At 38.2% G+C, this 72089-nt stretch overlaps 1 protein-coding gene and 1 long non-coding RNA gene across 4 annotated transcripts; one reads left to right on the top strand and one right to left on the bottom strand.

The window, feature by feature from the left end:
• Window positions 1-25555: 25555 nt before the first annotated feature.
• Window positions 25556-34081, top strand: LOC126175008 (uncharacterized). 2 transcript variants are annotated; one of them, XR_007535509.1, is made up of 3 exons: window positions 25556-25672; window positions 32093-32265; window positions 33725-34081. It is a non-coding gene; the product is annotated as an uncharacterized LOC126175008 (long non-coding RNA). The 2 variants fall into 2 exon arrangements; XR_007535510.1 differs by lacking the exon at window positions 25556-25672 and adding an exon at window positions 27176-27292.
• On the bottom strand, window positions 26821-70168 carry LOC126175007 (anamorsin homolog). Of its 2 annotated transcripts, none has more exons than XM_049921493.1 (5): window positions 69928-70168; window positions 46905-47242; window positions 34460-34652; window positions 27334-27455; window positions 26821-27241 (listed from the first exon to the last, which is right to left on the bottom strand). In XM_049921493.1, exons 1-5 carry the CDS (start codon window positions 70079-70081, stop codon window positions 27128-27130), a joined length of 921 nt encoding a protein of 306 aa, XP_049777450.1. In that variant the 5' UTR covers window positions 70082-70168; the 3' UTR covers window positions 26821-27127. The 2 variants fall into 2 exon arrangements, with proteins under 2 accessions (XP_049777450.1, XP_049777451.1); XM_049921494.1 differs by lacking the exon at window positions 69928-70168 and adding an exon at window positions 68439-68460.
• Between the last annotated feature and the right edge of the window lie 1921 nt (window positions 70169-72089).

Raw genomic sequence — 72089 nt, 5'->3', positions numbered from 1 at the left:
CAAAGTGCTTACAGTCGTGAACGTAGATGCAGATCTGGGCAATTTTCGGAGAACTACATTTTATAAATTATTGAGAGAAATGAATTTCAAATATGTCCGGCGTGGGCGCGATAGCATGCTAAAAGACAGGGATGACATCATTTTATGAAGGCGGCGTTATCTTCGAACCATTAAACGGTTGAGAGATAAAGGCAGACCCATTTACTATCTGGACGAGACGTGGGTGAAGGCAGGACATACCCGAAGTTACGTCTGGGTAAATGACTATAAATTCCTCAAAACAAGCGTTTCTGTACGGATTATCCACCGGAAGCAAGGGCCCATCAGGTAAAGGGAAACGTCTGATTATCGCACACATTGGCAGCAAAGCAGGGTTCGTTGAAGGATGTTTGTGGACTTTCGAATCCAAGAAAAGTGGAGATTATCATGAGGAGATGGGCGCCGAAACCTTCGAGATGTGGTTTCAAGATGTTCTTCCTCGGCTTCAGGAAAATGCAGTTATTGTTCTCGATAACGCGCCGTACCATTCTCGGAGAAAAGAAAAAATTCCCAATGCGAATTCCAATGAACACGAAATATCAGAGTGGCTAAAATTTAAAAACATTGATTTCGAAGACGGTATGTCGAAGAAAGAACTTTAAGATATAGTTAAAAATCACAGAACAGCGCACAACGAATAAGCAATAGATGTAATGGCGAAGAATGCAGGGAAAACTGTTCTCAGAATTCCTCTGTACCACTGTAAATTAAACGCCATCGAGTTAGTGTGGGCCAGAATCAAAGGCTATGTTGCAGCGAAAAACAAAACATACAAAAAGCCGGAAGTACTGCTAGAAGAAGCAGAGGATTGGAACAAGTGCATCCTCCACGTCATAGAAAAAGTGGAAACTCAAATGTGGAAATTAGACTGCATTATAGAGGAGAGAGAGGAGCGATTTGTTATAAACCTCAATGAAAACAGTTCAAGTTCGACAGAGTGAACCTTGTTTTGTCGTTTACCATTATTATTATTAGTGGTATTATTGTTAAAATTAACAATTAATTATGTTTGAATGGAGCGTTTTGTTAGCAACCTGAATGAAAGAAATCTGCTTCGACAGAATGAACTCAGTTTAACATTATATTAACATTATTGTTAAATTTATTTCGTACATTGTTGCCCAGGTTTCTCACAGTCCGCTGTGACAGCTCGGCAGCCAGCCGAACGCCGCCAGCTGCAAAGCGTGCGCCAAGGATTTTCCACACCCCTACGTATCACGTGAACACCGAATGCTTTCTCTGGAAACGAGCGTAGTCGCTCACGTGACACTGTTTATGTTTCGTCCCAGCTCTCGGTGAATAGACTATAGGAGCCAGGTCAGGTGAGTAGGGAGCACGAGGAATCACTTCAAAGTTGTTATCACGAAGAAACTGTTGCGTAACGTTAGCTCGATGTGCGGGTGCATTGTCTTGGTGAAACAGCACACGCGCAGCCCTTCCCGGACGTTTTTGTTGCAGTGCAGGAAGGAATTTGTTCTTCAAAACATTTTCGTAGGATGCACCTGTTACCATAGTGCCCTTTGGAACGCAATGGGTAAGGATTACGCCCTCGCTGTCCCAGAACATGGACACCATCATTTTTCAGCACTGGCGGTTACCCGAAATTTTTTTGGTAGCGATGAATCTGTGCGCTTCCATTGAGCTGACTGGCGCTTTGTTTCTGGATTGAAAAATGGCATCCACGTCTCATCCATTGTCACAACCGACAAAAAGAAAGTCCCATTCATGCTGTCGTTGCGCATCAACATTGCTTGGCAACATGCCACACGGGCAGCCATGTGGTCGTCCGTCAGCATTCGTGGCACCCACCTGGATGACACTTTTCGCATTTTCAGGTCGTCATGCAGGATTGTGTGCACAGAACCCACAGAAATGCCAACTCTGGAGGCGATCTGTTCAACAGTCATTCGGCGATCCCCCAAAACAATTCTCTCCACTTTCTCGATCATGTCGTCAGAACGGCTTGTGCGAGCCCGAGGTTGTTTCGGTTTGTTGTCACATGATGTTCTGCCTTCGTTAAACTGTTGCACCCACGAACACACTTTCGACACATCCATAACTCCATCACCACATGTCTCCTTCAACTGTCGATGAATTTCAGTTGGTTTCACACCACACAAATTCAGAAAACGAATGATTGCACGCTGTTCAAGTAAGGAAAACGTCGCCATTTTAAGTATTTAAAACAGTTCTCATTGTCGCCGCTGGCGGTAAAATTCCATCTGTCGTACGGTGCTGCCATCTCTGGGACGTATTGACAATGAACGCTGATACAACAATTAATGCCAAATTTCGCCGCACTGTCCTAACGGATCCCTTCTTTTTACGCCCCAAGTTGATTTCTGTGGTTATTTCACGCAGTGTTGCTTGTCTGTTGGCACTGAAAATTTTCCGCAAATGCCGCTGCTCTCAAACGTTGCCGCGCAGGGTAGCCGCGTGGTCAAGGCGTCCTGTCACGGGTCGGGTAGCTCCTCTCGTCGGAGGTTCGATTCTCCGACGGGTATGGGTGTGTGTGTTGCCCTAAGTGTAAGTTAGTTTAAGTTAGATAAAGTAGTGTGTAAGCTTAGGGACTGATGACCTCAGCAGTTTGGTCTTGTAAGATCTTACCACAAATTTCCAAATTTTTTCTCAATCGTTAGGTGAAGGCCGTCGGTCACTGCATTGTCCGTGGTCAGGTGTAATGCCTGAAATTTGGTATTCTCGGCACACTGTTGACACAGTGGATCTTGGAATACTGAATTCCCTAACGATTTCCGAAATGGAATGTCCCACACATCTAGTTACAACTACCATTCTGCATTCAAATTCTCATTCCCGTCGTGTGGCCATATTCATGTCGGATACCTTTTCACACGAATCACCTGAGTACAAATGACACCCCGCCAATCACCGCCCTTTTATACCTTGTGTATGCACTACTATCACCATTTGTATATGTGTGTATCGCTATCCCATGACTATTGTTACATTAGCATATGTTGCCGTGCAGAATTTTTTGCATGAACTGACCTCTCAATTATGTCCCATGTCAAGTACTCACAGAGTTTTTTGTCATCTATTTACGATACATGGGTTCATTAATGAACATTATTTTCCAATAGTTTTTTCTTTGTTGAACGATAAGAAAACTTCAGCTTACTACATGTCTTTTTAACAGTTGTTGATAAATGTGATGATCTATGTCTGAAATAATCTCCATCAACAATATTTCAATGTTTAAGCGAGAAGTTCCTGTCTTATATATATGGTTTACCAATGCTGAATCCTGATATTGTAGGTGACTGCGTTTTTGTGGTCTTAATGTCAGTCATACCGGGATGTGAAGAACTACAAACGTTCTGCGATTACTTAGTAGATACTTATAGAGACCTAAACACAATCTTCCTTCCATCCCTGTAAGCAGAACTACATTGCAATAGACAGGAATAACCAATGCTTACTAAAGTTGCCACAGTTTATTTATGGGACATAATTGAGTGGTCAGTTGCCACAGCAAGTACAATAGTTCAACTCCTGCACCCCATATAAATACAGATTTCTTTAGGTACTGAAGCAAATTCAACTCTGTACCACAATACAATCAATTCTTCAAAAAAGAAAAAGAAGGAAAGGTCTAGACCGGATTTAAAATTCATGAAGAAACAGTTGGCAAACTTCAAAGATGGAAAAGTTACAAGAATGCAGTATGTGAAATTACTTTCATATACAGTAAAATATGAGAGAGTTCACCTCCTTGCAGTGCTCCATGGGTAACGCTAAACCAAGTGATACAGAACCACTAATTCATATTTAAGCAATATCAGGATAATCAGAGTCGTTTTCCATTGTTATTTTTGACAGAAAAATGTTTTAAGCTCCAACTGGAAGTATGTATTTTACTACTTGCTTTGATGAATGGGATGATTGGTTTCCTTCTCAAGTGAGGAAGGATTGGTTCCTGTGCCCAAGACAGACATTTAGGAACCAGGAGACACAGGTCCTATTTTCTGACCATGGGAGGCTTGGCTCTTGCGCACGAAAATGGAGTATCAACTGAAAATACTCACGTATTTGCGACGTTATTGTTTGCTTTGGGTTTCTGCGAGGATTCAGCGTAGGCAGTTCGAAACATTTGTATCTTTAAACTCTTCTGCAACCTCATTCCTGACTAAATCAAGCTCCTTTCTGTTTCAGGCTGTAAATCATTAGTTAGTTTTACTAAATTTGTAACTTCCCCCTAACTAAACTCTGTCTGCTATAGTTCTAATTCTTTCCCTGTAAACTATGCGGAGATCTGTGTTATACATATGATTTCATTGCTCTGCTGGAGTACTGGCTATTCTTTGTAAGTAAACTGAATTTCAAGAAAATCTGTGTGATGTTTATAGATAGTAGTTTTAATGGAATATCTGTTAACGGTGGGAGGCAGTAGCACACAGCAACTACTAAACAAATGAACTGATATGCATAGTATTGACTACCTATTGAATAAAACACATTCATAAGGGATACGACATTGTGCATATGTCATAACTCAGGTGATATGTTACTTGATTATAAAACAAAAAAATAGTTGTCTCCATCACAATACAGCAACTGATGGTAATAGATTCAGTTGATATAAAAAACAGTTTATCATTTCCCCCTAGTATCATTGCATTGTAATGACCACACACATTTTGTCTACATGACTTAGATGAACAACTAATACTATTGCTTGGCATTGCATGATTTTAAGTCATTTATCAGGATTTTAGCTATTTTTTCTGGTGTTTTCATTTACATGATACTTCAGACTTGACTTGGATGATATGTTAATTTTTTGGATATTGTGCATAGTTTACATTGCATTAGAGACACACATTAACTGTTCATCAGAGACAGTTATAGTTCATAGCACACATATTCTGTAGTTTTAACATTAGTGGTGGGAGGCAATACCACAGGCAGCATTACAATACTTAAAAGAGCAAGAGACTGAGAGGCATATTTTAGACGATACAAAAATCTATATTACGCATCTCATTCTCTTGTTGTACTGGAGTACTGGCTATTCATCATTAGCAAATTGCATTTCAAAATCAATATGCAATGTGTATGCTTTACTTTTATTGTTAATAGCATGAGGCAGTACCACACACACAGAATTACTCTACTTAAAAATGGGGGACTGACAGCTGTTCATGACATGGCTTGTAGGATGCTCTGGTAAATAAAGTAGGCTGCTCCCCACAGAAAGGAGGTGGGGGACCACCCAAGACAAACTGCCATCTTGAATAAATCTGGCAACAATGTAGACTGTGCTGACTTCAGCTTTATTCCCCTACTGATATTTGTTGAAAATTCTTGTCAGAGGAACTCGTGGTTTCTATGGGAGTTGTTGAGGATGGCCATTCACAATCTCATCTAAATCTAGAACATATTGACTATCTTGTACTTGAAAGATGTTGGAGTTGTCAAAAGTGGTTGGTTATTACACTGGTGTATTCAAGGTTATTTTATTCCCTCATTTGTCCTCTTGTTTATAATTGAGGCAGTATTTTGTACTTCATAAGCATTGCAGTGACTATAAATGGCTCAGGACATAGTCCCTGAGGAGTTATTATTGCACATCGTGCAGGGCCAGTTCAGGAATATTTTTCCGCACAATTGATTTCTCAGTTCCTGGTACTAATTGTGATACATACTGTACACAAATCTTGCAGCTGGATGCCCCTGGTGCCCCACTCAGCTTAGTGCCCCAGGTGGCTGCTACTCTATTAGGCAGCATTTCAGCAGCCTGGCAATTTTCCGATGATATGAAGACATCATTGTGACAGGTGCAATCATACATGGCAATGTTTGAAAGTTGTAGTCACTGTTCACTTGATTAAATGCTGCTGACCTTAAGTGCAATCTCAAGAAGCGCAAATTCTACCAGCAGTACATCAAGTATCTTGATTTCATAATCAGCAAAAAGGGTATTTGTCTTACTGTGCAGCTCATCCATGCCATAGAGAACATGTCCAGACCTCGAAATTTTGAGGAACTTCAATCTTTTATTGAAAAAACTCAGCTGCTATACCCTTTTTATTCCCAACATCACGAAAACTTTTTACCTGCTGAATGCATCATGAAAAATAGGGGCAAAATTTGACTGGTCTCCAGATTACAATGTAGTCTTTTGCTCTCTGAAACGAGTCCTACAGTCAGAACCATGCCTTATACTGTTTCTGCCAGGTAAGCATCCACTTCTGCCTCAAAACACAGAGTAGATGCAGTGCTGTTCTGCAAGGAAGCTGATGATTCTAAATACCCCATTGCATTCATTTCAGAGACACTCAATACCGCACAATGAAATCACTCCAAAATCAAAAAAGAGAATTAGGCTATAGTTTACACAGTCACATAGTTCCACATCTTCCTATAGGTGTAAGGTTCCAAATGCTAACACACTACAAATGGTTTACCACACTGTCTGGCCCTCATACCATCCTTCTGAATATGACAGCACAACGACTGTAGCAGTGAGTGTTGTTCTTATCAGCATGTAAATACATCATCTACAAGCTGTAGTGGTGGGTGAATATTCTAATGTCCCATATGCCAGACCATGTGTTCAATGACAACAGTAAACATTATGAAGGCCTTTTTGCAAAGTTTTGCACTTTAGGGTCTTCTGAAGGCTATTATCTTGGATAACAGCTCCCAGTTTGCATCTGACCTATTTTCAAAATTCTGTGAGCAGCAAGAGATCCAAGACCTTCTCATGACACCATTCCATCTCTAATATACAGTGGACATATGAAGCACACAGTGAATGCTTTCAAACAGAAAATGGGGGCAATAACAAAATCCACTCCATTGGAAGATGCCCTTACATTGTTTTTAGCCATTTACAGAGACACACCAATAGCAGGGAAGAGCCCAGTCTAGTTGCTTCATGGGAGGAGCCTCAGATTCTCCTCACTCTGCTGACACTGGTTGGGTACCATTAGCCCTATGCATACACCCACAACTGGTATCAGCAGGTGCCCCTGTGTGGGTATCATCTGTCCTGGCTTCCAGCCACAATATGGAGGGCACAAGGCCATTGGATGTACAAGTTCACCACTGAGGAGGCAATGCTTGATGTCACACCAAAATCAACTATGCTACAGGTCACTCCAGCAGACCAAACCATGCCATAAAACCTGTGGCCTGGCCACATCTGTAGCAGCCACACTCCAAGCTGTCTCACAAGTGATTGGCCTCTCATGACCAGTGTAGCATGGACTGGGTTCCGGCAGCACCCACTCTATTTCAGTACTAGCAGTAACCAACCAGCCTTCGACAAGTTATGTCAGCCCTAACTTTCTGTGACACTGTCCACAAAACAGGACACTTCTGGGCCTATGTGGCATTTCAACAGGAGGGAGGGGGAGGGATGCTGTAAGTGACTCCCAAAACAATACTGAATTATTGTAGCTGTTGGAGATCAGCTATCACTCATGGCCCTAACCTCATGTGGTGCAATCAATGCCAGTTCACCACGGTTGGTGCTATCAGAACACACCATACCCCTAACAACATGTCGTGACACCTGGTGGAACGCCGTGATCAGCAGATGTGCTTAACAGAGCTTCCCAGCCTGGAGCAGTCACTTCTACTGGGAGCACACCTGTACAATAAGGAGTACCATCATAGAAATTGGCTATGAATCTAGACTTCGGTGGACTTTGTCTCAGCTGGCTGTATTCTCATAGTGTCAAACCAGTCCTGCATGTACTAAGTTTAACCAGTGTGTGCACTTTGCATGAGAGATATATGCAACAAAGAATAAAGGGTGTTCATAATTTCAATTTACAACATGAAGATTGGTTGCTTGTGAGTAAATTATGCCACAGCCTCTCTACAGGTTTCATCAATCTAAATATTTCCTCTGTACTTGGAAGCAGAATGCAACATTTCCTCAAAATGGTTTTCTCATTACAGTACGTATATTTGAGCTTGGCAGCACTGCAGTAGCAAAGTTGCAGAAAAACAGTGGAGTTTCATAATTCATTGTTCTGGACTTTGTTTATACACTACAACCATTTCAGACAAAAAATATCAACATTTAATTTCAACATTAAATAGCTATCACCTGTTGTTGCCATATAAAATTGGGGAAAAAAAAAGAACCAAGTTTAATTTTGAAGGAAACTGTTGCATGTGTTCTATATACATTTCCATGACATCATTTCTTTCCTCAAACCTGCATACACTTATCTTCAGTTCCAGAATCCAATATATTTCTTTCAGCAAAGAAGAAGAACTACTGGGGTAATACATATTCCTGATTGAGGAGAACAGTGACTTCGTGTCTTGTATTAAATACGCAAGACTCAAACTATGATCCTTTCTGCACAATTAGAAAATAACATTGTGTAAACTAATGCAGAAAGTCAGGCTTGATCATCAAAGAAATACATGTATTTGATCCACAAGAAGATGTATAGGATGTCCATTAGTTTTCATCACGAGATTCAATTCCCAATACAACCGAGATGCACACATAAAAGTAAATAGTCAGTATTTCTAGCCTTTGGAACCATGGGTTTCTTCTTCATCACAGAAAAGAGAAAATGGAAAGGGGTACAGTTGCAGATAGCAGATGGGTAAAAGGGGGAGGAGGGGGGGGGGGGAGGGAGAAAAAAAAATATATATATATAGAGGGAAACATTCCACATGGGAAAAATATATCTAAAAAGAAAGATGATGAGACTTACCAAACAAAAGCGTTGGCAGGTCGATAGACACACAAGCAAACACAAACATACACACAAAATTCTAGCTTTCGCAACCAACGGTTGCCTCGTCAGGAAAGAGGGAAGGAGAGGGAAAGACGAAAGGATTTGGGTTTTAAGGGAGAGGGTAAGGAGTCATTCCAATCCCGGGAGCGGAAAGACTTACCTTAGGGGGAAAAAAGGACAGGTTGTTTGTGTGTCTATCGACCTGCCAGCGCTTTTGTTTGGTAAGTCTCATCATCTTTCTTTTTCTATATATTTTTCCCACGTGGAATGTTTCCCTCTATTATATTCATATCATCAATTTGAATCCAACAATTACGTTTGTTATTGTCACTGTTACATTTCGAAGTCTTTTCTGTCGTCTTATTTCCTCCTTCTGTTTTTACCAGTAGTTTCACTTTTATTCACCTTCTCCTTTTTACCGTAATCCACTATACAATTTTATCCCGCCGATATATACTCAATAATATGTAATACGTAATAATACATAACCCACTTCCAAACCATAACCAAAAAAAATTTTTTTTTCCGCTTCCGCTATAAAATCCACCGTTTCTATTTCACAAACAGTTCCTTTCAGCTATTAAACAACCTTTTCGGCTAGTTTTAATAACTTTTGCTTTATTTCCATTTCCGTTTTTCTCACATCACCGATCATTTTTAGCCGCTTCCCACAGGTTTTGACGTCATTATTTCTTCATCAGACAATTGTTAGCCTCATTTCCATAATCTGCCACCACCAAACCACTCCTTTCAATACATCCTCACGTAGTTTTTTCGAAATTTTCCCGAATTTCTCCACCCTTTAACGTGTTTTGGTGGCAACATAACCACCTAACCTTTATGCACATCGTTATCTACCTACACAAGTTCACCACAGGATCAACATAGCCCAGCTCCAACCAACACTTTTTCGCCTTTTTTCACACCAGATCTCCATTTGCTTTCTAGTTCACCTTTATCTCTCCCCATATATTTTTATATTTATTTTCATTTTCATTTCAGCCTCATGTTACACTTTCCACCTTCTAGTACCATGTCACCCTCACAACATCCCCACAACGACCCCATTAAGTTTTATTTACATTCCCTCCGCAAACATGCCTTCGCCCTAGCCAGATTACACTCCCATATTTTATTTTCTCAGGCTTGTCTGACATTTGGCATCACCCCCAAAGGCCTCACACTTAAAGTTCCCATCTCTGACTGCAACCCTTCTTTCCATCAGTCCCTAAACCAGTTCCAAACTGAACAATCCATTGCCCTCACCCACCTAATCCTTCACCTACACATCCACTCAGCCAATCAACACACCCGTCAACTCCTATCCTTAATAAAAGTCCTCAATCTTTCCTCTCCCACATCCACACCGGCTGTTCAGAGCATCCTCCTACAGGCCAACCGCAAGTTAGAACAGCATGCCACCCTCCACCTTAAAAAACTATCCAATCTCCTGGTTTCCCACCTCTGGAAAGGCAACTCACTCACCCTTCACAACCTTTCCAGCAAACCTCAACCTCCTCTCATTGCACACAAACCCAGTCTCTCCCATCTACTCAATCTCCCACTTCCAGCTCCACTCCCTCCAAAACCTCAAAATTCCAATCAACGCAATCTGGAACCACAACACCCCAATTCAGTAGTTAACCTTTCCTCCAAACCTCTCTCCCAATCCGAAACCTCTGTCCTATCCAAAGGCCTCACCTTCAGCCCCACTCCCAGATTTAACCAAACAGCCATCGTCAAAGATTTACTGTCCTACACCCGTACTCTCTGCTGGAAATATCACTTTGCCACGAAGAAAAATGATCCTAATCCTACTCCTAATGATCCAACTCCCCAAGACACTATCCAAATTAAACCCTGCCTGGAACAGTTCCGTCCTCCGTCACAACGGGACCCACCTCCTCTTCCTCAAAATCACCCTCTCCTAACCTTCCAGGAATTTCTGACTTCCAGCCTTGTATCTCAATCCTTCTTTAAAAAACCTTAATCCTACTCCCAACATCACCACTGCTGAAGCCCAAGCTATCCGTGATCTGAAGGCTGACCAATCCATCGTCATTCTTCCGGCGGACAAGGGTTCTAAGACTGTGGTACTTGATCGTCGGGAGTATGTGGCTGAGGGAGTGCGTCAGCTATCAGACAACACTACTTACAAAGTTTGCCAAGGTAATCCCATTCCTGATGTCCAGGTGGAGCTTCAAGGAATCCTCAGAACCTTAGGCCCCCTACAAAACCTTTCACCTGACTCCATCAACCTCCTGACCCCACCAACACCCCGCACCCCTACCTTCTACCTTCTTCCTAAAATTCACAAACCCAATCATCCCGGCCGTCCCATTGTAGCTGGTTACCAAGCCCCCACAGTACGCATCTCTGCCTACGTAGATCAACACCTTCAACCCATTAGATGCAGTCTCCCATCCTTCATCAAAGACACCAACCACTTTCTCGAACGCCTGGAATCCCTACCCAGTCTGTTACCCCCGGAAACCATCCTTGTAACCATTGATGCCACTTCCTTATACACAAATATTCTGCATGTCCAGGGCCTCGCTGCGATGGAGCACTTCCTTTCACGCCGATCACCTGCCACCCTACCTAAAACCTCTTTCCTCATTACCTTAGCCAGCTTCATCCTGACCCACAACTTCTTCACTTTCGAAGGCCAGACATACCAACAATTAAAGGGAACAGCCATGGGTACCAGGATGGCCCCCTCGTACGCCAACCTATTCATGGGTCGCTTAGAGGAAGCCTTCTTGGTTACCCAGGCCTGCCAACCCAAAGTTTGGTACAGATTTATTGATGACATTTTCATGATCTGGACTCACAGTGAAGAAGAACTCCAGAATTTCCTCTCCAACCTCAACTCCTTTGGTTCCGTCAGATTCACCTGGTCCTACTCTACTCTAAATCCCATGCCACTTTCCTTGACGTTGACCTCCACCTGTCCAATGGCCAGCTTCACACGTCCGTCCACATCAAACCCACCAACAAGCAACAGTATCTCCATTATGACAGCTGCCACCCATTCCACATCAAACGGTCCCTTCCCTACATCCTAGGTCTTCGTGGCAAACGAATCTGCTCCAGTCCGGAATCCTTGAACCATTATACCAACAACCTGAAAACAGCTTTCGCATCCCGTAACTACCCTCCCGACCTGGTACAGAAGCAAATAACCAGAGCCACTTCCTCATCTCCTCAAACCCGGAACGTCCCACAGAAGAACCCCAAAAGTGCCCCACTTGTGACAGGATACTTTCCGGGACTGGATCAGATTCTGAATGTGGCTCTCCAGCAGGGATACGACTTCCTCAAATCCTGCCCTGAAATGAGATCCATCCTTCATGAAATCCTCCCCACTCCACCTAGTGTCTTTCCGCCGTCCACCTAACCTTCGTAACCTCTTAGTTCATCCCAATGAAATCCCCAAACCACCTTCCCTACCCTCTGACTCCTACCCTTGTAACCGCCCCCGGTGTAAAACCTATCGTATTTACTCGAATCTAAGCCGCACTTTTTTTCCGGTTTTTGTAATCCAAAAAACCGCCTGCGGCTTAGAATCGAGTGCAAAGTACACGGAAGTTCTGGAAAATGTTGGTAGGTGCCGCCACAACTAACTTCTGCCATCGAATATATGTAGCGCTACAAGAGGCATGTTTTGCAGGTAAAAAGATAAATACAAGCGCCAAAACCTCTTCGTCAGTAAATAAATTTTAAAAAAAGGTGGAAAACGAGCTTTTTTCTCCGCCCCGAGTTTCGACCACTGCACTTTCATACATTATTTAACGAAGTAAATAGAAATTTCGTATTGTTCATCTTCTAGCAGCATTTCATTGTACTACGAAAATCCGACTGGCAAGACTGTTTGGGATGTTTGTCAATATGGGAAACTCTACGTCCTGAATTTTATCCTACCTGTGAGAAGAGATGGTTGCTACTAGGAACTTTTATTAATTGTGAATCACATGCAGTATTCTCTTCACAATAAGAATAATACGAATATAAACATTTTGCCATGTATTCTTTCGTGTTTGCTGCTGTCTCATTTAAATCCTGTCTGCCTAATAAATAATAAACTACGAAACTACAGCGAGACAACAGCAAACGCGGAAGAATACACATATCATGTCATGTTCGTCATATTCGTATTATTCTCATGCCTAATAGTGATACAGCCAGAAATGAAGCATGGCAATTGACTAGATTTTTAAATCTAAGATGATTCTAATTTCTGTGCAGAATATAATGTACTAAAGAGGCGTCTGCAAAGGTTTTCAAATGGTGAAAAATGTTCGCTAAACTCTCGTTCAGAACATCTTCCATCATATGCAGTCTATTATTTGGTTCTTGTTGATCATTATCAAATAAAGCAGCAGTGTAAGTAACCTCGCACAAGAGCAAGCCACGCCGCGAGCGGCGACAGGCCGTAAACACTCATTATCAGAATGCGACAAACAATGCAAGACACAGTACAGTAATGCATTTTCAGCTTAGAGTGACGTAAACACATAACGGCACTTACCAGATCAAAGAAAAATAAGCAATCAATTCAAACCAGACGAAGCACGTGAAAAAGGAAGGGTACCCGTATAAATACGGACGGAGCGCCTGATGCATAGCAATGGCCAGGGCCGGCCTTAGCCCCGGGCGAGTCGTCCAGTTGGCGCCCTTTATTGTATAAATAGCACCTGGCAGTGCTTTGCAACACGGTATTTGACTGTTTTCTAGAAATCGTCTTAAGTGGTTAATGGCGTCATCTTATGATCATAACATGGTTTTTTCCATCGTAAATTTGAGTATTTTATTTTTTTAAATGGAAATGAAATCCAAATAATCTGAAAGCCCTGTAAGACGCTCCATGTGAGTCTTGTGTAGCCTGTGACGTCAGTCCAGCATGCTGCTGTCGCTGCCGTAACAGTCAGTATAGCAGTGATATATTGTTTGGGCATTCACGTTTTGGGAAATTGTCTAAAAATATTGCGTAGTACTGCACTGTACATCTACAAAAACTCCAGAAAATTGTTTTTGCGTGTTCCAAACAAAGAAAAGATGCGTAAAATGTGGTTGAAACAGGCTCGTATATCCAAATATTTCTTTTCTTTTCTGAAGCACCCCTGTACTAAAGCGAACAAAACAAAACAAAAATTATTCAAATTGGTCAAGCCATTTCTTTGTTTTGGTGAGACTAACACACAACAATTGATTTTTATATATAGGAGGTAATATGTATAACGAAAAAACACTAATTTTGAATTGGGTACCATATTTTTATTTAATTTAATATATCTGTAAGCCATAAACCTATATTTTCTGTCAGTCATCTGAACACAAAACATATTACGCCTAATGAAAAACAATTATAAACAACTAAAATTTTACTTTTCTCGCTTTTCTGTCGGCAAAGTCTCTGATCAGATTAACAAAGTCCAGGTTTTCTGCAACTTCATTTTCAATGGACAGTGAGGCCAAACTGGTTAGTCTTGTTTGAGACATTGTAGACCGCAAGTACGTTTTTATCAACTTCAGTTTGGAAAAACTGCGTTCGCCGCTTCCGACAGTCACTGGTATTGTTAGCAAAATATGTAACGTTATCCAGATGTTGGGATATAACTCTTGAAGATTATGCTTTTTTATGAAGTTTAAGGCTTCAATAGGCGTTGCCTGGCTGTCTTCGAGATAGTGTTGCAGGCCTAAAATTTCGTCGCACAGCAAATTTCCATCAATATCTGACTTCATGTTGACAGTTAACTTTTCTTGTAATTTAGAACAGCTTTGTATTAGTTCTTCTTTATTTTGATTTTTTTTAATGTCAAACAAGAAACTCCACGTCGTAGAAAATTCTTGCATCTGTTCAAATCTTTCTTTCATGGATATGTGCACGGTGTCCAACAGTGCATTGAAAAACTCTACTTGAAACTTCTTTTTTGGGTCAGTTATTTGATCATCAACAGCCTCTTCACCCGGCCTGCGTTTAATACGTCTTAATCGCCTTTGTGGTTTAAATAATGGCTGCGTATCAAGATCCGAAGCCAGTTCAGTTGCTGTTACAATAGCTTGTTCGAAACCTGTTTGTCTAAATGTTTCCAAATAAGAGCAACATTTGTCAAGGATTCCCATAAACTCGACGAAGTTGATTGTGGGTGACTGACTTGCTTTACTCACAACGTTAATTTGAAACAGAACATCATACCATGTCACGAGAGAAACAATGAAGCTGTTGTCCTCCTAGTGTTGTCGCTTCGTGTGACACCGCAGCATCGCTTTGTTCAGTAGCATCGGCCAAGGAAACCAAAGCGTCATGCATTTCGCATAATTGATAACGAACCGCTTTGACGCTATCAATTCGAGCTTCCCAGCGTGCGTCACTTACATTTTTCAGGGTGTATATATTCAAATGGTCGGTCAAAATTTTCCATCTATTTTCCGATCCAGCAAATAGATTAAACATTTTTTGTAACATTCCGAACAGTGTCACGGATTTTACTGATGATTTTGCCGCATCACACAATACCAAATTATAACTATGGCATCCACATGGCACAAAAAAAGCTAGTGGATTTAACTTCTTAATTCTGTTCTGGACACCTTAATTTTTCCCCTTCATGTTCGCGCCGTTATCGTAGCCCTGTCCTCTGCAGTCATTAATGTTAAGGTCAAGATCACTCACTCAATGTTTTTAAAATGCTTTTTGTGAGACCTTCACCGGTTGTATCATCTATTTGCAGAAATGAGATGAAATGTTCTTTTACACTTACGCCATTCTCTGTTATGTCGGCGCATCTTAAAGTTATCGAAAGTTGTTCTTTGTGGCTTATATCTGGAGTACAGTCAGCTATGATTGCATAATACTTTGAACCCTTTTTGCGGAATACGATTGTAAACATAACGTGTGATGCCATGAGTTCTATTAATTCATTTTGTATATTTTTGCCGCAATAATGGTCAGCCAAATCACCATTCAATGCCAGTCTGACGTGCTCTTCCATGATTGGATCGAACTTTGCTAATAACTGTACAAGACCTAAGAATTTTCCATTATTTGGGGTAAATAATTTATCTGATAACCCTCTGAATGCCATATTATTTTCAGCCAAATACAAAGTAATGTGCATCAATCTTTGAAGCACATTGCTCCATCGTAAACTTTCTTTAGAAATTAGCTTTTGTTCTTCCTTGTCAATAGTTAATCCAGCTTTAAACCTGATTTCAGCTTCAGTCCATTGAGTAAATGCTTTTTTGTGGTTAGGACTATTTTCATGCAGTTTCAGAGCTTCACTTAAATGTTTCCAATTTCTGAAACCTACAGTGGTAGTCAAATTAGTAGTTGACTTTAAATCAAACAGTCGACAACAAAAGCAAAAGACACTGTCGTTTGATACAGAATAAACTAGCCACCGTCGTCTGATAGTTTGTTCGTTTGATAGTTTTCTTGTGTAATGAGTTGAAGAGAAATGACGCCCATTTTCATCTTTTGGAAAGTTATTTAGACATACTTGTGAGGGTCCACATATTATAATGCGATCTATATCTCTAGTATTAAGTACTTTTGGCCACGTACCTACATCAGAAACATTGTATTCTTTTATTGCAAGAACGTTGATACTTTCATCGACCACAGATGTCATGTGTTGATTTTGACTTGGAGAAATATCAGAGGATTCATGCAAAGATGTACTGTGCTGGTCAATTTGATCACCTTCAATAGGTGATTGTACATTTTTTGTGTATAATTGTTCACAGTCTGAAGAAATATTTGCTGATACATGGACTTTTGATTCAATATCTGAAGTATTTGCCTTAGAATTTCCTTTAAGGTACTTATAAATATTCATGTGCTTTTTAGTTTCTTCAAGAACTTTTTCTTTTTCAGCTTTTCTTTTCTGATTTTCTGAACCAGAAAGCTTTTTTTTAAATCATTTCCTTATCTTCTGGCATGATTTAATAATTTGACAAATTATTGCTTGGACACTGCTCTATTTCGCGACCACAATATTCGATCTATAACAAATAAAGAAATTCACCTATCAGTAGACGTAACTAGAAAAAAACCTGAACTGAAAGATAAAAATGTTTTTCGCACTTACCAGAAAATTAAAATGTTGACACAGTCATGACACTCGTTTCACTCACAATTATTCCGCCACGAAAACATGACCGCTGCCTCCGACTCTTACTGACATGCGGGTGAAAATCGTAGCGCTGCCAACATATGCAGTCTAACAAACATTGTGTGGCGCTGTATTATTTCAGTACGTTAGGGGAGAATTCTCTATGAATGCAGTGCACGATTGCATGATCTGTTAATTAATGTGTATGAGTCATTAAGTCACAAATATTCGATATAAATACATTCGTATTAATTAAATCATAATGTATATTTCACTGTCTGTATTTTCTTTTATTTGGAGCGACCGGTAGTTTCTGTTGTGAACGAGAGATGGTGCGGCTGCTTGGGCTCTTCCTTGTAGCAGTTCTTGAAACAAATAAGAGAGTCGCTTTGGTAGAGCCCGTGCTAGCCCGCGTCAAACATGGATGGTTGCAGACAATACGAAGATTGCATTCAGCATGATTTCTCTTCTGCTACCCCGAATTCATCGCGCGTTCGTGAGATTAGCGACGTATGTTGAATGAGACTGAATAATATTTTAGTTTCGCGAAATGGGTGATTGTAAATTGTATTTTTTTTACATGCGTTTAGTATGTGGCGCCCCTTGGGCCCCGGCGCCCTGGGCGACCGCCCGGGTCGCCCCACCCTAAAGCCGGCGCTGGCAATGGCTACCTGGTAAAGCTTCACTGCTAAGCTTAAGACTCGAACCAAACTACTGTAGCTGTATCGTCATTCATTCGACCTAAATTGTGTCTCGTATTATAATGGACCAACATTGTTTCGATTTGGAGGTGCGGCCTAAAACTTTTATCCCCCCTTGAATTTCGAGTCTCAAATTTCGGGTGCGGCTTAGATTCGGGAATTTTTTTTTTCCTTTATTTCGAGTCTCATTTTTAAGGTGCGGCTTAGATTCGAGTGCGGCTTAGATTCGAGTAAATACGGTATCCCATGCTCCCTCCCACCACCACCTACTCCAGTCCTGTAACCCGGAAGGTGTACACGATCAAAGGCAGAGCCACGTGTGAAAGTACCCACGTGATTTACCAACTGACCTGCCTACACTGTGAAGCCTTCTATGTGGGAATGACCAGTAACAAACTGTCCATTCGCATGAATCGACACAGGCAGACAGTGTTTGTTGGTAATGAGGATCACCCTGTGGCTAAACATGCCTTGGTGCACGGCCAGTACATCTTGGCACAGTGTTACACCGTCCGGGTTATCTGGATACTTCCCTCTAACACCAACCTGTCAGAACTCCGGAGATGGGAACTTGCCCTTCAGCATATCCTCTCTTCTCGCTATCCGCCAGGTCTCAATCTCCGCTAATTTCTAATTTCAATTTGCCGCCGCTCATACCTCACCTGTCTTTCAACAACATCTTTGCCTCTGTACTTCCGCCTCGACTGACATCTCTGCCCAAACTCTTTGCCTTACAAATGTCTGCTTGTGTCTGTGTATATGCGGATGGATATGTGTGTGTGTGTGTGCGCGAGTGTATACCTGTCCTTTTTTCCCCCTAAGGTAAGTCTTTCCGCTCCCGGGATTGGAATGACTCCTTACCCTCTCCCTTAAAACCCAAATCCTTTAGTCTTTCCCTCTCCTTCCCTCTTTCCTGGCGAGGCAACAGTTGGTTGCGAAAGCTAGAATTTTGTGTGTATGTTTGTGTGTCTATCGACCTGCCAGCGCTTTTGTTTGGTAAGTCTAATCATCTTTCTTTTATAGAAAGAGAGAGAGAGAGAGAGAGAGAGAAAGAGAAAGCCGACATTAATAATAAGTTAAGTGAAACCTATCTAGTCCGCATGTGAATGGAAGTAACCTCTGTTATTTTTACCAACGAAACACAATTGGAGGTTTTCATTAAATCACGCAGAAGTAGTATCTTTTCCTATTTCCGGGTATAAAAAATGTACATTTGAGGATATAAGTGACAACTGATAGCTATTTAATTTTTAAATTAGTTACCGACTTTTTCATCAGTACTGACAGTGGCATATAACCTTGTTTCAGGTACCAGTTCATTTCCTGTTAAGAAATGAGAACACATGTGTTTTTAGTCCACTTGCTAGGAAGTAATCATTTAATGCCTTATTTTATTATTGCTGACGCCTATTTTTGTAACAGAAGTGCCATTGTTGAACATGTAAATCTATTACATGATATAAATTTATATCGGGTGAAACATTTCAGGATTCATTATATGGTTAAAAGCACAACAGACTCTGTATCTGACGCAGTGTAAACTCAGCTTTAATATGTGCTAACTGATGAAAATATTATTTAATATGGACTAATTGTTTGGATGTCATTTTCAAAAATTATTCAAAGAGTTCCAACATTCATGAAAAAATGTATGTAAATAGTTATTGAGTCACAATTTATCTTGCTTCACATGTTTTTGGTCATACACCATAGCTCTTTCACAAGGATGTTCAAAGTCTGCAGCATTAATGTTTCCTCTGAAAGTAAAACTCAAATGACAACAAATTCTGTCTCTATGCATTGCATTATATTATTTAATATGGACTAATTGTTTGGATGTTATTTTCAAAAATTATTCAAAGAGTTCCAACATTCATGAAAAAATATATGCAAATAGTTATTGAGTCACAATTTATCTTGCTTCACATGTTTTTGGTCATACACCATAGCTCTTTCACATGGATGTTCAAAGTCTGCAGCATTAATGTTTCCTCTGAAAGTAAAACTCAAATGACAACAAATTCTGTCTCTATGCATTGCACCCTAAGCTCGGTGACACGCACATGTACTACAGTAATTCCCAACTGTGAAAATGATGAAGCTTTCAGTGGTTTCTGACAACAGGGCATAGCAACCTGAAACTGAAGGGTTTTCTGTTCCTGTTAAAACAGCAGATTTTTGTAATTACTGTACTAGCAGAGTATCAGGAGAGCCTAATGACATTATTTTGAAACACTGGCAGAATGGAAAACATAACAATAACACAATGTAGCAATCCAGTTTGCTAATAAAGTGGCAGTCTTCAACTAGCATTAGCTCTGAGACTGTGGAAAAGAAGAAAAGGGACTGTGGGTATCTGGCCCAAAGGACTGTTGAAACATTTTTGAATACCAATATTTATACCCCAAACTGGAAAACAAAGGTTTTTGACAATTGATGAATGAATTTCTTGAAGATGAGCAGCATTTTGTTAAAAGTTAATACTTATTGTTTAATAAAGTAAAAGTTTTTTGTCTAGTACAGTATACTATTATTTTAAAAACTCAGGCAACTAATGGAATAACTATACCTTTTCAAGTGCTGGTAACATCCCATGCATAAAAACAATTCTGAAGAAAGCAAGAGCCGACATTTGCGAGAATGATCGCATAATCAGCTTAACAGCGCATGCATCCAAGTTGCTGACAAGAATAAAATACAGAAGGATAGAAAACTGAGGATCTGACAGGGAACAGAAAGACTAGAAGACCAAGAATGAAGTGCTCGGATTAGAAAGGGTGTAAGGCATGGGTGTTTTCTTTCACCCCTGCTGTTCATCTATAAATTGAAGAAGCAGTGACGGAAAGAAACAAAGTTCAAGAGTGGGATTAAAATTCAGGGTGAAAGAATATCAGTGATAAGATTTGCTGAGGACACCACTGTCAGTGAAAGTGAAGAAGAATGACAAGATGTTTTGAATGGAATGAACAGAATAATTAATATAGACTATGGATTGAGATACTAAAAGGTATCAGATAGATTATATAATGGTAAGACAGAGATTTAGGAACCAGGTTTTAAATTGTAAGACATTTCCAGGGGCAGATGTGGACTCTGACCACAATCTATTGGTTATGACCTGTAGATTAAAACTGAAGAAACTGCAAAAAGGTGGGAATTTAAGGAGATGGGACCTGGATAAACTGAAAGAACCAGAGGCTGTACAGAGTTTCAGGGAGAGCATAAGGGAACAATTGACAGGAATGGGGGAAAGAAATACAGTAGAAGAAGAATGGGTAGCTTTGAGGGATGAAGTAGTGAAGGCAGCAGAGGATCAAGTAGGTAAAAAGACGAGGGCTAGTAGAAATCCTTGGGTAACAGAAGAAATATTGAATTTAATTGATGAAAGGAGAAAATATAAAAATGCAGTAAATGAAGCAGGCAAAAATGAATACAAACGTCTCAAAAATGAGATCGACAGGAAGTGCAGAATGGCTAAGCAGGGATGGCTAGAGGACAAATGTAAGGATGTAGAGGCTTATCTCACTAGGGGTAAGACAGATACTGCCTACAGGAAAATTAAAGAGACCTTTGGAGATAAGAGAACCACTTGTATGAACATCAAGAGCTCAGATGGAAACCCAGTTCTAAGCAAAGAAGGGAAGGCAGAAAGGTGGAAGGAGTATATAGAGGGTCTATACAAGGGCGATGTACTTGAGGACAATATTATGGAAATGGAAGAGGATGTAGATGAAGATAAAATGGGAGATACGATAATGCGTGAAGAGTTTGACAGAGCACTGAAAGACCTGAGTCGAAACAAGGCCCCCGGAGTAGACAACATTCCAGTAGAACTACTGACGGCCTTGGAAGAGCCAGTCCTGACAAAACTCTACCATCTGGTGAGCAAGATGTATGAAACAGGCAAAATACCCTCAGACTTCAAGAAGAATATAATAATTCCAATCCCAAAGAAAGCAGGTGTTGACAGATGTGAAAATTGCCGAACTATCAGTTTAATAAGTCACAGCTGCAAAATACTAACGCGAATTCTTTACAGACAAATGGAAAAACTAGTAGAAGCCGACCTCGGGGAAGATCAGTTTGGATTCCGTAGAAATACTGGAACACGTGAGGCAATACTGACCTTACGACTTATCTTAGAAGAAAGATTAAGGAAAGGCAAACCTACGTTTCTAGCATTTGTAGACTTAGAGAAAGCTTTTGACAATGTTGACTGGAATACTCTCTTTCAAATTCTAAAGGTGGCAGGGGTAAAATACAGGGAGCGAAAGGCTATTTACAATTTGTACAGAAACCAGATGGCAGTTATAAGAGTCGAGGGGCATGAGAGGGAAGCAGCGGTTGGGAAGGGAGTGAGACAGGGTTGTAGCCTCTCCCCAATGTTATTCAATCTGTATATTGAGGAAGCAGTAAAGGAAACAAAAGAAAAATTTGGAGTAGGTATTAAAATCCATGGAGAAGAAATAAAAACTTTGAGGTTCGCCGATGACATCGTAATTCTGTCAGAGACAGCAAAGGACTTGGAAGAGCAGTTGAACGGAATGGATGGTGTCTTGAAGGGAGGATATGAGATGAACATCAACAAAAGCAAAACGAGGATAATGGAATGTAGTCAAATTAAGTTGGGTGATGCTGAGGGTATTAGATTAGGAAATGAGACACTTAAAGTAGTCAAGGAGTTTTGCTATTTGGGGAGCAAAATAACTGATGATGGTCGAAGTAGAGAGGATATAAAATGTAGACTGGCAATGGCAAGGAAAGCGTTTCTGAAGAAGAGAAATTTGTTAACATTGAGTATAGATTTAAGTGTCAGGAAGTCATTTCTGAAAGTATTTGTATGGAGTGTAGCCATGTATGGAAGTGAAACATGGACGGTAAATAGTTTGGACAAGAAGAGAATAGAAGCTTTTGAAATGTGGTGCTACAGAAGGATGCTGAAGATTAGAAGGGTAGATCACATAACTAATGAGGAAGTAATGAATAGGATTGGGGAGAAGAGAAGTTTGTGGCACAACTTGACCAGAAGAAGGGATCGGTTGGTAGGACACGTTCTGAGGCATCAAGGGATCACCAATTTAGTATTGGAGGGCAGCGTGGAGGGTAAAAATTGTAGAGGGAGACCAAGAGATGAATACACTAAGCAGATTCAGAAGGATGTAGGTTGCAGTAGGTACTGGGAGATGAAGAAGCTTGTACAGGATAGAGTAGCATGGAGAGCTGCATCAAACCAGTCTCAGGACTGAAGACAACAACAACATGGATTGAGAGCAAATTGAGGAAAACATAAGTAACGGAAAGTCACAGAAAGGATAATACTGAGAAACTTAATATCAGAATTCGGGATCATGGATTAGACGAAGTTAAGGAATTCTGCTGTCTAGGCAGCAAAATAACCCATTACGGATGGAGCAAGGACATAAAAAGCTGACTAGCTCCGGCAAAAGGGCATTCCTGAGCAAGGTAAGTCTGCTGATATCAAACATAGGTCTTAATTTGAAGAGGAAAGTTCTGAGAATGTAAGTTTGGAGCACAGCATTGTATGTTAGTGAGATGTGGACTGTGGGAAAACTGGAACAGAAGAAAATCGAAGCCTTTGAGATGTGATGGTACAGAAGATTGTTGAAAATTGGGTGGACTGATAAGATATGGAACAAGTAGGTTCTCCACAGAATTATTGAGGAAAGGAACATATGGTAAACACTGCTGACAAGAAGAAGGGTCAGGGCACGAGGACATGTGTTAAGACATCAGGTAGTAACTTTCCTGGTTCTAGTGGGAGCTGTAGAGGGCGCAAATTGTAGAGGAAGACGGACACTGGAATACATCCAGCAAATGACTGAGGATGTAGGTTATTACTCTGAGAAGATTAGGTTGGTACAGCAGAGGAATTCGTGGTGGGTTGCATCAAACCAGTCAGAATACTGATCACACACAAAAAAAAACTTGTTTCCTGCCCAGATTTAGAGATACTCAAAGAACTTCTAGAACAAATTATGGTTTTAAAATCCCAAATATGAAATCGGTCGAAAATCCAAGTCCAGTAACATTTCTCAATAGTAACTATAAGATATTTGTGTGCATTGTAGCAAACAGGTTGAAATGATCATGAGAATGGTAATAGGTCATCACCTAACAAACATCGGCAAAGGTAGGTCACTTTTCCAGACTGTGTGAGTACAGATATTATATCAACAGAAAAAGCATGCAAAATAAAATGTCCAGTAGTCCCGCATGACTTCGAAAATGCTTTTGATAGTTATTCATCAGTTCTTACTTCACAGTATGCAAAAAATGGATTTTCCAGAGTGGTTTACTGGTACTGTCCACAAAACATTAAAGAATAATAACTAGTTCTGTAAGGCAAGGATGTCATATGTCAACTGCCTTTTTGTCACAACAGTTCAGTCAACAAATGAAAATTAGGGACAAAAATCACGTAATCACAAAATTTTCTACAGTGGAAGAAGGGACTGTCATGAACAACATACTAAAAATCCCCGCTGTTAGGGAGTGATCATTGGGGTTGGGAAGGGGGCACTTATAGATCCTCTTTTTATGTTTTCTTGAATAACTCAAGAACTGCTGCTTCTAGTGAATATGTTTCCCAGTACAAAATTAAACTGAATTAAATTTCCTACGCTACAGGTCCCATTCATTTCTCTCCGACACAGGTAGTTTCCACATTGCAGGGGATTGAAAAACCACACGTTATTAAAAATAGTGTTTTAATGGTATAAGTTACTGCTTGCTGTTAAATGAAGTGCGTTAAGAACAAATATTAAATGTGTATACCACATCTAAGTGCAGTAAAGCTGTATTGAGGGATAAATTGTGGTCTGGGGGTGTAACAGGGTAAAGGGGTGAGTGTGGAGGGTATAAGGTGATGGAATGTTGGTTGCCAGATTGTAGTTATGCACGTCTCTCCTTTATAGCTCTGCAAAGTGAACAGCGAGCAGGAGGTTCCCCACTATCTACCCCATTACGTCACAAGAAGCGACAAGATGTTTCACAAAGTTATACCGATCTTCTGCAGCACGCCTTTGAATCACTGGTGATGCAGTGCATTAGCACACCTGAGGGAGGTGTTTGTTTTCCAAAAAGTTGATTAATACTGGTACCACATGGAAAACAGATATGACTTACTAACAATACTAACGCAAGAAACACATATGAATAGAATCTACGTAAATTTCTTCACACTCTTCTACGCTTCTAGAGGGGAAATTGATCCTTAATCATCCTGTACAGCAGCTGTAGCATGCTACTGGGAAAGGCAGCTTCACCCATCATGAGCACTCCTTGCTTTTCAGTTTACAGGCAGACTACACCTCCCCAGCATTTCCTGTCCAGTTTTGTTGTATGAACAAGTTGTGTTATTGTTTCCTGAGTCAGTACAAATTTTCAGATGTTAAGTGAGCCTTTATGGAAGATATGTTCCTGTAAACAATGGTTGAGAAATGTTTAATTTGTAAGCATTATGTTATCAATGTCCTATCATAGTGTTAGTGGGAAAGGTATTGGGCTGGTGAATGAGGCACCTCAATGCTGTTGGTCGTTGATAGCGTGATGTACAGTTGTACAACTGTGTTGTAGTTTCTTGGTGATGAATTAACGAATAACCAGAAAGTTACAGCACTTCCGTCACCATTAAATGTATGGCACACAGTTTTAATCTGCCATGAAGTTTCTCATCAGCGAACACACTGCTACAGAGTGAAAAATATCTTTCTGGTAATAATATTATGAAAATGGAAGTTCCTACTCCCCACACGGCAGAGATGCTGAGCCGCAGATAAGCACAACAAAAAGACTGTCAGAAAGTGAGCTTTCAGTCAACAAGGCCTTCGTCAGAAATAGAAACACACACACACACACACACACACACACACACACACACACACACACACACACACACCCGAATGCAACTCTAATGATCACGGTGACGCGCGCGTGTGTGTGTGTGTGTGTGTGTGTGTGTGTGTGTGTGGTCTATTTCTGACGAAGGTCTTGTTGGCAGAAAGCTCACTTTCTGACAGTCTTTTCGTTGTGCCTATTTGCAACGCAGTTTCTCTGCTGTAAGGTGAGTAGCAACTATCCTTTCCACATAATATTGTCACATTCCATCCTGGACTTCCCATTGTTTCATTTTGGTAACAATTATTTGTATTTGCAGGGAGAAAGAATCCCCTTATTCATGAATAATTTATTCACAAATAAATGTGTTTCAATTATCTATTTATTCAAATAATTATCTAGACAGAAATTTATTAGAATAATGCCCATCCTGGTTCCTGGGTGGTGGTCTGCAGATAAGTAGTTACCTTTACACCTTTAATTAAGAAAATCCATTATTTCAGTAAGATCACCTTCAAGTCAAAACAAACAAAAAAATTCAACATTGAATGTTGTTGTCACTGGAGCAGGCAGTTATCTACTAAGTGGAGGGACACAAATTTATTGCAATGACTTTACCTAATGGCCACAAGTACTTAATATAATGTTCTTTCCTGGAAAAATTAATCCTGTTATTGCTCTATTTGGAACACATCTCGCTCAAAATACTGTGTGTATCATACCCGTTAGTTGGATCTACATAATGCTGAGGGACTTAATAATGATGTTAAAATTAGATGAGAATAAAACTGTGTAGTACAATTTTATTACAAATGACATGTCCAACCTATATTGTAGAACATATACATAACTTAAATGTTGTAAAACTACTTACTCTACTAAATTGTTCATATCACTCTGCTTGTACCAAACAAATAAAAATTTAAAAACTAGCTAGAGACATGTAACATTTTTTTTCTATTCAAAAAAGTAGCTGCACACACATGTAGAGAAGCAATATATGCCCACTATGAACACTGTATTCACAACATTAACAAAAACCGAGTTCAAAGTCTCAGTGTTTGTGTTTCTCTTTGTTTTTGGCAAATGGAGTTACCTCAAACAAAACCGAGTGATGTTGCAAATATTACAAAGAAACTGAATCTTATTACAAACACCATGACATAACTATATCAATTAAGTAAAAAAGCGGATAAAGTATTATATGCAGGTGATTGTACTCTTATGTATTTTGTGCTATGGCCATCTCTCTCTTTGCACAGATTAATGGTAGAAGAAAAGCAATAGTAAATAAATGACTGTGTAAGGAAACACAACTTGTAATATTTTTTTTAAATTGAAATTTCTTATACCAAATGAGGAGGTACAAAACAATCTTGATACAGTTGGCTTTATTATAGCATTACTTCATTAGATGACAGGAAGTACAGATATCAGTAAGTTCTATGCAAATTATAATTTGCTGTTCTGTTCCAAATACTCTTCATATTTACTGTGCAACTTCATTCAATGAACAAGAGTTGTTTTCTAATACCTTAACTGCATTTCTACCCTATTACCTATAGCAATAGACAATTAATACAATTCAATGTAAAATTATACGCAATGTACTGCTATATTACCCAAATAAATATTATCACAAATTTTGTTTGTCGTGACCTTGACATAATTCATAATAATTTCATACATCAGCCTTTAATTGAAAATCAGATAGTTGAATCTTCTCTCCAGGTTTGAAAGCAGGCATCCCAAGGTAAGGACACGAGGCACAGCGAAAAGCATCTCCAAGATAACACTGATAATAAAAACAAATATATCAGAAAGTTCACAAACACAACTGTATAAGGTTCGTATATTAGAATAATTTGTGATTACTGTATTGCTTACATTTCCACAGGATGATGTTTTTGGAGCAGTAGCAGCTTTTGTTGCACTTTCAGCAGCAAGTTCTTCTGCTAGACCACATGAACAATTCTTACAAGCTTTCCTTTTGCCAGTAGTCCCACATACTGCAATAATGAGCATATTGGCATATTAATTATTGAATAAATTTAAGAAAGGAAGACAGAAAATATTATGGTCAAGAAAATGAATACCACTCAAATTTTAAGACATGAGAAAGAGATGACTTAATACATGCTAAGAGCAAACTGAATAACAAAAATTAAAACTACCATCACAACTGAATTTTTCCATTTTTTCCCAAAATGGTTCCATGGTAAGACTAGAGTTAAAAGTTAGTGCCATGGCAAGAGACAAACATGAATTTCAGAAATACTAAATCCCAACAGTTCTTTTCCAATGTGACATTATGTGCCGATATTTCTTCCGGTGATCAGCACGTCCGGACTCATGCACCACAATACATGGCATGTGACATTAGCATTACGAAACTGTCTGTACCCCTGTGTTGGTTTACTTGTCTTCTACCTGTTTCATGTCACAAGGAGGCAGACTCAAGGGTGATGGTGCTGCAAGCTGAGAAGCTGAGAAGCTGTTCATCACTGTCACCGAACCAACAACCGTGCACCAGGAGAAGACGCTGTCGGCATTGTGGCCATCTCTTGCAATGATTAGTCAAATACAAATTGATCTTTTTATTTCATTAGAAAATTTTATGTAGGTTTTATTGAAGCCCGTTCATATCCGTACTTTGACTTCGATACAGCAATTATTTCACAGGCAATAACACATGACTGATATGCAATAAAGTGTTGTTGGAAAGTTGTTATTGAGAAATTGGGAATTATTTTCAAGCTTGTGTATAACTAAATTACTGAATTCTTCTATGGAAGCAGTTTGCCTGAAATGAAAGCTTGAATGATACTTTGACTGAAGTAAACTATAATTAAATATGTCATATTTTGAAAATGATAGCTACATGAACTGAAAGTTTATGCGCAATATTGTGCTGCTTGTGAAGATTTTTGACACACAATCTTTGAATACTTAATGAAAAATTTTAGTTGCAAATACTCTCCTCATTCAGACAAAATGTGTTTGAAAATATTCTCAAGTTACGTATTAACCAAGAGTTTACAATAACAGTTGCGATCTTTACCAAGTTTGCCATTTGGTTAGACTATGGACAGCCTAACAAACAATAACACGGAAGTTATATTACGTAAACTTCACACGAGGCACTAACAGAATATTTCTCATTAATGGTATTAGATCAGTTTGCGCCCTTGATCTGTGTAGTACTTACAGAGTTAAAATTTATTGAGGAAAGATAGAAGCTGTTATGCTCAAGGATTGAAGGGTTACATGCTATAACGCAAGTTGGTGTGTTCAAATTACACATAGAAAATATTACTAATACAGAGAAATCTCGATATATATTTGGACTGACTGAATGAAACTTCATGGAATTATCTAGTCCAGGTAACTACTATGAATCATAAACAAGTAGTTACACAAATACAAAGAATGTAACCAGAGGAATTGTGAACGGTTGTCACACACGGTCCGATAGATGCTCTACTATGTGCAACTGTCTCACAATATTCCCAATGGGATGAGAAGTTCCGCCTTATGCAATACACCTTATTTCTTTTGTTTCACCCATACATGTTTCAGCACTTTTGTGCTACCATCAGTGGGTTCTATTTATTTTTAACTGTAAATTTGTTGTTAACATATTAATATTTTCGTTGTTTACAACATTATGTAAAAGTTGCATTTATAACTTAATTGGCGAAAAGTAACATACCTTACATTATATTATTGTCCCCTTGTTTTGGTAGCTGTTATGCTACACAATATACAACATGTCATCTGCAAACAGCAAAACGTAATCTATTTTCTATTTGTTATGTATTTACGAACGGAAATAAGACTGTATCACGTTTTCTTTCTGTAACTTACAGTTTTGAAGTTGTGGTAGGTTTTCCTGTTTTGTTGGCGAAGTAAATGGGCTTACTTCTTTGCCTGTGTTCGTGTGGCAATGCAGTTTATCGATTATTCAAAACATAGGTGGAGTTTTCGCTGCCATTACGTGTTGTTGTGGTTGTGTGGCGTTCATTTGTTTCGTAGCGTGTTCTGTTGGCTGAGGAGCACGAGTTTGAGTTGTATTTGGTGTCAGTTGTGTGTGGTTTATGTGGGTTTGTGTGTGTGTGATGAGTGTGATGAGTACTGGGGCAGAGAGGGAGTGTGTGTGTGTGTGTGTGTGTGTGTGTGTGTGTGTGTGTGTGTGTGAGAGAGAGAGAGAGAGAGAGAGAGAGAGAGAGGAGAGAGAAAGAAAGAAAGAAAGAAAGAGAGGATTTATGTGTGTGTGTGTGTGTGTGTGTGTGTGTGTGTGTTTTACTTGTACAGTTCTTCTATTGTGGTGAAGAGAGTTTTGTTGCACAGTGATGTGTATTCATTGAGTACTTTCTTTCCTTGGGCTATTGATTTTTGGATGTGGTAGTTTTCTTCTATAGTTAATTTTTGGTATAGGCTGCTGCTGGTTTTTAGGATGTGAAGGTCAGTTTCAATGTTTGTTGGGTGGTGGTTGTGTGCTACCAGGTGGTCTGCAAATGTTGAGTGTGTGCTATTGCTTTTCAGTGCTCTGAGGTGTTCATTATATCTGGTTCTGAAGGTCCTGCATGTTTGGCCCACATATACAGATTGACAGCAGTTGCAAGTAAGTTGGTAGATGCCAGACTGGCTGTATTTGTCAGTGTTGGTGGTAATTCTTCCAAATCTGCTCTGTATTGTGTTGTTGGTTCTGTATGCTATGTTGAGAAAACTACCACATCCAAAAATCAATAGCCCAAGGAAAGAAAGTACTCAATGAATACACATCACTGTGCAACAAAACTCTCTTCACCACAATAGAACTGTACAAGTAAAACAAACACACACACACACACACACACACACACACACACACACACACACACACACACACACTCCCTCTCTGCCCCAGTACTCATCACACACAGACAAACCCACATAAACCACACACAACTGACACCAAATACAACTCAAACTCGCGCGCCTCAGCCAACAGAACACGCTACGAAACAAATGAACGCCACACAACCACAACAACACGTAATGGCAGCGAAAACTCCACCTATGTTTTGAATAATCGATAAACTGCATTGCCACACGAACACAGGCAAAGAAGTAAGCCCATTTACTTCGCCAACAAAACAGGAAAACCTACCACAACTTCAAAACTGTAAGTTACAGAAAGAAAACGTGATACAGTCTTATTTCCGTTCGTAAATACATAACAAATAGAAAATAGATTACGTTTTGCTGTTTGCAGATGACATGTTGTATATTGTGTAGCATAACAGCTACCAAAACAAGAGGACAATAATATAATGTAAGGTATGTTACTTTTTGCCAATTAAGTTATAAATGCAACTTTTACATAATATTGTAAACGACGAAAATATTAATATGTTAACAACAAATTTACAGTTAAAAATAAATAGAACCCACTGATGATAGCACAAAAGTGCTGAAACATGTATGGGTGAAACAAAAGAAATAAGGTGTATTGCATAAGGCGGAACTTCTCATCCCATTTTCTTAGCAAGCACGGAGACAACAAGAAGAACTGCACCACAAGATGATAATATTCCCAATAATAAACTATAATCAATATCAAAATTTTTCTGACTGTAACCTATGTTTTCTGTTACGACTTATTTTAGAAAAACACTTTTACAAACTGAGTAATGCTGCTTCAAGATCTGTAGTTCATTTACTACAAGACCCTCTTAACATACAGTCTGCTTCAGATTATACATTTCAGTACATCATCATTTGAGCTGAATGTTCCATTTTTAAAACCTTACATTTCCAATGGACACTGGTATAGTTGGTGGAGTGCATCCACTTGTAAGAAGAAAACTGTGGTCCACTTTTGTCGGTACACTCTTCCAAAACTTATTCCATTTTTATTACTAATACTACCTTTATTTTCAGATACCTTACAGATTTTACACTTCTGGATGACGAAAACTGTGGTCCACTTTTGTTGGTACACTCTTTCAAAACTTATTCCATTTTTATTACTAATACTCCCATTATTTTCAGAGATCTTACAGATTTTATACTTCCGGATGACTTAATTTTCGCAGTTTGGCATCCATGGGTCAGTTGTGCACTTGCTTCAAGTATTGCACTACAGACAGTCTTTCAACATCTATAACACTGCATTTAATTGTCAACAAAGAGAGCAATCAGCCAGATGACTTCAAAAAAACCACAATAATACAAAGACTATTGTGGGACTGAAGCTGTACACAAACAATCCAGGAAGAAACTACCAGCAGACTGACTATAGTAGTCAGTAAAATAAATTGGCAACTGTGAATATCGAGAATGGACACAAAACTTGAGAAACATTCACCATTGTAGTGAACTGAAATATCCCTATATGCATTTCTTACAATTCCACCCCTTCCCCCTGTGTAGAGAGGCTTTCCATTAGCATTAGTTTGATTGATAACACTGGTCAACAATGGATTTGGCTCCTAAATGGAAGTAATGGCTATTAACTAAATTCGGCACGCTGATTTTAAAACTACCAATAAAAATCACCAATTGGTTCTAGTTTCTGAGATATCGTGTTAGGTTAGGTCACTTACTCTTATAATGAGACCTCAATTTTCTTTTATATTATTTAAATAAAACTTTTTTCCAGGTTTGTGTCATTCGCTGTGAGCCAGTGATGAGGTCTGCAATAAAATGCTAAGCTCGTGTGTGAGCAATAGTGACAATTTCTGTTACACTTGTGATGAGTTCACATTTACAACACAGAAGAGGAAGCTCCAGCCTGTTGTTTGCAAAGCTTATGAATTGTACTCTGGATGCAAGGTGAGTGGTCAGGAGAAAGGATGGGCTTCTCATTTCTGCTGTAATGCCTGTGCTGTGCATCACAGGGAGTGGCTGAATGGGAAGTTAACATCTATGCGATTTGCATTTCTCATGATTTGGTGAAAACCAAAGAACGGTATAGACATCTTATTTTTATGCAACACCTTCAATAAAAGGCATGACAATGGCAAAGAAAAGGAGGATTGTGTACCCAAACTTACTAACAGCACATCGGCCTGTTCCCCACAACCCAGAGTTGCCCGTACCTCAACCCGCTATACAATGGACTATCAACGAAGCAGAACATTTATCATCTTCTCATGAACCTGAGATACAAGATGAAGATTTTACAGTTAATGAGTCAGACATTCATCATCCCACATAGGAAGACCTTGATGACCTTGTTTGTGATTCTGAACTTAGCAAGGGCAAAGCATAACCTTTGGGCTGAAAGAGTGGAATGCAATTCTTAATGGCATTAGTATCTCATATCAACAGAAGCACAAGGCATTTGTACACTTTTCTTCAATGCATGGACTCATTTATTTCTGTAATAATATTGAAGAGTTACTGGCAGCGTTGGGCACTGAACTGGGTCTGAAGGCTTTTCATAGATGCCTTGAAGGTAAGTCTGAAATGTGTGCTTCTCCAATATGGGCATGAGAAAAGCTCCATTCCTGCCATGCATGCTGCACAACATATAATCAATAACATTTTTTTCTGATTGTAACCCACGTTATACTGTTAAATGAATTATTTTAGAAAAGTGCTCTTCAAATCTGAGTAATGCTGCTTCAAGATTTGTAGTTCATAAACTACAAGATCCTCTTAACACATTGTACAATTCGCTGAAGCATATTTTACAATGTCTACAATACCCTATCTATAAGTAGAAAATCTGTGCCTATCTGAAGGTTAAAGTGCTCCTCCTAGGTATGTAGTTATAATACCTCAAGTTCTCTTGTTTCATTTGTGTTTTGGACAGCCGTGCAACTGACATACATTACAACTGACATACATTACACTGTGAAAGAGTGAGCAAAGTGAAGCAGAATGTACAGTGTAATCATCTTGTTGATAGGGAACAGATTCTGCTGCCTCCGCTCCACATTAAGCGATGTCTTATGAAGACTTTCGTAAATGCCCCGAATAGGGAGGATGCAAACTTTGGGTGCCTTCAGATATGTTTCCTCACATGACAGCTGCTAAACTCCACGAAGGTGTATTTATTGGCCCATAAATTAGGTTATGAAGAGCGGTAAGTTCACTGAACTACTACACAAAAAGGAAAAAAAAACAGCATGATGCTTATTTTAATATGTAACCATTAATTTCCTTGGAAACAAGAAAGCAGAAAATTATGTGGAACTGGTAGAGAATATTGTGACATCTTTCCGAAACATGGGGTATCACATGTCTTAAGTTCACTACTTACACTCCTACTTAAACTTCTTTCCAGAGTCTCTCGGTGTTGTTAGTGATGAACATAAGGAGAGTTTCCATCAACAGATGGCTACTATGGAGAAGAGTTAACAAGGAAAAATGGAATCTCAGTATGTTACCAGACTACTGCTGAACAATCAACAGTAAGATTTCAGAAACTATCTACATTCTTAAACGTGCATGGATATATATGGAATTGTTGTTTGTAATAATTGACAAACAAACATACTGAAATTACTTGTATATGTATGGAAATGACTTAAACGAAAACAAAGAAAATAGAGAATAGTTAGTATTACGTATATACAGTATGTGTATACAGTTACAAGAAAAAGCCTATATCACAAAAATAAAAACCAACTAAATAATTTTAGTATTGTTTTCATATTGACTGAAAAACAACACATCAAATAAGTTTGTTTTATTCAGGAACCTGACAAAAAGTTTTTGTTTGTTGATCAGTGAACTCAAAAATATATAGCAGAACAAAAATAAAATGCACTTTTTATTATTGCTAACTAAGAGTCATGCAGTAAGCTTTCTATCTGTCTGAAAATTGCCTAAATAAATAAGTTGGCTTTAAACAAATAATTGAGAGCATAAATAACAGAAAGATTAATTTTGCATTTGCTATTTAGGAGAAACTGTATGGTAATGCGTAACTTCATAATTATTACCATACATCTGTACCTTTATTATGTCACAGTTTCACATGATGGTCAGGGATATTATTGCAATATATGCTACCTACCCCTTAATTTGCTAGGATCAGGTTTCTGGAGATCCTCTTCAGCTAGCAACTGGTCAGCATCAATTGTCTCTACACTGTCATCAACTGTATCATCAAGTTTCCAGACTGCAGCTACATCCACTGGTGGCTTGATATCATTCTCAGCAGATATTTTCAAACTGCCACCAAATGATAATTTTACAGAAGATCCTACCTGTAAAGTAAGAAATATGCATATCTGTAAGAATCAAAGTTAGTTACATTCTACACTGACAAAGAAACAAATGACTACACAAATAACTACATAAAAAAGTACGATTGCTTAACAATTGCTGTTTTGTGGTGACAGATTGATTAAAGAGGAAAAGACAAAACGACTATGATAACACAGTCAGGAATCAGAAGCTGGTTAATGGAATAAATTTAGACAGGTGTACAGATCAGAATAATCTTTTACATGTATCAAGCTTTCTACATTCCACACCTGCTTCTTCTGGAAGTTCCCCAGTCCCCTATTACTACAAATGTGTGTTCTGTCTTTTCTGCTTTATCCTCTCTTTCATGCTACCATTTATCTCTCTTATTACAACCTTATCCATCAGTATACTATTTGCGTCCAAATTTACCTAAAACGTGCATCAGCCCCTTCTCTACTACATGATACTACCCATTTACCTCATTCTCCTCCTCGTGCACTGCTGCAGCTTTCCAACATTTTGCAGGAATTTGTTGACCACGACAAGTGTGTGACCATATAATGACAATGAGGCACCAATTTCTGGTATGTTGGTTGAAGTAATGAAAGAGACCTGATACAGCTGCAGCTTACAGACATACAAAGCATGTCTCTTCTACAGTTGCATTGGAAGGGCTACATAATACATCATTTTATCAATGTCTATAGGACTGTGGACTTGTGGAACGGTGAAAATTTATGATGCTTGGACTTTGACATCTCTGCTTTCCAGTAGCTGACTTAATATATGTTTAAAATAATAAATTATTGTAAAAAAGAAGCAGTTTAAATACCTGTTAAGCTAACAGTCAGCTAGAAATTTGTATAGGAAAACTGACAGATATACGATAAAACCATTGCAAGATATACAAGAGAGGCAAAATATCCTTAGACTTCAAGAACAATGTAATAATTCCAGTTCTAAAAGAGGCAGGTGTTAACAGGTTTGAATATATTACCAAATTGTTGATGTAATAAGCCTGTCAAAGTCAAAGCTGTTTAATGCACACTTGTGAGGAGGCACTCAATTCGGGATAAGCTGGTTTGAATCCTGATGGTGGATGACATTTTCATTGCCAATATTTGGCCAGCAAGGAGAAAGAGAGGCTGTGGCGTAAGGTTCCTGATCACCAGTCTTTGTGCCAATGTTCTGGATTAAATTCCAAACCTCTCTGCAGTGCCTCATGAACTGAGGACATGTGACACAGTCGATGGTGATCCATCAGTCCGATAGGGACACTAATCTCGGCAACCCCCACGGTGCTACTCGAGAGGACTAGGTCATGTGCCGGCACCAGGTTTCACCCCATTCCCTTCTCTCATCATCATCATCATCATCATCAACACAAATACAACACTAAACTATACATCTTTCCATTATACTCACCTCCACACAACAAATACACATATGACAACTCCAATGTTTCTACAAGGAAATGGGCAAATGTGCACATGGCAAGCAGTTGAACACAGCCTGTGGGATATCCCAGTCAACAATGCCATATGAAATTTACATTTTTAAGTTAATAAGTTACACTTGCAAAATACTGACATAACTTTTTTTTAACAAAAAATGGAAAAACAGGCAGTAACCAGCTCGGGGAAGATCTGTTTGGGTTCCAGAGAAATTTAGGAACATGTGAAGCAACACTTTCACTATGATTTATCTTAGAACAAATGCCAAAATAAGCAAACCTATTGTTCATAGCACTTGCAGATTTACAGAAATATGCAGACAATATTGACTGGAATATATTCTCGACAATTATGAAAATACTATGGATAAAATACAGGGAGTCAAAGTTTATTTACAACGTCTACAGAAAGCAGACTGCTATTATGAGTCACAAGATGAGAAAAGAAGCACTAGATGAGAAGGGAGTGATACATGATTGTATATTTCTCTGCCTGATTTTATTCAATTTGTACATTCAGCAAGGAGTACAGAAATGAAAGAACTTTGTGAAAGAAAAAATTTGGAGAAGGAATTCAAGTTCAGGGAGAAAAACAAAAACCTTTAGCTTTCCTGATGAAATCATAATGCTATCAGAGTGTGCAAAAACCATGGAAGCGCAGTTCAACAGATTGATTGGTTGGTTTGTTTAAAAGAGGAGGGGGGATAGTTGGGGGGGGGGGGGGAGGGGGGAGACAAACTGTGAGGTCACCAGTCCCTTGTTCCCGGTAAAATAATTACACAAAGGAAAGAAGAAAAAAAGGAGACGTACAGCACAATAATAGGAGAAAGGAAGAACCAGAAGAACGTCAGAAGGACAACCAATACTACTATGGACAAAACAGGAAAAGAAAACCACAGAGAGGAGCAAGAAAGTGGTAGAAGGGGTAAAAAAAATGAGAGCAGATGACTATGGCTGGCCGACCACAAGAATGAAAAGGAAAAGCCAACCACTCTGCGACACATTAAAACATCCACCCTAAAAGCATTAGAGTGGAGAACACAAAGGGACAAAGAACATGCGCTAAAACTTATATAGAATGATAAAACCCACCGTCACGTATAAAACGTAAAACTAAATTAGCCGATGAGGCATTATCAGCTAAAATTAATGGTAACAAGTCCAGTAACTGAAGAGCCCATCGCAGGGCAGCCAAAGAAGGGCAGCTCACCTAGATATGGGCCACTGTCAGTCAGGCGCTGCACCGACACTGAGGTGGGTCATCACGGCACAGGAGATAGTCGTGTGACACTCAAACGTGGCCAATGCGGAGCCGACAGAATCACAGAGTCCCTGCGAGAGGCTCACATGGAGGACTGCCACACATTTGTAGTCTTCTTAATGGTACACAGTTTGTTGTGCATGCTGAGGTTATGCCATTTTGTCTCCCAAAGCCGCAAAACCTTGAGGTGTAGTACTGAACGCACGTGAGTTGCAGAGAAGCTGATCACCATAAGCGGTTTCCGCATAGCCTGTTTGGCCAACCCGTCGGCAAGTTCGTTGCCTGGGATTCCAACGTGACCTGGGGTCCAGATAAACACCACTGAACGACTGGACTGTTCCAGGGCATAGATGGACTCCTTGATGGTCACTACCAAAGGATGATGAGGGTAGCACTGGTCGATAGCTCGTAGGCTGCTCAAGGTGTCAGTACACAGAAGAAACGACTCCCCATGGCATGAACGGATATGCTGAAGAGCACGAGATATAGCCACCAGTTCGGCAGTGAAAACACTGCAACCGTCTAGCAAGGAATGCTGTTCAATATGTCCTCCATGGACATACGCGAAGCCGATGTGAGCATCAGCCATCAAGCCGTCGGTGTAAACCACTTCGTGTCCTCAGTATATGTCAAGAATCGAGAGGAAGGGGCAGCGGAAAGCCGCAAGGTTAACTGAGTCCTTAGGGCCATGTGAAAGGTCCAGGCGAAGCTGCAGCCTAGGTGTACACCATGGAGGTGTACATGAATGGACCTCAAGTATATATGGTAAAGGCAAGGACTCCAGTTCGGAAAGAAGGGATCAGACACGAACTGCAATTGGCAGTCTTGACCTGGGCCGCCGATGCAAGAGTTGAACCGTCATGGGTGGGAAAAGGAGACAGTGATTCGGATGCGCAGGAGAACTACGAATGTGTGGAACGAAACTAGCCAGCAGTTGTGCACGCCTAACCTGCAATGGAGAGACTCCAGCCTCAACAAGGATACTGGTCACCGAACTTGTCCCGAAAGCTCGTGTCGCTAGGTGAACGCCACAGTGGTGCACTGGGTCGAGTAAACGCAATGCTGAGGGAACCGCCTGACCATAAACCACACTCTCATAGTCAAGGCAGGATTGAACAATGACTCTGTAGAAGAGCTGCAGCAGCGAAGAGAGATCTGCACCCCAGTTGGTGTTGCTCAGGCAGCAGAGAACATTGAGGTGCTGCCAGCACTTCCACTTCAGCTGACGAAGGTGAGGAAGCCAAGTCAATCGGGTGTCAAAAACCAGTCCTAAGAATCGATATGTCTCATCATTAAGATAAAGTTCTGGTTATGGATGAATGGTAGGATGTCGACAGAAGCGCATAACACATGACTTTGCAACCAAAAATTGTGCCTTGTGGATGGCTCCCTGTAGGCATTGCTCAACAATACCTGAACTGGTGGAGCAGTACGAAATGCAGAAGTCGTCTGCATACAGAGAAGGTGAGACGGAGGGCCCAAACAGCTGCTGCTAGACCGTTAATGGCCACTAAAAATAGGGACACTCAATACATAGCCCTGCGAGACCCCATTCTCCTGGACATGAGGGTAACTATGGGAATCATCGACTTGGACACGGAAAGTATGAAGCGACAGGAAATTTCGGAAAAAAATTGTGAGCAGGCTTCGGAGACTCATATAATGTGGCAAAAATATGATGTCATCAGGTGGTGTCATATGTTTTTCATAAATCAAGAAAGAAGGCAACCACTGGAAAAGGCTGTTTGGATAGCAAACTCAAGCGACAGGAGATTGTCAGCGGTAGAGCGACCCTGGCCGAAGCCACCCTGACATAGAGCCAGTAGGCCACGTAACTCCAGGACCCAACCCAACCACCGACCCACAATAAGTTCCAGCAGCTTACAAAGAACGTTGGCGGGTTTTTACCGGCTGATTTTGGGCTCTTCTGCCACTGGCGGGTGTCATCTTTCCCACTAGAAACCTGGGAAGGGAGAAGGGAGTGACCCAAGAGACCCCTTCCTAGCGAGAGGAGCCGAAGACTACTTACGCTTCTCCAGTTCAGAAGTGGGGACTGATATCACTGATGATAAAAGTAGCATATAAGTTCCGTTATTTGGGCAGTAAAATAACTGAGGATGGCTGAAATGGTGAGGTTATAAAATACAGACTGGCCATAGCACAAAAAGCATTTCTAAAACACATAGAATATAAATTAAAGTTCAGGAAGTATTTTCTGAAGCTATTTCTTTAAAAATATAGCCTCATACGGAAGTGAAACATGGCCTGTAAGCAGTTCAGAAAGATAAAAACAAAAGCTTTTGAAACATGGTGCTACTGAAGAATACTGAAGATTGGATGGGCAGAATGAGTACATAATGAGGAGGTACTGAATCGAACTGAGGAGAAAAGAAATTTATGTCACAACTTGATAAAAAGAAGGACTCAATTTGAAACTCGCTTCCAGTGCAAACTCCACTACAGCGTGAAACTTCACTGTGGAAGAGGTCAGTTGATAGGACACATCCTAAGGTATGAAGGAATCATCAGTTTGGTAATGGAGGGAAGTGTGGGAGGTAAACATTGCGAAGTAACATGTTCTACAACTGATACAACTAAATTTTTTGTAAAAGTGATACATCTAGTCTATTTATAAAAGAACCACACCCATCACAAATGTTCCTACCATTTTTTAACCTGGACTGTTTAGGATTAATGACAATAGTATGAAATGGAAAGATTGTTACTCACCATACAGCAGAGAGGTTGATCTGGCCCCAGCAGCCAGAGACAGTAGAGTGTGTGTGTGTGTGTGTGTGTGTGTGTGTGTGTGTGTGTGTGTGTGTGTGTGTGTTGGCTATTTCGGAAGACGGCCTTCTGGCCGAAAGCTTACATGTTTAGTAGCCTTTTGTTGTGCCTATCTGTGACTCAGCATGCCTGCATAAGGTGAGAAGCAATCTTTCCCTTTCATAATATTGTCATTATTCCATCTCGGATTTTCCACTATTTAGGATTAGTTAGTTATAATTTGTTATTTTATTAAAGACTTCACATTTCAGGTAAAAAATACTTTTGACAAACGCCACTTTGGGATTGAAAATAAATATACACAAATATAGAACATTTATCAGAATACAGACTTTCTATCTAACAACTTTGTGTTGCATGCACAGAAAATTGTGCTTTGTCTGCTGGATTATTCAGTAGTGTCAAGGTGGTTACCTGGAGATATTTACATTGAAACCACCATTTTAAGTTTTCACGTGGTCCAGACTTACAAAACACAAAACTGAGGAAAATGTTAAAACCCTCCCCCAAAAAAATATTAGCAAAAACACATGTAACTGGCATACATGATTAAAAATTGCAATCTTTTCGAATACTTTATAGGAAATCTGTCTATGTGAAGGAAATTAAATGTACAGCACAATGTTTATACAATAATTTGTGGTAAAGAATTTCATCAGTTCTTAAAAAACCACGTATGTGTAACAGCAATTAAAAACTCATCAAAAAATTAAGTTTGGTATCTGGGTACAAGAGAATCAAGCTATTTCCTGATGTGCTACGACCCCAAATTATATGTTCAAAACACAAGTTTTTGAGAGATCATCCTTTGTGCTAACCCACAAAAAAGCAAAATCTGATGAACATGTTGAATTAAACAAGAAACATTACAGCAGCTATGTGGTTAAACCAAAAGCATAAATTCAGATATCTGATTAATGACAAATTTTACCACCATTGCTGTTATTGTTTAAGGCTTTCCTTATGAGCCACACTTCATATGCTCACCACCATTAAAGTGTTATTTTAGTCTTGACGAGAGAAACAGACAACTGAAAAAATGAGTTTACTTCCTCATCTGATGTTACAAACTTATTAGAAATTGGCTCAGTGAATTTTTGTACACTGTGAAAAAACATTACTTTGAAAGAAAAGTTCAGGTGCTACAGTTTCATGTACTGGCCTGGTCTGGAACATTTCATGTCGATTGTCTTGTTCTTCCACTACTACTGCAACCTAGCAGTAGCTGTATCATAACTGCACAGTGAAGCTGAATGTTGCAAGTTATGCTAGCAGCACCGATCGTGGATTACATCAGCATTTCCTCTCTCATGTCTCCCCTCTCCACAACAACCTAAAATATTCCCTAACTCCTCCACCACCACCACCATCACCACCACCACCACCACCACCACCTCGGGTGCAAACCATCTGTCTTTCGTGCCACTTATAACTTGTTGAGGCACATCAAATGTTAACAGGAGGAAAATGGAATGAAGGCAAGCGAGACATCGAGTAAGAACTCAGAATCGAGGTAAACCTTACTAGGAACAAATGTAAAATCAGGTAATTTTTTGCATTGATCTTACGGGTTTTTCAGAGGAACTATGAATTTATGGTGTATAATTGCAAGAAACTTAAAATCGGAGAACATAAACTCGAAGTTCCACTGTACAGGGTGATTCAAAAAGAATACCACAACTTTAGGAATTTAAAACTCTGCAACGACAAAAGGCTGAGCTAAGCACTATCTGTCGGCGAATTAAGGGAGCTATAAAGTTTCATTTAGTTGTACATTTGTTCGCTTGAGGCGCTGTTGACTAGGCGTCAGCGTCAGTTAATGCTAAGATGGCGACCGCTCAACAGAAAGCTTTTTGTGTTATTGAGTACGGCAGAAGTGAATCGACGACAGTTGTTCAGCGTGCATTTCGAACGAAGTATGGTGTTATACCTCCTGATAGGTGGTGTATTAAACGTTGGTATAAACAGTTTACAGAGAATGGGTGTTTGTGCAAAGGGAAAAGTTCTGGACGGCCGAGAACGAGTGATGAAAATGTAGCACGCATCCAGCAAGCATTTGTTCGCAGCCCAGGGTATGTTAAGGATATGGTGTTTCGGCCACCTCTCCCAGCCACCATTGATGATTTGAAACGAGAAATAACAGCAGCTATCCAAACTGTCACGCCTGATATGCTACAGAGAGTGTGGAACGAGTTGGAGTATCGGGTTGATATTGCTCGAGTGTCTGGAGGGGGCCATATTGAACATCTCTGGACTTGTTTTTGAGTGAAAAAAAACCTTTTTAAATACTCTTTGTAATGATGTATAACAGAAGGTTATATTATGTTTCTTTCATTAAAAACACATTTTTAAAGTTGTGGTATTCTTTTTGAATCACCCTGTATTAAGCAGTACGTAAAATGCTTGAATATGATCAACTCTGTTCCAAAATATTATGCAGTTGATTCCTGAAAGTGATACACAAATTTATCATCATTCAGTTCTATAGACCGAAATATGTGCTTCTAGCTTTTGTTCGTAATAATGCAGCAGTTTTTGTACTGTGTTTCTTGCTATCACTGACACTAGAGCACCAGATAATATAGACTCTGCTAGGTTTTCATCTTATTAGTTGTGTGCTAGATTCTGAGGTGGATGCACATGGTCTTATTCAAGCATTAGACGGAGGAAGAAAATTTTAAAGTGTCATTCATCTTGTGTAAAAGTAGGATGAAGCAAACAGCTTGGTGGAATGACAAGTCAAGGCAGCCTGTAAAAGGAGAAAAAGAAGGCGTATCAAAAATGGCTACATACTAGAACTCAGGTAGACAGAGAAAGTTATGTTGAAGAAAGAAACAAAGCCAAACAGATAATTGCAGCATCCAAGAAGAAATCTTGGGAAGACTTTGGAAACAGGTAGGAGACTATGGGTCAAGCTGCTGGAAAACCATTTTGGAGTGTAATGAGAAGTCTTCGAAAGGGAGGTAAGAAGGAAATGACAAGTATTTTGGACAGGTCAGGAAAACTGCTGGTGGATGCCTTGGGCAGATGGAGTGAATATTTTGAAGAGTTGCTCAATGTAGGTGAAAATACTATCAGTAATGTTTCAGATTTCGAGGTAGAATGGGATAGGAATGATGATGGAAATAGGATCACATTTGAGGAAGTGGAGAAAATGGTCAATAGATTGCAGTGCAATAAAGCAGCTGGGGTGGATGAAATTAAGTCGGAACTCATCAAATACAGTGGAATGTCAGGTCTTAAATGGCTACACAGGATAATTGAAATGGCCTGGGAGTCGGGACAGGTTCCATCAGACTGGACAAAAGCAGTAATCACACCAATCTTTAAACATGGAAACAGAAAAGATTGTAACAACTACAGAGGTATCTCTTTAATCAGCATTGTGGGTAAAATCTTCTCAGGTATTGTTGAAAGGAAAGTGCGAGTATTAGTTGAGGACCAATTGGATGAAAATCAGTGTGGGTTTAGGCCTCTTAGAGGTTGTCAGGATCAGATCTTTAGCTTGCGGCAAATAATGGAGAAGTGTTATGAGTGGAACAGGGAATTGTATCTATGCTTTATAGATCTAGAAAAGGCATATGACCGGGTTCCTAGGAGGAAGTTATTGTCTGTTCTACGAGATTATGGAATAGGAGGCAATCTTTTGCAAGCAATTAAAGGTCTTTACACGGATAGTCAGGCAGCAGTTAGAGTTGACGTTAATTGAGTTCATGGTTCAGAGTAATTACAGGGATAAGACAAGGCTGCAACCTGTCTCCACTGTTGTTCATATTATTTATGGATCATATGTTGGAAACAATAGACTGGCTGGGTGAGATTAAGATATGTGAACACAAAATAAGCAGTCTTGCATATGCGGATGACTTAGTTGTGATGGCAGATTTGATTGAAAGTTTGCAAAGTAATATTTCAGAGCTAGATCTGAAATGTAAGGACTATGGTATGAAGATTAGCATCTCCAAAACGAAAGTAATGTCAGTGGGAAAGAAATATAAACGGATTGAGTGCCAAATAGGAGGAACAAAGTTAGAACAGGTGGACGGTTTCAAGTACTTAGGATGCATATTCTCACAGGATGGCAACATAGTGAAAGAACTGGAAGCGAGGTGTAGCAAAGCTAATGCAGTGAGCGCTCAGCTACGATCTACTCTCTTCTGCAAGAAGGAAGTCAGTACCAAGACTAAGTTATCTGTGCACCGTTCAATCTTTCGACCAACTTTGTTGTATGGGAGCGAAAGCTGGGTGGATTCAGGTTACCTTATCAACAAGGTTGAGGTTACGGATATGAAAGTAGCTAGGATGATTGCAGGTACTAGTAGATGGGAACAATGGCAGGAGGGTGTCCACAATGAGGAAATCAAAGAAAAACTGGGAATGAACTCTATAGATGTAGCAGTCATGGCGAACAGGCTTAGATGGTGGGGTCATGTTACACGCATGGGAGAAGCAAGGTTACCCAAGAGACTCACGGGTTCAGCAGTAGAGGGTAGGAAGAGTCGGGGCAGACCAAGGAGAAGGTACCTGGATTCGGTTAAGAATGATTTCGAAGTAACAGGTTTAACATCAGAAGAGGCACCAATGTTAGCACTGAATAGGGGATCATGGAGGAATTTTATAAGGGAGCTATGCTCCCCGCTTTTCAGCATAATCAGTCTTAAATGATGATGATGATGATGATATTCATCTTGAGTCTCAGCTATAGGTAAGTACTGGTTACACTATGAATGCCTGGATGATAATGATCCCTATGAAGAGTTCATGCCAGATGCTATTGTAATGGCTGGGTGGAGGAGATAATATCTTTGTTAAATTTCTAGGAGAAAAGAGGAATTCATACAGCTGCAAATTGTCTGCCCAATACATAAAGTACTGAAAAATACCTAGCACGTTCTGTCTCTACAGTCTGTGCGTAAGGGCAAATTAGTTTTTAAATTATACAAAAAAGATATTTATCTTGCCAGTAAGAGGGATGTATAGGGAAACTGCCAATTCCTAGGAGAGGAAAAAAATACAGTGATTCTCTTTTTGTGTATATCTTATGTCTGTATTACTCTAAATATGTTAAGTATAATTGTAAACTGTCCATACCTGTTGTTGGTTGAATGTTATATTATTGAAACAGAAAAACACAAATTTTTGTAGTTCACTCTCTTGTTCGTTTCATGCTGTAATTATGCTAGAAATATTCTCCAAAGAAATATCCCAATTATAGATGTGCATTAGTTTTTGAGTTTTCCATCTCATTTCAGTGTATATTAGAATATCAAATGTGTATTGTATTTTGGACCAGCCATATAATATTTAAAATTTTTAGTACATAAAAATGTTTATTTTTTCTAGCCCACAATTTTAATTAAAGAAAATTAAATACACTGTAACATCTTACTCTCCCTAACCTATACAAATGCCTAACGTATGTTACTTTTTTTAAAAACATATTCAGATGAATTTTATAATTTTGTGTAATTTTTCAGTAACCTTACAGGTAGTGTTGTAAAATTCCCAGGAATTTAAAATCAAAGAAATATTCCCAAAATTCATAAATTCCTGGGAATTTATGATTAATTAGCAAGATATCTCAAAAAACTGTTAATAGGTAAAAGCAGTAATTATATGGTTAAATCTTGTATGGGTCTGGACTTAACCTCCTTGTTAGAAATACACACATTTTTTGGTTTTCAATGTTTCAAATATCAAAGAATTAGCCCTCGAACTGCCAAGCATTGACATTTATGACTCTTACTTTTCCTAGAACTGCCAATGTCAAAATAATCAACCTTTAGAAAAACTGAGTTTATAATATTGATATGCCAGCTAGTAACTAAAGTTACTAAAATACACAGGGAAGTTTGTTTATTCAATTTGCCAAGTTTTCCGTTGGCGTTGGAGGTATTTTAGGCTATAAAGTTTATTTTAAACTAGTGCAAATTCTGTAAACATTAGTCATTGAAAATGATATTTCGGGGAAATATTATGCGAATAAACTGGCCGAGATTTATGATTTACTTGAAAATACAAATGATTTTATTGACATAGAACATGGTAAAATATAAATTAACAAGTCTAAAGTGAAAGTGATCACGATATTTCGGAAAATAAATTTATAAATCATAATTCATCACATGAAATGAGGAGTCTTTGAATTCTGACAGTGAAACACGTATAGTCATTCGTTTGGAAAGATTAAAAAATACTACAGATAACGGCCGGTTGAGAATTACACCTTCAGAGAGATATTTTGTAAGTTTAGGATTCATTCAGAGAAATATGGAGTTTCAACTTGCCTAAAAATAGTAGGCCCAGCGAATATTTTCAATTATTTTTTCCATCAGACTTATGATAAATGTGTTTTTTTTCACAGGATTTGCAAGGAAATTAAAATGTATGATTTTACTTAATTAACCTATTTTTAAGGTTCTTAACCATTAATAAGTGTTAAAACATTCAAAATCTAAAAATTTTCATAAATTCCTAATTTCTGGGATTCTTCCTGGGCGAAAGAAATATTTCCAGCAATATTCCCATTTTATAAGCTCCCTCCCGCTGGGAATATACCCGGCCCACATCACTACCAACAGGGAGACAACTGAAGGAATTTGGTAAGCAGTTTCAAATGGATGTACACTGCAAGAGTTTCTCAGAGAATAACAGGCTTGCACAGAATAAAACAGTGTAAAAGGCTGAATTAAACCACTCACTGGAAGACAACAACAACAACAACAACAACAACAACAACAACCAACAACAACAACAAGGCACAATTACCTCAAAATCCGGTTTATAACACTGAACTTCTACAACGCAGAAATCATCAGTCTCGTGTAAAAGATCCTTGATTAATTGCTTTTCATCATTGGTGAGTTCAATAGTCCTGAAATCTGACACGTTTTTTAAGCCAGCAATTTTCAGTTCACTTCGCAGCTTCTCTTTGCTTATTAGTGCTTCTGACTGCTTGCCAATGTTTACAGGTTCTTGTAAGATTAGGATGCCCTGTGGTTTCAGAATGCGGATAATCTCTTCTAAGATTTGAAGCCTGTGCCTCACTGTCTGAGGAAATGTAACTCCCGATAACACTGCATCAAACGATGATGTTGGATAAGCAGCTGAAATGAAACAACATATTCATCAGCCAGAAATAAAAATGGAAAAGAACAGGATTTAAATAATTAACTATGAGTTTAAAAAAATATTATGTGTTTTTCACGAGTAAGGAGTGAGTTAGTTTCATATTCTATGGATCACTTTACATTCACATCACAAATTAATTCATAAATATGCCTACATGCTAAATATTTTTAAGTTTTCTTTTTTATTTTAATCACATCACAAATTAATTCATAAATATGCCTACATGCTAAATATTTTTAAGTTTTCTTTTTTATTTATCTATTTTTTTTAACTACACAGATGTGAGTTAGTAGTTCCTACTCACCACTTTTTACAATTATTAGAAATTATTCTATCGATTAGGAGTTGTCACAGAGAAATTTTCTGTTTGTTTCCAAATTTTACCTTGCTGTCTGTCGGGCATTTTATGTTACTGTATGAGTGATAAAAAATTTTTTAGCACCATTGTGCACCCCTTTTTGTGCTAAGACAGTCTGGAAATAGTCATCACACTGTATGTGGTGGGAAGCACTGTTAATCATTAATTATTTGCTTTCATACAGTGGTAAGTCATGAAGGGCATGAAGAGAATAATAATATTGGAACAGTCGTGGAGTATTAAGTGTGAATCTATTTTTCAAACTATTAGTTCTTTAGTGCCAATGTCAGCAAGGGCCGTTCTTCATGGAGGAGGAAAAAAATGTAAAGGTTAATTTTGGGAGGTTATACAAAAATTGTCTGTCTAGAATCTAGATTGTAGGTCGTACTGGGGCCAATCCATATGAAGTGGTCCAGTGATGGTTGCTTGACCATTTTTAAATATTTTAATTTTTTTTATATGTAATTGCCCTATATTTGAGAAGGTCAAAACAGTTTTTAAAATAATTTATCTTGCACCTTTACTGGATGGTGGCCATTTTTATTTGTAGGCGCATGATGATTTTTCAGTCTGGAGACATGAGCGAACATTTTAATGTCTCTGCACTGGGTTAAGTTACAACATTGCAATTGACTTAATTGTTTTTAGAAAAGTGTCCTCTACAACACTGTCTATAACACAAAATACCCTGAATTCAAAAACAGCCAGTCAAAATGACCTCCAAAGTTTGCTATCCAAATTTTCAAAAATCCACTTTTTAGGCCTCCCAAAAAACAAGGAGTGTTTTATTTACGAGATTCCTTTTTTTCCCTATTGTTAGATATCATACACTCATACAGAGCAAGAACACTTACAAATATTTCCTTAATTTTTTATGAATTTTTGAAATTTGAAAATTTGAGTCATTCCATGTCAAATCAACACACTTTAAATAAAAATTTTACCTCACCCTCTTAGATTTTGCTGAAAGTTGGTATACTTATAGTGGGTGCTGAAACTAAGAAAAATACCAAATTTCAATTTTTGACCTCAAACCATTCCTGAAATATGGTCATGTAAACTTTTCAAAAATTGGCGAAAAATGTGTGAACGGACTTTTTTTAAATTGTCCTAGGAGCTGCCCTAATTGAGCTAGAGAACTGGGTACGGTGTCATTTTGCATCATTTTTCATGCTCTTTCCAGTGATAGACAAAAAAAACATAGCTTCTAATTAATAACCTTTTTCAAAATGGTAATTAATATTTTGATTTAATTTTTTTACAAAAAGCACATAATTGGAAATTTTCAAAATATTTCCATAACTACTTCATACTGTTGTGAATCACATGGCAACATATAAATGTGGGATGATGATGAGTTCATTGTTAAAAAAAATTTATTCCAGACTCTAGTTTTTCACTAACGGCCCTAGTTTGACCAATCCGACCTTTAAGGTAGTACGTCAGTAGAAGACCGTATACATAGGGCTTGATGTCTGTACAATAATTCAGAGACTGGAGCCATTGTTGAGATGATGTAGTCTGCATTGTTACCTTCTAAGGCTTTGTGTGCCTACAGCATTATTGTGCACTGTGGTTTTAGTGCAAATCAATTGTTACCTCTGTGTTGACCAGTCTGTATCTATTATATTTAATAGTTCATTTTCAAGTAAACCTATACACTGAAGGACAGTTTATAAGTGGTTTTTGTATAAATATGGAACCAAGTAAAAAGTGCAGTGCTGTAAGAGTGCAGTGTTGTAATCCATTGAAGAAGTCAAATCATTTTATTAGAGACAGAAAAAAACTGAGAAATGTCACAACATGAATGCCCAAATTATTTCCTCAAATACCAAGTGGTGCCACGATTTGTGATAAATGTAGGAAAGATGTAACCAAATTGAAAAATACACCAGAGCCCATCACTGATGAAAGTGTTGAAGAAGAATCTTCCAGATCAGAGTTAATCATCCGAGACCAAGACCATGATTTCACTCCACCTTCAGTAGCTGTTAAAACATTCAACACAACACTTCAAGAACTAGTTGAGTCCCCAATAGACAAGAGTAAACTAACATCTAGGCATTACGCCAAATCAAAAGTGAAGAAAATCTCATCAATGACACGTAAACTTTTCGTTGCTCCTGAAACTTCTTCATCAGATACTGATACTGATGAATCCGTTCTTGAAAATCTTAAAAGAAACTTTAAAAATTCTATAAGTAGAGCAAAAAAACTAATGATTCTTACAAGTTTACCTGAAAAGTGGAGTGTCAGGAAAATAATGAGGGAATTTAATGCTCCTAATTAGATTGTTCGGCAGTCCAAAAAAGTTTTGAAAGAGAACGGATTCATGGAAGGTCCAAACCCAAAACCAGGGAAGTGTTTACCAACAGAAACTGTCAAAACTGTACATTCATTTTATGAAAATGATGAAGTTAGCAGGGCAATGCCAGGTATTAAAGATTGTGTGACAGTTACAGAAACAAGTGGAAATAAAATAAAAATATCAAAAAGACTTTTTTGTGTAACCTTAAAGAAGCTTACAAGCATTTAAAAGACAGGTTTCTCTAAATTTGCTGAGTTGAGACCAAACCATTGTGTATTAGCTGGCCGGAGTGACACACACACTGTCTGCGTGTGCACAACTCACCAAAACATAAAATTAATGATAGAAAATGCCAAACTAAATAAAGTAACAAACAGCAGCTTAAACAATTATAAGCAGTGCATTGCAAAAAAGCTTTGCAACCCATCATCAGTTGATTGCAACATGGGAAACTGTGAATACTGCCCAGGAGAAACTGTCATATGTAAAATTTTAAAAGACTCTTTTCATGAAAACTTAATTGAAAAAGTTCAGTTCCGACAGTGGATGTCAGTTGACTGATGTAATCTGGAAATTGTTCAGAAAAATTCTGAAGAATTCATAGATTTATTTTGTAGTAAGATGTTGACTCTGATTCGGCATGACTTCATTGCCAAGCAACAACGAACATTCCTTAACTGCACCTTATGGAATCTGAATTTGTTGTCGTATGTGATTTTTCAGAAAATTATGGTATAGTTCTACAGGATGAAGCTCCGAGTTTCCACTGGACAAGACGACAGATTACCATTCATCCTTTTGTTATATATTACAAACAGGAAGACAAAATTGAGCATATGAGCTTTGTCATTGTTTCTGATTGCCTGGAGCACAATACAACTGCGGTTTACACCTTTCAAAAGAAACTAATTTCATACCTAACAAATAAATTTCAAAAGATTCCAAAAAAGATATACTATTATTCTGACAGTTTTGCTGCTCAATATAAAAATAAGAAAAACTTCCTGAACCTTTGCCTTCATGAGGAAGACTTCAACATAAAAGCTGAGTGGCACTTTTCAGCCACAGCACATGGGAAAGGGCCTTGTGATGGAGTAGGGGGTTCAGTAAAGAGACTGACAGCTCGTGCAAATTAGCAAAGGCCATACCAAAATCAGATCCAAACCGCACGAGATCTATTTGAGTGGGCAGTAGATAATATCACAAATGTTGATTTTGCATATTCCACTCAAGAAGACTATGCTGCTTCAGAAATATTCTTAAAAAGCCGACGAAGAGGCATTGACAATCAAAGGAACAGAGCAATTTCACGCTTTCATTCCCAACACTACATCAAAATTAATAGTCAAATACTTCTCAGGTGATATGCAGAGTTGGGAGAGGGAAGTAACTACACCACCAGACAAACTGAAGTTACAAGATGTATCAGGCTATGTCACCACTGTATATGGCAGAAACTGGTGGCTTGGGTACATTTTAGAAAAAAACGAAGAACTTAATGAAGTGAAAATAACTTTTCTTCATCCACGTGGACCAGCTAAGTCATTCTCTTATCCTGCACATGCAGATGTCCTCTGGGTGTCAGTTGTGGATGTTCTCACAAAAGTGAATCCATTTACTCCGACAGGGAGAACATACATTCTTAATGAAAGTGATGTAAACCAAACCCAGTCAGCTTTATTAAAATGTAATATGCGAAGTTCCACGACAATTTATTGGGAAACTGCTTTCAACTCAAGACTTAATTTTTGTCTCAGGTTAGTGTTAATGTATATTTTATAGAAAGTTGTTTCAAAATTATTGTTACTACCTATTGTGTTAAATTTAGCTAGGTACAGATACCTGTTACTCAAAAACAAGCATTACATATTTAATTTGTTTAATAGTTCCATTTCAAACATCATGGACCAGAACTATAATGTAAATACTTGTACTTATTCATACTTTATTTCAGTTTGTAGTTAAATGCTCAATTTCTAGTTTTTGTTATATCGGTTAATACACTGTTAGTGAAGTTGTATGAAATTAAAATAAGCAATCAACTTAATTATAAAATATGCTGATTAGTTTTGGTTCAATAAGGTGATGTTTTGATATTTCTAATACTTTTTTTACTTGCCTTTCAGTATATTTTAAAGAAATTCCTGTTTGTTAAAGGTCAATTTGGTCAAACTAGGGCCGTTAGCGAAAAACAAGAGTCTGGAATAATTTTGTTCAACAATGAACCCATCATAATCCCAGATTTATATTTTGCCATGTGATTTACAATAGTAGCAAGTAGTTATGGAAATATTTTGAAAATTTTGAATTATGTACTTTTTGTAAAAAAATTAAAATTAAATCAAAATATTAATTAGTATTTTGAAAAAGGTTATTAATTAGAAGCTATGTTTTGTTGTATATCCCTGGAAAGAGCGTGCAAAATGACACCTTTCCCAGTTCTCTAGCTCAATTAGGGCAGCTCCTAGGACAATTTAAAAAAAGTCCATTCACACATTTTTGGCTGGTTTTTGAAAAGTTTACATAGCCATATTTCAGGAATGGTTTGAGATAAAAAATTGAAATTTGGTATTTTTCTTAGTCTCAGTGCCCACTACAAGTATACCAACTTTCGGCAAAATCTAAGAGGATGAGGTAAAAAAGGTGTGTTGATTTGACATGGAATGACTCATTTTTGTAAAGTTTGGGGTTAGTTATCTCAAGTGGGACTGAATATAAAAATATGATTTTTGCACAGTTTGTACACCTATATGATAGCAACATACTGTAAAAATTTCTGACTGTGAACAAAGATATGAATTTTTGAAAATGAGGAAATAATTCACATTACTTTACAAATGATCTTACGGCTGCTGCCTATTTAAATGGTTTATTGTTTCACTGTAATAAAATTTAATTGCGACATATATTTAGTTAACACTATCACCCAATATTCATTTGGTTTATTTATTTTCAATAACGCAATATTAAACAATAGGAGCTTTCGCTTTTGTTCTATGGGAATAAAAATGCCCATTTACATTTAGGTTTATTGTCAATAAAGAAGTACATTATTGCTGGGTGTGGCATTGTTGTACTCAGTCTGTTCTAAAACCTTTGTTAGAGTGGATGTACATACTTCATCGAGAGTGTAGAACATGTTATGTGCTTTGTTCTGTGTGTAATTTGTAATTAATTTTGAGAGATTAACTGGAATGCAATAACATGGATGAACAGTGCTCTGTTGAACAGATAGCAAGTGAAGTGTGTCACAAAACAGTTTACGGTTCAGTTTCAAAAAACTTGAAAAAATGTAAATGACTTTGTTGAAGTTAGACAAACTTTGTTTAAATTTTGAGTAAGTTCTTCTGTAGCATCAGTGTGTGAGTATCATGAGGAGGAATATATTCTTAAGTACAACCACATTTTTGGAAAAAAGTGCTGTGATCCACTTAAAGTCCATAAAAACCCTATTACTAAAGGTTTGAGGGAAATAAAACTTGAACATTTGTCCTTGTTATGTGAGAGTGAAACAGCTTCCGAAGTACAACGTAATGTGATTGTTGGAAATTCCCTGTGCCCAAATTGTTACTCAAAAATGTTTGTTGTGAATCCAGAACCAGAATCATATAACCTCGTTAATGACATTTATATTCCTAATGAGGTAGCTGTTAGCATATTGGATTTTGCTTGCTCTAAGTTAGACGTATCTCCTGCTTTGAAAATAATAAAATTAAGAAGCAGAAAAAGAAAAGCACCTAATGAAAACAAGGTAAAACAAATTTCACACAAAATTAGAAAAGACTTGGAATCATGCTTTAACAATACAGATAACAACATTATTTCTGAAAAAGAAGAAAACCTACCACCAGCATCATGTGACACTGAATATTTGAGCTTAATAGAGAAATTAAAAATTAAATGTTCAGTGACATCTAAAGAGAAAAAAAGTCAAAATTTTAAGTTTGTTCCCTGACTCATGGTCAAGAGAAAAAATAGTTTATGAATTCAACATTTCTCATCGTTTGGTTAAACTAACACGAGAATTAGTGAAAGAGCAAGGCATTCTTCCAGTTTTAGGAAAGAAGAAAGGAGTAGGTATAAGTGAAGAAACAATTAAAAAGATCCAGCAGTTTTTTGAAGATGATGAAAACAGTATAATCTGCCCAGGTTGCAAAGATAGCAAAAGTGTTGTTATAAATGGAGTTAAAGTAACAAAGCAGAAATGACTAGTGCTATCAAATTTAAATGAACTTTATGCAGTTTTCAAAAATTGTCATCCTGAATGCAAAATTAGAAGGTCAAAATTTTGTGACATCTGCCCTAAGGGGTGCATTTTGGTTGGAGCCTCAGGAACACACTCAGAATGTGTTGTTTATATCATCAAATTATCAAACTGATGATTGCAGGTGCAAAACTCAGTGACCTTAACTACAAAAAGTTACAATACTTAATGGTCTGTGACACTAACAGTTATGACTGCACGATTTGCCCTGGTAAGGAAACCGTTATTGAACTGTTTCACGAATATGATGAGGAAATGCCAGACAGCATTACCTCCAAACAGTGGGTCACAACTGACAGGGCAGAAATGGTAAGTGGTTAAATATCAGGAAGAGTACTTGGAATCATTAATTGATAACTTACAAACACTCAAAAGTCACCACTATGTTTCTAAAATCAAAAGTAAGTTTTTGAAGGACAAGAAAGCACAACTTTATGGGCCTGAATGCATAGTGCTAGCTGATTTTGCAGAACATTTTACATTTGTGATTCAGGATGCAATACAAGGGTACCACTGGGTCAATGATCAGGCAACAGTGCATCCATTTATTCTCTACTTTAAAAATGAGAAAGATGTAATTTGCAGTTCTTCAATTTGCATTCTGAGAGACTACTTGGAGCACAACACTAGGGCTGTACACGTGTTTCAAAAGTATGTAATAAATTACATAAAAGGTTGAGAAGCTGATATACTTTTTAGATGGAAGTGGTAGTCAGTATAAGAACAAAAAAGAATTTTTCAAATCTGTGCAACCACAAAACAGACTTTGGGTTGGAGGCTGAACGGCACTTTTTTGCATCTTGCCCTGGTAAAAATGAATGTGATGGTGTAGGAGGTACAACAAAACATGAAGTACAAAAGCCAGCCTACAAAGACCAGCCACAGACCAAATTCTCACAGTACAGGACATGTATGTCTTTTGCAAGGATAATATTAAAGGCATTGCCTATTTTCTGATCAAGAAACAAGTGGTTCTGTATATGAAAATAACACTTCAAACCAGATTTGAAAACAGTATAGCAATAAAAGGAACAAGGCATTTCTACAAATTCCTTGGCATTGCAGAAATGCAATGCTATGTAACACCAGAAAACGAAATTTATGAGGATCATTGTGTCAATAAAATTATATCTCTGTCTTTATCACTGAATGACATGATGGACAGTGGTGGCTTGCAGAAGTTGAAAGAATAAGTTTGGAAAACGATGTTTTTGTGCATTTTTACCACCCTGCTGGCCCAAGAACATCATTCAAGAAATCTACTAGTGACAAAAGTTAGGATACCAATGAAAAATGTTTTAAGGAAACTTTCAGTGCTTGAACTTACCACAGCAACTGGGAGGCCTTATTATACATCACAGAAGCTGTTGGAAGAAATAAGTGTTCTTAACATTCACCTCCAGTTTTAGGAACAGTCGCATCTAGAAGGATGTTAATTGAAAATATATATTTTAAGTATGTCAAAATAATAATAAATGTTAATTTCAGTGATGTTTCCGCTTTTTGTATATAATTCAGTACCTTACTTCAATAACAATTGATTATATCCTGCCAAAATCACACATGAATAGGCAACAGCCACAAGATCATTTGTAGAGAAATGTGAATTATTTCCTCATTTTCAAAAATTCGTATCTTTGTTGACAGTCAGATATCAATGTTGAAATTTTTTACAGTATGTTGCTATCATATAGGTGTACAAACTGTGCAAAAATCATATTTTTATTTTCATACCCACCTGAGATAACTAACCCCAAACTTTACAAAAAATGAAAATTTTCAAATTTAAAAAATTCATAAAAAATTAAGGAAATATTTGTAAGTGTTCTTGCTCTGTATGAGGCTGGTAGTGTATGATGTGTAACTATAGGAAAAAACAGACTCTCATAATTCACTCCTCCTTTGTTATTTTTTGGGACTAAAAAGTGGATTTTTGAAAATTTGGATACCAAACCTTAGAGGTCATTTTGACTGGTTATTTTTGAATTTGGGGTGTTTCGTGTAATAGACACTGTCTCCAGACTGAAAAATTGTCGCATGCCTACAAATAAAAATGGCCGCCATCCAGTAAGGGTGCAAGATAAATTATTTTAAAAAACTGTTTTGAAGTCCTCAATTATAGGGTAATCACATATAAAAAATTAAAATATTTAAAAATTGACAAGAAACCAACTTAATTTTTATTGGCCTACTTTATTTGAATTGACCCACTTCCTCTAACAGTTGATTGCCATTACTGCCGCTGAAGAGGGACTTTTCGTAATTCAGAAATATGGATTGTGTTATGTGAGCTACTAGGTGTGCATAATTGATATTGGCAAATTTGTAGGAAATGCAAACATCAAACACCATCTTGCCAAGAGACAGTAACACCTCACAGTGGGCTTTGGACCAGAAATTTTGTTACATCAACAGCTTGCAACGTCATCTGACGATGGCAGTTTGTCATAATGCATAATCCATTTGGAGAAATAAAAAGCGATGCAGACGGAGAATTTTTGTGTACGGGCATCATGGTTGCTGACCTCTAAGAAGACTTTCAGTCTTTGATTATTAATTCTGGGAGTGCCATTAGCGAGTGTTATGGAGCCATTACTATTTACCATTTATATAAATGATCAAGGTGATAATGTTCAAAGCTCCATGAGGCTGTTTGCAGACTATGCAGTTGTCTGTAGGAGGGTAGCAATGCCAAAAGACTGTAGCAAAATGGGGGAGACGTGTGGAGCATCAACAACTAAATGGAAGTGTTGATCCTGAGCAGAAAATAAATGTAACATATCACTCATACATAAATAACAAGATCAATTGTTGTTTAATTACACTACTGGTGAAAAGTCACTGGTAACAGAAACAATCATAACAGACATACGAGTAACCATATCTAAAAGTGGAATTTATCCACATGAAATTAACTAGGGTCATTCCATGTCAACGAGTCCTAGAGCATGTTCCCCTTGGCCATCTTCAATTTTGATGGCTCTCTCTTCCTCTGTGACTTCTTCCTTCTCCAAAAGCGGTAATGTACAGGTGGGGCAGAGTGTACGTCTGATCTGCCATTCTGAGTACCCATTTTTCCCGAATACAGTTTTGAGGTGTTATCGCTCATGGGGCATACTCTCTGCATCAGAGATGGTGCGTGCCCTGTGCACCAGTGTTTTTAGCACCCTATTCCTCTGCGAAGGGTGGTGGCAGCTATCTGCATGCAAATACAGGTCGGTGTGAGTTTTCTTCCTGTATTCCCCCGTGGTCCAGGGTGCCACCCACTCTTCTTTTGACCATGACATCCAGGAATGGTAATCTTTCTTCTGCTTCGGTCTCCATAGTGAATTTGATGTTTGGATGTATGGAGTTCAGGTGTGTAAGGAAGTCTACGAGAGCTTGTCCCTTCCATGGGGCCAGATCACAAATGTGTCATCCACATAACAGAGAAAACAAGTAGGTTTCCATTTGGAGGACGCCAAAGCTTCCTCCTCGAAGTACTCTATATAGAAATTCATGACCACAGGCAAGAGTGGGCTCCCCATTACAACTCCTCCTGTTTGCTCATAGTATTCTAGATTAAAGAGAAAATACGTGGTGGTCAGAAGATGCCTTAAAATGTCAGTCGTCTTCTCGTCAAATTTCTGTGCAATAAGCTCAACTGACACTCAATGAGGCACCCTGGTGAATAATGAAACAACATCAAAACTCACCCAGGATATCTGAGTCTTTCAGCTCGAAGTTGTCGAGACGTTTTACAAAATCCACAGAATTACGAACGTGATGAGGGCATTTATCTAAATAAGGGCTTAGTAATTCTGCCAGGTATTTGACCAGCAAATATTTAGGTGCCCTAATGTTGCTGACAATTGGGCGTAATGGCACCTTTTCTTTGTGTACTTTAGGGAGTCCATAAAGTCTTGGCGGTACAGGTCCTTGAGGTGTCAATTTCTTGGTAAAACCCTCTGGTAAATCCACGTCCTTGAGAAGAACCCTAGTCTTGTTCTCCATCTTCTTCGGAGGGTCAGCATTGATCTTCCTGCAAGATTCATCATTTAGCAGGCTCTGCATCTTCTCAATGTAGTCGTTATGGGAAAGAACAACCATAGCACTGCCTTTGTCAGCCAGAAAGACAACAATCTCAGGACTCTGTCTCAGGTCTCGAATGACTGACCTCCCCCTGCTGGTAATATTCGACTTGATCGGTTTAGCTATCGTCAGACCACGGCAGGTTTACTGGCATACTTCTTCAGCTGCTTCAGGTGGTAGTCGCGCAGCAATATGTTCAACTGCGCTGACAATGCCCGCTTCTCCGGAACAGAAACTGCATCCCCAGTCAGCTCAATGTCTGTGAGATTGATGACAGTCTTGCGTGGGGCCCCCAGTGACGGTTTGTCAGAGAAACGAGAGAATTTATATATCTGCCGTCCCGAGGCCTTCTTATGTGCAGAATCGGTGGTCACCCATGTAACCCCACCAATCCAGTCCCAGGTCTCAGTTGTTGATGTAGTTTAAGTAGTTCCTGGGAGTTGTACTCAAGGCTGCATCTGATAAAGTGCACCCTCTCACAAACCAAGGCGAGGCTAGTATGCTTCTTAATTCTCATAGCTTCATAGCTGCTGCAGAATTGATGTGATGCGTGACCTTAGCAAAGTTTGGCACAACCTGATCGGCACGACATCTCTTCAGAAAAGCAAGAGCACTCAGCAAACGACTCCTTCAGTGGCACAGCTTGTCGAATTTCTTCATGCTGCTATACATCTCCTCCCTGTAGAGGTATATGATGTGATTCTTCAGTTTCTCCCAGTGTATTTCTTGCTCGAACAGTCCATAGTGCCCAACGGGCACAATATTTCGGCGATCAGACATGTCGCCATCGGCAGGTGCACTGACGAACTGAGCTCCTGAGGGTGGGTGGTCATCTTAAATCCCCTCCCCCTGGGAGGTGTTGTTCTGCAGTCCGCGCCCAGTGCCGTGCGCCGGCAGTCGCTGAGACGTTGGCTTTGGTGCATGTGGTGGCGTCAGTGTAATTGCCTCATCCATCCTAGTCGCCCGTTCGTTTCTTTCACTGAGGGTCTTTCTAATTAGACTCAATGCTGGTTCCCATGCCCTGCTGAGGTTGTAGCCGCAATCTCGGATGATGAGTCCGTCCCTGATATGAATTCCAATAGCCCCTCTAAAGATGCTGTCCCAGTATTTAGATGTCTGTGCCAAGACCCTGGTATGTAGTCCATTCCGTGATTTTTGGACAAATAGTGCTCTGTGACTGCTGACTTGTTAAGAGTACCTAAGTCGAGTGTGCCTCTGATGTTCTCGGCAATGATCTTCGATGGTCCGCACTGTCTGTTCCCACACTGACACGGAATCTGGTATATGCCGGCCTTCCACAAACCGAGATCGTCTTTGACACTCCCAATAATGCTCATGTTTTATTGGGTGGGCAAGTTGTGGTTAAAATGGAGAAACAAGATCAAGACAATAGGTGCAGTTACAGAAATGCAGGTTCCCCATGCCATTTAATGACATACAACACCTTAACAGGATTGAAAGCTGCAAAGGAACTTTCATTAGAACAACAAGAATTGCTTATTTGACAGAGTGGTTTATACACTACTGAAAATGCTGAACTATGCTTCCATCATGACCTTTACTACTACAAAGGTTTAAATTTTTGCAAAGATCATGCTGCAACACTTTTAGTAAGAAAAGCCATACAGCATGAAAAAAATTTGCTCTCAATCAACATGGAAACAGCTGACCAGCTAAAAAGGATAACCACATCTGACATTAAACGAGGCCAAAAAATGTGCCCATCCTGTAGAAAAAAATTTTATATAATGAAAAATCATAAATGGAAGTTACGGCTCAATCAGATGAAGATGATGCGACTAATGTTTCTCACAATTTGAATGCAAGCTTAACAGCCGTTGGAATACCACCTTTAAAATTTCAACGAATTGGTGCAAGGGATGCAACAGACTATGCATAGAGAAAAATATATAAAGTTGAAGGTGCTATTATTAAGAAAATTGTAGAAGTTGGAGGATTTGATCCCAGTGAACTGGAGCAACAATGCACAAGCAAGCCATGTTTGACTTTTTTAGATTACAGCCTGTTGATCTACGAATTGAGAAGAATGTTACATATATCATATCATAACAAGAAAATTCAAATTTTAACCTTAGTTCCCTGGTCTATCATAAAGACTATGGAAGAATTTTGCGTTCCAGAAAGAATGGTAAGAAAGGCTAGAAAGTTAAAAGCTGAACAGAGAATACTGAAACAGCCCAAAGGTAAATGCAAGAAAAAGCTTTCTGATGCTGTAAAGGCAAGAGTCACTTGGAATTTTTATGATGAAGAATGTAGCCAGACTTGTCCACATAAAAATTACTATTACGGTCTGAATAGATGGAGAAGAGGTTCAAAAACATAAGCACCTGTTACTGAGCAACATAAAATAAGTGTTTGTTGCTTACCACAATGAAAACAGAATCGAAATCTGATTTTCCAAATTTTGTGAATTAATGCCAAAGTGCTGTGTGACTGTAGGTGCAGCTGGTACACATTCAGTTTGTGTCTGCACACTACACCAGAATGTGAAATTAATGATAGCACACAGCCAATAAAAGAAGATTATAAAATTATACTGAGCAAAATTGTCTGTAATTTGGAAAAAGCCTTAAGGATTCCATGCTTCATTGCTGTGAAATATGTCCAGGAACAGAAGCTCTAAAGGAGTACTAGGAAAGTGTTTTTGCAGATATTGATTGTCAGTCTCCAATTCAGTTTAAACATGAAGATTGTATCTGTTCTTACCAAAAGAACAGATACCACTGGTGATCTTGCAGCTCTCAAAGAATGAAATTACAACGAAAGCCAGACCATTGGCTGCTTACAGACATTTATAAATATCAACAGGGACAGTTGAAAATGTGTGCCCCGACTGGAACTCGAACCCAGGATTTCCTGCTCTATCCGATTGAGCAATCGAGGACAGAGAGGATAGTGCGACTGCAGGGACTTATCTTTGGCATGCTCCCCGTGAGACCCACATATCCCACTTAAATGTGCACTGCACTCATTACTCGCGGCAGTCAATCTATCGATTCCCATAAGAGTTCAAGCAATGTGACTGCATCCGCACTGAAGAAGATCACTGGCCAGTAAACCTACAATACAAATGTAGTGTGTGGACAGTAAGTTGGAAATGTGGGTCTCATGGGGAGCACGCCAGAGAAAAGTTCCTGCAGTCGCCCTATCCTCTGTGTCCTCGATGGCTCGGTCGGATAGAGCGTCTGCCATGTAAGCAGGAAATCCAGGGTTCAAGTCCCTGTTGGGGCACATGTTTCCAACTGTCTCCATGGATATTTATCAACGTCTGTAAGCAGCTAATGTTCTGGATTTCATTGTAATTGCAATTTAAACAAATGTTTCAAACTCACAGACATACAACTGAAACCAGAGAAATGACAGTTGAAGAATTCTTGAAGAAAAAAACAAAACTTTCAGCCCTTTCTACTCACCACTACATTGTAAAGAATCAGAGCAGGCATTTGCAACTGGCTAAAGAAGGTCTCAAACCAGGAGAATTGATTACATTAACATTCCTTTATTGTGCAAGATACAGTTCAAGAATTTCATTGCGAAAATACCCAAGCTACATCATATCCACTTGACATTTACTACAATGATAATGAAGAACTAAAAGTCATCTGCTACTGCATGTTTTTTTAACTTACTCGATCAAATCTCTGAAGTGCACTTTCACAGAAATTAAGCATATTAATTATTTTAGTGACAGTTCTCCTGCCCAGTACAAAAATTTAAAGAACTTCCTAAATCTTTACCACCATCAAAAGATTTTGGCATTAATCCAGAATGTAATTTTTTTCGGAACAAGCCATGGGAATTCACCATGTGATGGAATTGGGTGTCCAATTTAAAACCAAATCTTAACACCAACTGATCTGTTTGAATATTGCAAAACAAATGGGCATTGAATTTATTTACACAAAAAAGAAATTACTGAAGTAGCAAAAATTGATCAAAAAAGCATTTTGAAGATGGATGTACAGTTTCCGGTACAAGAGAGCATCACCATTTTGTGCCAATTGATGAAAAGTGACTTCAGGTTCGTAGAGTGTCAAATGATACATTGTCCTTCATATAAAATGGTAAAGTTGCTTCTAAACATGTTGCCATTACTGAACTACAACCTGGCCAGTATTTTGCTTGTATTTATGGTGGAAAATGATGGACAGGAAATATCTGTGAAGTTTCATATGAAGAAAAAGATGCCCTGATTAATTTCATGCATCCTCATGGAGCTGCTCAAACATTTCACTGACCTGCTAGAAGAAAGATATGCTGGGTTCCAGAACAACAGATAATTGCAGCCATTCCAGTTCCAGATATATCACTGATGGAACAGCAATACAGTTTGCCAGAAGCAATAGTTTTGGACATCAGCAACAAATTTAAGGCATTCCACACCTTAAGAAGTCTGCATTATGCCTTGGGAACCAGAAAGACACACACAAAAGGCATGGGAATCTGCCAGACACCCACATTCAGATTTGAGAAGGAACCCATGTGTGGTTGACCTTGCCTGGCTATCAGCCATGGGCCATTAGTGATGCAGTTCAGTCACTGAGATTGGTAGTGGCATAGCCACCATGGACCAACACAAGGGTTTTTCTTGAATTGATACAAATGTAGATGAAAGCAAGAAGGCCCATAAGACGCATTCTGGCATTGGATTTTACCCACTGATAATGAAGATAGAGACTCTGGTACTTAAAAGCTTGGCTTTCAATATTATTTTGAAGCAGCAGTAAAACTGAGTATACATGCTAAGAAGCCTTTCTGTTCACAGCAAGCCGTAAGCACACAATCATCTATGACATGTTTGCCTAATATGAATCATTTCTGTCACTAGACTAATCTTGGTATTGTAAATCACATTGAAGTTTCCTTGCAAACTACACAAAAGTGACATTCCACTGGAGTAGTAAGGAAGAATAACCTAGCTACAGCTTACTGAAACTTAAGAGTAAGGTTGCAGTCTCGAATACAGTTTCAGTATGTGAATTACATCAATTTCTCAGTATATTCCACTGCAAAGTACAATATGCCACTCACAGCTAAATTCTGCAGCAGCAACACCTTTGCCTGAACATATTTAGTCTTGGGAAGAAGAGGAGGTTTGGGGAGGGAGGGGGCATTCTAACTAGTTTTTAGGAGCACTTATGTGGTGCCAAAAGAGAAGGCGAAGTACAGCAGCCTGCTGATTTGCGTTTGGTTCACAAGTCTTAACATGGTCAGCCAGATAAGAGAATATTATAAACAAATGTCAAAGACTGCTATCCAACTCTTGGTGCACATTATTACATTTTCCATCCTCTCAACATGTAAAAAAATCTACCAATAACATGTACTGACTACATAAGTATTTGATAAAGGAAACATCTTGCCACTGAACTGTTATCAACCTATCTGAGGCAGTGTCATAACAGACAATCTAGTTTGGTGTAGAGTGACCTGAACCTTCAATGGGTAATTTCATGTGAAATCACCCAGTGGCTGTTGCCCTTATGTCACATATTTTTCTGAAAATTTGGTGTAAGAATGTACATAATGAGTTAGGGTTAAAATATTTTTCTGGAATTTTTTGAGCAAAATTGTAATTAGGAGACCATTTTGAAATGTGGGCTCCTTCACCAACTGTCACTGAGAAACAAAGTGCCTTGTAAGTTTGTAACCACTATAACTTTTTTTATTTATGAATCAAATTTATTCAATTTGGTGTCATTGGAAAGTAAAAGAATAGAGCTATAATATACAAATTATTAAAGAGCTGTGTCTAAGCAACAAATGTTTGAAAATTTTTAATTAATGAAATTTCTCACCTATTTTTTGTGCAAATTTCAGGATTTTTTTTCCAGCAGAATCACAAATTGTTCTACTGTCATACTTTTCAACATAAAAAAAAATCAGAAGGGTGTTTGTTCTCTATAGTTAGATCTTATACTTTTTCAATAATGCTGTAATAATTAATTGCTTCAAATAGCTAATCAACAATACATGAAACAACAATAAAAAATTCAGTATAGCAGCAACACTCACATGCAACACAGGCTGTGTGTGTCAAGTTTTTGTGTGTCTGTGCACTGTACATAATCTGAAGGACCTTTTTGTCTTGATTTTGTGCTCCTTACATAAGCAGCCATTGTCTGGTAGGTTATTTGAAAGTACAGTCAAACCCCTTAATATGATAACGTTCAGGAAAAAGAGGCCCCTCAATATGAGACAGTGAAAAGGAACAATTGAAATTGAAAAGAGAAAGAATTCATCCAATCCATGGATAGTTGTGCTGTAATGTATAACCAGGGAGACTTAATTTGACTTCCATAAGCGCAATGGGTTGCATTTTTTCCAACGCATTACAGTGCCCTCTGGTGTTGTACAATTTTTATGAAGCAACGCTAGACCACCCAATCATATTATAATCTACAAATGTTTGTTGCAGTATATGCTTTGTTTAATTTTATTTATCAAATATTATAATGAGTGAAAAATGTTTGTTGCAGTATATGCTTTGTTTAATTTTATTTATCAAATATTATGAGTGAAAAAAGATCATGTATTTTATTTAATGTTTTTTTTCACGTGTTTTTTTATCAATTATCATTAGAAATAATGATATATTCATATACATATTATTATTATTTATTAATAATAAATAATTTTGTTTCATACAAAATTATATTATGATCAATGATTATTCATTTAAAAATACATTAAATTAAAATTTAGTCATATCTATAATTCCATTTTGAAGAGTTTTTATAATTAGTTATTACTCTTTAAATTATTATTTAGTCACTGTATGATATCATCAATTTAATTATAAATTAATAAATTGTGATTTGTATATTAATTTATTTATTAAACGTAATTTATATACTTGAAATATATATTACCTTCAAACCAATCATTAAACCACTCCATTTTAACAATATATAACCAAGTAATAAATATATAATTATTTTGTCATTGATTTTGTTATTGATAGTTGAGAGTTAATTTTTAGGTATTTCATTTTAAGGCTGTTAAGACATTATGTAAAATTTATTACTTATATATGATAATTCAAATAAAATAAATAAAACAAATTAAAATAAACATAATTCAATTCCACAATCAGAGGGTTTATGTATGCTGCTTCTATAGCAGCATCTGATTGACTATAATAAAATACGTCACACTATCAACGTGAGGGTTCTAGAATATCATATTGAGGAGTTTTACACATTGAGGAGTCTTACTGTAATACAAAGTTGTTTCATAATGTGAATATTAGAGATAAGTTAATAAAGTGGTCATTAACTCTTTCTCATTCTCCCCTTATAGATTCTTCATAGTACATTCTTGACTAATAGAGAACAAGAAAAAGTTTCAAAGCATCCAGTTCTTTGTTGATTTAATAGATATGTCAAGCCTGAATCAAGCTGATATTGAATTATTGAAGCTAACATGCACCTGTGAAAATATTGAGAGTGTTTGTACTTCTCACAAAAGGCTCTATTTGGGAGCATTCGAAGACAGACAAAGAATTTACTATGACCCTTTTAAGAAACATGGTAAAAAGACTGCTAAGAAATCTTTGAAACCTATTTTTTTTAACCATGGCAAGGCAATATAAAACCATTGGACTTATCCCAGGTACCAAGTTGTGGATAACAAGCTGTAAGGACATATTATCTCCTATGGGGGATAACCTTCCAGGGATGGATGAATGAAGTTGAAAATCAAGAATATACACCAGATCCATCTACAGCTCTTCAAAAACTCAATGAAAGTTCTGAATTACTTGAAATTTCACCATTTAAAGTTACCAAGAGAGCACGAGGCAGGCGTCCAGAATACTTTCTATCCAAGTCTCATCGCTTATAGCTTTAAAATACCAGCAAACAGCACCAGAAGTGCTACATGTTCCAGTGAAAAATGTGTGTGAAGAAACTGGCAGTGTTGAATGTACAGACTGTAATACTTTAACGCAAAAACTTACAGAAAAATTCAGCAGAAGTTCTGTTAAAGAAAAACTACAAATACTTACCTTAGCACCAGCTTCATGGATATAGAAAAAATCCAAATGTTTTTTGACACTACCGAATACATGGTAAAGAAATCAAGGGTACTGCTAAAAGATGATTGTATTTTGTCAAAAGGGAGTTATAAAGTGGGAAACAGAATAGGTAAGGATGTGGAAAAACGTGTCCAGAATTTTTACTGTGAAGATGACATAAATCACATTTCTGCTTTTAAAAAAACTTCCTGTCTGTCCCTTCAGAAAATGGTAAAAGAGTCAATAAGACAAAAGGACTAATTTTACATAGGCCTAATCTGAAAGATGTATACTTAGCTTTCAGAGAAAAATACCCTGAAGACAAAACTAGTTTTACTAATTTTGTGAACTTAGGCCAAAAGAATGTTACTGTAAACAGTTGTGGAATGCATAACGATGTGTATGCATGTATCACCAAAATGTAAAACTGTTAATGCATGCTGAACATGTGAAAGAACTGTACACTGAACTTCTACAGAAACTTGTGTGCCATCTGGAAAATGAGGAGTGCATGCTGCATCGCTGTTCTCAGTGTCCTGACGAATATGAAGTGCACAATTTTTTAATGGAGCTGGAGTCCTTACAAGATTTTGAAAATGTAGTATTCAAATAATTGATGCAAACTGATCGATCTACACTGGAGACATTAATGAAGACTACCAATGCATTTGTTGAGTATCTCATGCAAAAACTTCAAAACTTAACATAATATCACTATGTATCAAAATCTGAGTCACTACTTCAAATCAGGAAAATACCCTCCCTGATACTACATGCATCATCATAGTGGATTTTGCAGAGAACTAGACCAGTTTGCTTCAAGATGCTGCACAAGCATTTCACTGGCATAACATTCAAGTCACCCTTCATCCTTTCGTGGTGTACTGTAAAACAGATGATTGCAGTAAGTCAATGTAATTGTGTTGTATAAGTAACTGTTTGCAACATGATACAAACACGTTTTCCAGAAAACTGCTCTCACTTTTGGAGCAGTTACCACACATCCAGCATATTATGTATTTCGTAGATGGCAGTTCTGCACAATAAAAAAACTTAAAGAACTTTTTAAATGTATGCCATCACAAGCAAGATCATGGCGAAACTGCAAAATGGAATTTTTTTCCCACTAGTCATGGCAGAAATGCATGTAATGGAGTTGGTGGTACTATTAAACATTTAGCAACAAGAGCAAGTTTACAGCGTCCATATGACAGTCACATTTTAAGTCCAAAAGATCTGTTTACATTTGCCAAAACTCATGCTCCAGGAATAGAAACCTTTTATGTTACAACAGAGGAGATAACAAAGTTCACAAACGTTACAAAAACGATATGAGACTGGTTCTACCATTCCTGGGACAAGAGTGGATCATTTTTTCAAACCACTGAATGAAAACAAGTTGCTGCTGCATTCAAGTTCCTCTTGGAATTCAAAACACTGCCTCTCACACAATTAAAGAAGAAACATTTGTCACAGCTATCTACAATAACCAATGGTGGTGATGAGTGAAGAATACAGAGATGCAAAAGTGAAGTTCATGAGTCTAAGTGGCCCTTCCTCAAGTTATTGATGTCCACTTTACACTGATGTTTGCTGGATACCGTATGAAAACATTTTAATAACTTTGCCTGCTCTTAGTGCAAGTACAAGTACTGGTCGTTTATAAACTTTTGAATCAGACATAATATCGTGCATTGAAAATTTGTTTGAAAGAATGAATGCTTTTTAGAATTTTATGAATGTGTTTTATGAGAACTGATCATCATTTGTGACCACTAGGTAAGAGTCACAAAATGAAACGCGTGTAATATTATTTATGTTCTTTCTGTTTTAAATGAACAAACACCCTTCTCATTTTTTTTATGTTGAAATGAATGACAATAGCAATTCTTCGAGACAAAATTTAAAATGGTGAAACTTGTGATTTTGCCGAAAAAAATTCATGAAGTTTGTAAAAAAAAAAATGTTGAAAAATGACTTTAATTACAGATTTGCACATATTTATATGCACAGTTACAGGATTTTTATAGTTTAGTGATATAGTTGGTCCTTTTATCTTTCTAATAACACCAAATTGAATAAAACTGATTTATAAATAAGGGAGTTATAGTAGTTAAAAACTTTCAACCTACCTTTCATACTGACGCCAGATGGAGAAAATGCTAGACATTTCAAAACGGCCCCCAGACTAGTTTTTACCTAAAAAAACTGAAAAAATATTTTATCACTTTCTATTTATCTACTTTCTTACACAAAACTTTCAAAAATATCTGTGACATGATGGCAGCGAGATTTCTTTATTTTGGGTGATTTTAAATGAAATGAGCCCAAGCCTCTTCTCATTATTTATACAAAGCAATCACCCTTACATTACAGGTCAAAGCTGACGGGTGGAATCGGATGCCTCCATTGACCCAAGGTAAGCACTAGCCACCATACATGCTTCTCCGTAAATTTCACTTGTGAATCATAACAATTTGTACACTTACCCCATTAGCACTTTAATCAGACATTTCTCCTGCCACAGTGAATGGAATAATTTGGCATGTCATATGACAGAGTATGAGTGCTTTTACTGTTACTGACAAGAATGAATGCAGGATAGGAATGTATCATGCATATAAGTTCACTTCATTGAACCAGATTGTCACTGCCAGGAACATGGGTATAGGTACTGGGCTTTTCGCACCCCATTATGTCGAGAGTGTACAAGATGTACCGTGAATCAAAGAAAATGGTAATTACCACGAGAATCAATGCCTTCAAGCTAATTATTATTGACCCAACATATGGGAGACACACAACAGCAAAGTGTTCACTAGTTTCACGCTGGACAACAAAAACGGGGAAAGCCATCCCATGTGTAATCATGCAACAGTGTACAGAAGCCACTATCCATGTTAAACTCCCCTCATTGTCAACACAGAGCTCCGAGATTAGCATAGGCACACTATGTATGAAAAAGATGTATAGATTGATATGTTGGATACCACTGGACGAGAGAATGATGACAAATCAAAAGTGGAAATGTGTACTGCATTCCAACAAACACCACATACACAGATGATAATGACAACGACATGTGAATCTTTGGTCTGATCATATGAATCCATATCCAGTCATACACAATCCGACAAAAATACACACAATCCCACCTCCCTTAACCAGAGTTTGGGGACGCTCCACAGTGATGAGAGTCCCAATAATACTGAAACACTTGCCATTAATTATTTTGAGAGCAACTGCGTAATACTATTTATAAATAATGGTCTTTACTTTTCTGAAGCACACTTCAGGAATCAAGCAACGTCCAGATGAATACTGAAATATTCCATTCATTCAACATGACAAACCTTGAATACATTATATTGCGAAAAATAACTCACTGAAATGTTAAAGGTTTGCCCGATGAACCACGTAACAACCGCACTAATACAAAATAGTTATATGAACAATTGTGAACGAGGTATCGTTCGGTGACTTGCATTTTTGACATGCTGTACAATACTATTCATACACTGGAAACAACACTTGCATCATCCCATGAATATTAAATATTACCGGTAGAAGTGCTACAAACAGAGAAGATAATCACGCAAGTACGGATGAAAAAATACGCACCCATTGTTAAACGTTCCGCATTTTCCACCGCTACGTTCCCGTTCGCTCCCGTAACATTCCTCACTTCTTTCACTACATCTTCCAAAGTTCCTCCCGCCGATGACTTTCCCCACAACACTAACACATTCTGTCCTGCTCTTATTTCCTTCCACATTTTCTCGGTACGCTTATCGCTAACAACTAATTTCGGAACACACTCATCACAATCATAACAAACAGCAAAAATTTAATAATATCTCTGGCTTGATATATATTTGCATCCATAATCCACAGAGTAGAAACATCTCTGGCGTGAGCATTGTGTTCTGCGCATGTTGTGAAATATGAACACTAACCTGGAATTATCACCTGATCTCATGGAAACTGTCACGTTTTTATACTTTCTTCAGACTTCTAAACTAATAATATTACTCATATTTATTGCGTTTTCACCATTTGTCCATTCGTAATAGCAATTTGAATTACTGTTGATGCTACAGGTGCAAAGAGAAATACATGGAAGGAGACAGTTTGTGTTACATGCACACGAAACGCACTGTGTCGCTGTGGTTAGATTTTGAAGAAATGTTTTAAATCCGTGCAAAATGTGTCTCATTTATTGTTAGTGATAAATATAAAAGGCTGTTTAAATCCAGAGCTCGAAAAATGGTCATTTCTTTTGATAGTTGTGAACCTTAGAAAAGATGTAGAAGCTAGGGTTTTTTTCCGCTTTAAACATTTCTGATAGCTCAGGAGAACGTAATTCGTGGCCACTTTGTTTCAAACTGAAATATACTTCACATGTGATACTATGTAACATGAAGAAACAGTTTTGTGTTTTATTCAAATCAAAACATACGTGAAATATTCCACTCTTGCTAGGGTAGGATTCTTTGCAATACAGAGAAGAAAAACTGGATTTGCGCGCGCGCGTGCGTGTGTGTGTGTGTGAGAGACAGAGAGAGAGAGAGAGCACGAACATTTTAGACTATAGAAAATTGAAAGTAAACAGGAAGTTTGTATGAAATGAAGACATGCGAAGTACATGAAAACTGGAAAATACGACATGCACAGAAGGAAATTTCAGCATTTATCTTAAACACATTTTCTGCACAAGTCTAGTACACAACAACTGTTTTCTTTATTCTTAACACAACTCTGGCATCTGTTGTATTTATGCAGGTTAACGCAGCTAATGACAGGTAACAAATATTTAATGGACAAAATAAACTTATGCTTTATTCGCACAACACATATTAATACATTTGACTACCAAATTATACTACGTTGCCCCATCAACAAAAACGGAACATGTATATTCCATAGAGTCTAATGCACACTGCACATCATATCTTGTGCGCCACTATGCACGCTGGAAAATGTTTTATGTAAGTCTGCAGGCTTTCGTGGCAGTTGTCACTGAAGTTAAAATCTTCTGGGTTGTTAGGCCGCATCATGTTTCTTCTAAATTGTTTGACGTTTCGACCCCTCTGCTGCGATCTTCCTCAGGATCTTTTGGTGTCCACTACTGCTAGAACACTGTAGTAGTGGACACGAAAAGATCCTGAGGAAGATACCAGCAGAAGGGTCGAAACGTCGAACATTTTAGAAGAAAAATGATGCGGACTAACAACCCAGAAGATTTTAACTTCAGTGGAAAATGTTTGTTCACATATCCCCAACACTCCCCCTTGAAGAAACATTTTTCAGATACTCAACACTATACATCCCAGGTTAAACCATAATGTTTCACCAGCTTCTGAAATTTGTCCTTACTGAGAGGCTTGGTTAGGAGATCAGATAACATTTCTTCTGTGCATAGATAACTGAGTATTATATTCCCTTGTTCCACATGATGTCTTATAAAGTGATGCCTTGTGTCAATAAGTTTGGATCTTACACTGGTGACATTATTTTTTGCAAGTTTAATAGCTCCCACATTGTCACAAAATATCACACTTGGCTTTAATATTGGAGGAGATTCTATTTCAATCATCAGTGTACGGATCCAAAGAAGTTCTTGGATAGTGTAGGACAAGGCCATATATTCAGCTTCTACAGTACTCAAAGCAACAGTTCTTTGTCTCTTACTAGACCATTATATCAATCCTATTAGCCTAAAACAACTTCCAGTGATGGAGTGTCTGCTTTCCAACTCATTTCCCCAGTCTGCATCACTGTAT

The sequence above is a fragment of the Schistocerca cancellata genome, chromosome 3 (assembly GCF_023864275.1).
Source record: "Schistocerca cancellata isolate TAMUIC-IGC-003103 chromosome 3, iqSchCanc2.1, whole genome shotgun sequence".
Taxonomy (NCBI): Eukaryota; Metazoa; Arthropoda; class Insecta; order Orthoptera; family Acrididae; genus Schistocerca; species Schistocerca cancellata.
Note: the sequence above shows the minus strand (reverse complement) of the source record. Positions and strands in the feature narration are given on the sequence as shown.

Coding starts and splice junctions, on each gene's coding strand:
- LOC126175007 (XM_049921493.1), bottom strand. CDS start 70,081: ATGTGGAAGGAAATAAGAGCAGGACAGAATGTGTTAGTGTTGTGGGGA. Junction 47,243..69,927: donor TGCGGAACGTTTAACAATGG/GTGCGTATTTTT, acceptor GTTTCATTTCAG/CTGCTTATCCAACATCATCG. Junction 27,242..27,333: donor AAACATCATCCTGTGGAAAT/GTAAGCAATACA, acceptor TTTTATTATCAG/TGTTATCTTGGAGATGCTTT.